The 72,089-nt window shown below is 42.7% G+C and overlaps 2 protein-coding genes across 8 annotated transcripts; both read right to left on the bottom strand.

Annotated features, from left to right (window-relative positions):
* Positions 1-3,540: 3,540 nt before the first annotated feature.
* Positions 3,541-14,084, bottom strand: LOC115143299 (T-complex protein 11-like protein 2). Of its 2 annotated transcripts, XM_029683553.2 has the most exons (11): positions 13,983-14,075; positions 13,698-13,836; positions 13,453-13,539; positions 13,141-13,273; positions 12,903-13,023; positions 12,567-12,787; positions 12,166-12,302; positions 11,387-11,571; positions 8,898-9,079; positions 8,325-8,497; positions 3,541-8,072 (listed from the first exon to the last, which is right to left on the bottom strand). In XM_029683553.2, exons 3-11 carry the CDS (start codon positions 13,535-13,537, stop codon positions 7,840-7,842), a joined length of 1,470 nt encoding a protein of 489 aa, XP_029539413.1. In that variant the 5' UTR covers positions 13,538-13,539; positions 13,698-13,836; positions 13,983-14,075; the 3' UTR covers positions 3,541-7,839. The 2 variants fall into 2 exon arrangements, with proteins under 2 accessions (XP_029539413.1, XP_064857970.1); XM_065001898.1 differs by lacking the exon at positions 13,698-13,836 and having other exon boundaries at positions 13,983-14,084.
* Positions 14,085-19,436: 5,352 nt separating this feature from the next.
* Positions 19,437-64,082, bottom strand: LOC115143298 (polyhomeotic-like protein 2). Of its 6 annotated transcripts, none has more exons than XM_029683547.2 (15): positions 63,935-64,082; positions 40,081-40,321; positions 38,919-39,077; positions 38,621-38,707; positions 38,349-38,516; positions 36,394-36,546; positions 35,837-36,119; positions 30,395-30,750; positions 30,025-30,217; positions 26,514-26,719; positions 25,882-26,014; positions 25,632-25,752; positions 25,380-25,500; positions 24,974-25,277; positions 19,437-20,927 (listed from the first exon to the last, which is right to left on the bottom strand). In XM_029683547.2, exons 2-15 carry the CDS (start codon positions 40,261-40,263, stop codon positions 20,773-20,775), a joined length of 2,622 nt encoding a protein of 873 aa, XP_029539407.1. In that variant the 5' UTR covers positions 40,264-40,321; positions 63,935-64,082; the 3' UTR covers positions 19,437-20,772. The 6 variants fall into 6 exon arrangements, with proteins under 6 accessions (XP_029539407.1, XP_029539412.1, XP_029539408.1 ...); XM_029683552.2 differs by having other exon boundaries at positions 36,394-36,480; XM_029683548.2 differs by having other exon boundaries at positions 38,630-38,707; positions 63,935-64,081.
* Between the last annotated feature and the right edge of the window lie 8,007 nt (positions 64,083-72,089).

Here is a 72,089-nt window from a genome sequence, read left to right as displayed (position 1 = left end):
ATCAGGTTGGGTGGCACCTCAATTATTTGTTAAGGGCAGCAATAGCCTATTAATTTATCCTAGAAATTATTACAGAATATTATTGACCAAGATCATATGGCCTTATACTCACAATTTTATACTTCAGAAGTCCTTTATAAGACAAGTGTATGTACAGTGTATAATGGTTTATGTATACAGTACCCGTCAAAAGTTTGGACACACATCCTCATTAAAAGGTTTTTCTTTATTTTTTACTATTTTCCACATTGTAGAAAAATAGTGAAGACATCAAAACTATGAAATAACAGAAAAGGAATCATGTAGAAACTAAACAAAGTTGCCTTGATGACAGCTTTGCACACTCTTGGCATTCTCCCAACCAGCTTCACCTGGAATGCTTTTCCAACAGTCTTGAAGGAGTTCCCAAATATGCTGAGCACTTGTTGGCTGCTTTTCCTTCACTTTGCAGTCCAACTCATCCCAACCCATCTCAATTGGGTTGAGGTCAGGTGATTGTGGAGGCCAGGTCATCTGATGCAGCACTCCATCACTCTCCTTCTTGGTCAAATAGCCCTTACACAGCCTGGAGGTGTGTTGGGTCATTGTCCTGTTGAAAAACAAATAGTCCCACTAAGCGCAAACCAGATGGGATGGCGTATCGCTGAAGAATGCTGTGGTAGCTATGCTGGTTAAGTGTGCCTTGAATTCTAAATAAATCACTGACAGTGTCACCGGCAAACCTCCCCCACACGATCACACCTCCTCCATGCTTCACGGTGGGAACCACACAAGTGGAGATCATCCATTCACCTACTCTGCGTCTCACAAAGACATGGCGGTTGGAACCAAAAATCTCAAATTTGGACTGATCAGATCAAAGGACATATTTCCACTGGTCCAATGTCCATTGTTTGTGTTTCTTGGCCCAAGCAAGTCACATATTTTTATTGGTGTCATTTAGTAGTGGTTTCTTTGTAGCAATTTGACCATGAAGGCCTGATTCACCTAGTCTCCTCTGAACAGTTGATGTTGAGATGTGTCTGTTACTTGAACTCTGTGAAGCATTTATTTGGGCTGCAATTAATGAGGTTGGTAACTCTAATGAACTTATCCTCTGCCGCAGAGGTACAGTGGCGCAAAAAAAGTATTTAGTCAGCCACCAATTGTGCAAGTTCTCCCACTTAAAAAGATGAGAGAGGCCTGAAATTTTCATCATAGGTACACTTCAACTATGACAGACAAAATGAGAAAAGAAATCCAGAAGATCTCATTGTAGGATTTTTAATGAATTTATTAGCAAATTATGGTGGAAAATAAGTATTTGGTCACCTACAAACAAGCAAGATTTCTGGCTCTCACAGACCTGTAACTTCTTCTTTAAGAGGCCCCTCTGTCCTCCACTCGTTACCTCTATTAATGGCACCTGTTTGAACTTGTTATCAGTATAAAAGACACCTGTCCACAACCTCAAACAGTCACACTCCAAACTCCACTATGGCCAAGACCAAAGAGCTGTCAAAGGACACCAGAAACAAAAACATTACAGGCCTCTCTCATCTTTTTAAGTGGGAGAACTTGCACAATTGGTGGCTGACTAAATACTTTTTTGCCCCACTGTAAATCTGGGTCTTCCTTTCATGAGAGCCAGTTTCATCATATCGCTTGATGGTTTTTGCGAAATTTCAAAGACTTGAAATTTCCCGCATTGACTGACCTTCACGTCTTAAAGTAATAATGGACTATCGTTTTTTTGCTTATTTGAGCTGTTCTTGCCATAATATGGACTTCGTCTTTTACCAAATAGGGCTATCTTCTGTAAACCACCCCTACCTTGTCGCAACACAACTGATTGGCTCAAATGCATTAAAAAGGATAGAAATTCCCTAAATGAACTTTTAACAAGGCACACGTGTTAATTGAAATGCATTCCAGGTGACTACCTCATGAAGCTGGTTGAGAGAATGCCAAGAGTGCACAAAGCTTTCAAGGCAAAGGGTGGCTACTTTGAAGAATCTCAAATATAACATATATTTTAATTTGTTTTTTTGGGGGTTACTACATGATTCCATATGTGTTATTTCATAGTTTTGATGTCTTCACTGTTATTCTACAATGTAGAAAATAGTACAAATAACCCTGGAATGAGTAGGGGTGTCCAAACTTTTGACTGGTACTGTAGGTATATCGATTTGTCATTTATGTTGTGAGTAGTATATTGCGCTTAGGGTTACTTACCCCTTTAGGTACCCCTTTTCCTTTCACTTACTAAGAAAAACAAACTCCACAATCCTTAGTCTTTTCTTTAGATCATGTTTTTCTCATTACTCTAAAACCAAACAATTAAAATGAAAACTGAATTTGGTCTCCTCTTCATGAACTTGTTTGAAATAAAAATCATTTCGAAACAATGGAGGAAAAAAAAGTCATACATTGTTTTTCATATGCTGAACAAAAATATTAATGCAACATGCAACAATTTAAAATATTTTACAGATCATATAAAGAAATCAGTCAATTAAAATAAACTCATTAGGCCCTAATCTATGGATTTCACATGACTGGGAATACAGATATGCATCTGTTGGTTACAGATACCTTTTTAAAAAATGAAGGGGCGTTGTTAAAAAAAAAAGTCTGTATCTGGTGTAACCACAATTTGCCTCATGCAGAACAGTACATCTCCTTCACATAGAGTTGATTAGGCTGTTGATTGTGGCCTATGGAATGTTGTGAATGGCTGTGCGAAGTTGCTGGATATTGGCGGAGCATCCCAAACATGCTCAACGGGTGTCATGTATGGTGAGTATGCAGACCATTTTCAGCTTCCAGGAATTGTGGTCAGATCCTTGTGGTGCATTATCATTCTGAAACATGAGGTGATGGCGGTGGCTGAATGGCACGACAATGGGCCTCAGGATCTCATCACGGTATCTCTGTGCATTCAAATTGCCATTGATAAAATGCAATCATGTTTGATGTCTGTAGCTTATGCCTGTCCATACTACTGCCACCATGGGGCACTCTGTTCACAGCGTTGACATCAGCAAAGCGCTTGCCCACATAACGCCATACACGTACGTCGTCCGCAGTTGTGAGGCCAGTTGGACGTACTGCCAAATTCTCTAAAACGACATGAGGCGGCTTATGGTAGAGAAATGAACATGAAACTCTCTGGCAACAGCTCTGGTGGACATTCCTGCAACCAGCATGCCAATTACACACTCCCTCAAAATTTGAGACATCTGTGGCATTGAGTTGTGTGACAAAACTGCACATTTTAGAATAGCCTTTTATTGTCCCCAGCACAAGATAAACCTGTGTAATGATCGTGCTGTTTAATCAGCTTCTTGATATGCCACACCTATCAGGTGGATAGATTATCTTGGCAAAGGAGAAATGCTCACTAACAGGGATGTAAACAAATTTGTGCCCACAATTTCAGAGAAATAAGCTTCTTGTGCATATGGAAAACGTCTGGGATCTTTCATTTCAGCTCATGAAACATGGGACCAACAGTTGGTCAGAATGCATAAAAAATGTAAATCAATAATCCCCCAACAAATTTCACACATTATTTAATGTACAGTTCCAAAATATTAAAATATAGATGTATTTTAAATAGTTAAAAAGTGCATACATATCTTTGGTAAGTGCTTTAAATTATACAGTACATACCATTCAATAAACTTACTGTACACAACAATCTCTAGCTAATGCACAAATAATCAATTCAAGCTGACATACATGCAAACTCTAGATATTAGTGAAACGATTATCACAATGGTTGCGACAACAAATATTATATGTGTCCTGAGGAAAATATATTCCAGTATGATTCTTCTTTATATGACCTTCATATATTCTACTTATCTGATGGCCTGTTTTTGGTTTAACAAACGTTACTAATGTATATACACTGCTCAAAAAAAGAAAGGGAACACTAAAATAACACATCCTAGATCTGAATGAATGAAATATTCTTATTAAATACTTTTTTATTTACATAGTTGAATGTGCTGACAACAAAATCACACAAAAATTATCAATGGAAATCAAATTTATCAACCCATGGAGGTCTGGATTTGGAGACACACTCAAAATTAAAGTGGAAAACCACACTACAGGCTGATCCAATTTTGATATAATGTCCTTAAAACAGGTCAAAATGAGGCTCAGTAGTGTGTGTGGCCTCCACGTGCCTGTATGACCTCCCTACAACGCCCGGGCATGCTCCTGATGAGGTGGCGGATGGTCTCCTGATGGATCTCCTCCCAGACCTGGACTAAAGCATCCGCCAACTCCTGGACAGTCTGTGGTGCAACGTTGGTGGATGGAGCGAGACATGATGTCCCAGATGTGCTCAATTGGATTCAGGTCTGGGGAACGGGCGGGCCAGTCCATAGCATCAATGCCTTCCTCTTGCAGGAACTGCTGACACACTCCAGCCACATGAGGTCTAGCATTGTCTTGCATTAGGAGGAACCCAGGGCCAACCGCACCAGCATACCCCATGGTCTCACATGGGGTCTGAGGATCTAATCTCGGTACCTAATGGCAGTCAGGCTACCTCTGGCGAGCACATAGAGGGCTGTGCGGCCCCCCAAAGAAATGCCACCCCACACCATGACTGACCCACCGCCAAACCGGTCATGCTGGAGGATGTTGCAGGCAGCAGAACGTTATCCATGGTGTCTCCAGACTCTGTCACATGTGCTCAGTGTGAACCTGCTTTCATCTGTGAAGAGCACAGGGTGCCAGTGGCGAATTTGCCAATCTTGGTGTTCTCTGGCAAATGCCAAACGTCCTGCACGGTGTTGGGCTGTAAGCTCAACCCCCACCTGTGGACGTCGGGCCCTCATACCACCCTCATGGAGTCTTGTTTCTGACCATTTGAGCAGACACATGCACATTTGTGGCCTGCTGGAGGTCATTTTGCAGGGCTCTGGCAGTGCTCCTCCTGCTCCTCCTTGCACAAAGGCGGAGGTAGCGGTCCTGCTGCTGGGTTGTTGCCCTCCTACGGCCTCCTCCACGTCTCCTGATGTACTGGCCTATCTCCTGGTAGCGCCTCCATGCTCTGGACACTACGCTGACAGACACAGCAAACCTTCTTGCCACAGCTCGCATTGACGTGCCATCCTGGATGAGCTGCACTACCTGAGCCACTTGTGTGGGTTGTAGACTCCGTCTCATGCTACCACTAGTATGAAAGCACCGCCAGCATTCAAAAGTGACCAAAACATCAGCCAGGAAGCATAGGAACTGAGAAGTGGTCTGTGGTCACCACCTGCGGTGTCTTGCTAATTGCCTATCATTTCTACCTGTCAATCAGTGCTGCTTCCTAAGTGGACAGTTTGATTTCACAGAAGTGTGACTGACTTGGAGTTACATTGTGTTGTTTAAGTGTTGCCTTTATTTTTTTGAGCAGTATTCTAAAATCTAAATATACAGTATAAACACTCTACATCAGGGCTCGTCAACTAGGTTTGGCCCTTGGCCCAATTTGTCTCTGAGCTAATAGTCAGCGGCCTAATTGGCCTACACTACAAATTGAACAACATTTTTAACACATCTGATCAGTACATAATACATTCTGTGACAATTATAATAATTTTGATCTGATTACGCTCATAAAATCACCATGTCTCTATTCAGTTATTATTTTTGTCTATTTCACTGTGTTGATTGGTGGGGAAAAACAGGTTCACTGTAGCCTACACTAATATTTTTTAACATCAACATGTTGCTCTCAATAAGTATCAGGGAAAATGTACAAAGAGATTGCATTCATCTTACCATATTTTCCCAATGCCAAGCCAGTGTGTCTTATTTGAAATGAAAATGTTGCTGTTTGCAAATCATTTAATCTCATACGTTATTATGAATCTAAGCATGGAACTTTTAAGGTGGTCTTCCCGCCTGAGACAGAGGCCCTACGCAGAAACATTTAAGCTTTAACTGCAAGCTACATAAACTGCTTCTTTGGCTGACAACTCCTCCACCAGATTTGAAGACTACGGAATGCCCATGGATATCATTGCGTTTGTACGTGCTCCTCTCACAGTCTGCCCAGGTGGAGAACACTCCTCCCTTGCTAAGAAAACAATACCCTCACTGGATTGGGCTCCTGAGTGGAGCAGCAGTCTAAGGCACTGCATCTCAGTGCAAGAGGTGTCACTACAGTCCCTGGTTCGAATCCAGGCTGAATCACATCTGGCCGTGATTGGAAGCCCCATAGGGTGGCGCACAATTGGCCCAGCGTCGTCCGGGTTTGGTCTTGGTAGGCCGTCATTGTAAATAAGAATTTGTTCTTAACTGACTTGCCTAGTTACATAAAGTTTAAATTTAAAAAATTAGGCCGCAATTCAAACTGAGCTGATTGAATTACAGACATCAAGCCAAATCAGGGATGCGCTCAGGGGTACCGAGTCCTTGTGTGCGTTTTGGGTGGCATGCTCAGGAATACAGCCAATAAAGAAACGTGCATTTCATGTGCTAACAATGTTTGGATCGACTTAATCCTGCGAGTCCTCATTTTCCTCTATGAATGCAATATAGACTCAGGACAGGAACCGGCTTTCACACAAGTCAATTGTTGACTGCCTGCGCATCAAAATCACATCCATCTCACGTGACATCCATAAGATTGAGGGGAAATGCAACATTTCCCATTGAGTGAGTAACTTAGTGGCCTATATGACTGTACTTAGTAAATACTAACATTATTGTGTGCTTATCCAGGGATATTTAGGTCTCAAGCTGACAGTATTATCTGTTTGTTCTGTCGTTATAGGAGCAGGCTGTCCTGATAGACATTCACCTTTTTTTCTTTAAATTATTGTTTTATCTAGGATGCTCCATTTTTGCCCAGTTGCAATTGTAAGGAGACCTTGTAAAAAAAAAAAAATTAAATCCCACTTCTGAAACTGTCTTTGGAATGATTTTTTTTGTGCATATTTATTTTTTAATACGCGTCTCATAATGCCAGAATTTCAATAACTGAACTCATGGCTGCAGTCTTGGACGTGGACAACATTTTTAGATTTTTTTTTAAATGTGCATTTTATATATATAAAACACAGAATGGGCATCAACACTGTCACATGACCCGAGTGGCTGGATGAGTGAGGTCAAATGACCTGACCTTGATCTCATTGCAGGAGGTCTTCCACCAATTTCCCCTCCACCCGGTGGGGTATCCCCTGCAAATGAGCATCACAGCATCGAACCTAAATGGCATCGGCCATATAATTTTTTCTTGTGAAAGATGCTGTTAAGCCTTATGGCATACCACAGCCAGTTGTTATTTTATGTAGGCCTTGGCTCAGAAGACAATTAAGCCCTCTTCTTGTTTGTAAAGTCAAATTAAAATGAAGATTATTGTTGAAATGAATTACTCGACTGGTGTAGGTTTTCTCCATCTGTCGTTGTGCAACACTTGCATAACAGGTTAGCTATATTTTCAGCACCAGGTGCTGTTCACCTCCTATTGATTGTGCTGTGGTTGCAGCTTTAAGTTTCAGCACCACAAAATGGTCGTTGCCAGCTTTATTAGTTGACTGTCTCCTGCATTCTCTCTCCTCATGAATGAAGTTAAAACTTAACTTTTGCATTATTTAGGTAGGGTAACTTCCTTCTTGGGACATTGCATTTGGGGGGTTTTGCATATCGGATCCGAGATTTGTATACATTTTTTTTATTTAAAAAATATTAACATTTAATTTGGGGGTCTTTGGGGGAGCCAAATAATATTGTTGGCGTGCCAGATTTGGCCCGCGGGTCGCCAGTTTGGGAACCCTGCTCTACATTGTGTAAATGTTGAATGGCAGCTTATGCAGGGGACCGGAGGTGTTCGGGGGACTAGCGGGAGTCCTCTCCCATCTCGGCCTCTCCCGATGGAAACAGCATCTTCCTTAGGATGGGGACGTAGAAGGGGCCGAAAACTGAGCGGTTGAAATGGACTATTCGCCCAAAGGCCATTCCCAGTTCTGCCACCTCAGCACTCAGCAGCCTCAGGGCAGGGGGCATGGACGGACTCTTTTTAGTGGGGCCTCCCTCTAGCATGGCCTGGAGGTAGCCCTGCACTCTTTCTCCTACAGCATGTGTGGTATGCAAAAAGAGAGACATCAGCCTGCTGCACTGCCAATCTGACTTACAAGAACCTTTGCAGACACAGAACATATCTTGCTAAACTGTACAATTGTATCGGACTCATAATTGTATCAGTAATGGTTAAATTGACCTCCACATATCTCAGGATTAACATGGAACTCATGCAACTAGTTACTCTGGAATGCTGAACTTGGGAGGTCGGTTTGGGTTGCCCCTCACTGGTGGTGACTGACCTATGAGTGTGTGGATGGGGTTGTTGTCCTTGGCCAGGTCTGAGATCTGTCCCTTAAGCAAATCTTCACTGTCCTGAGGCAGCGCTGGTCCTTCCTGGATGATCAGAGCCTCCTTCACCTGCACCAGAACCTGCTCCCTCAGCCCCAGCAACGCCCCCTGCAGGTCAAAGTCCCTGAACGCACCAGAGAGACTGGTGTCAAACATCTATTCAAAACAACTGCAGGATAAGGATTTATTGAACTCTCAATAATACATTTGATTGTACTTTAGAGTAGAGCATGAATAGCTTCATGAAATCATGTATAAACATTTTTATTTTAAATGTTTATTAACTTGTTAACTTGAGCTATATTTTTTGAGCCTGAAGAAGCCAGGGTTTGTTCAAATCAAATCCAATCAAATGTATTTCTATAGCCCTTCGTACATCAGCTGATATCTCAAAGTGCTGAATAGAAACCCAGCCTTGTTGCAGACATTTGAAGTGTGGCAGCTGGGCTCTTTTGTCAACTTACTTGTTTTCGGTTATACATTACCTGTGCTCCGAGAGAGACAGTAACCCCCCCATCTCTTACCTGTTGTGACTGCCCTCCAGCAGGGCAGTGATGGTCTGCTTGAGTTTACCTACAAACCCCTGCAGAGAGAAAACAGCGGCCCCACACTGTGTGCTAGTCAACAGCAGAACTGATGCCTCAAGAACCAGCAGACTCAGCCTCTGCCCCAGTGCATCTATGCGGGCTCTGTCCATCAGAACTGTCTGTGGAGGGAGAGGAGAAATTTGGACATGAGCTACTATAAAATGTTTTCCAGTAGATAAGTGGGGGTGAGTAGATTATGTGGGGGTGAAACCACAGGGAATTATTATTATTTAATCTCTATCTATTAATTTATTGGAACAATAGGTGATTCATCCATTCATTGATAATTCCCTGATGTAATGTCCTTGTTGAAAATGGCATCAACCACCTTCTTCCTGAATTGTATTCTCCACTAAACGACTATCAAACAGACAAAGCGTCAATACAGGACTAAGATCGAGTCGTACTACACCGGCTCTGATGCTCGTCGGATGTGGCTGGGTTCGCAAACCATTTCAGACTACAAAGGGAAGCACAGCCGAGAGCTGCCCAGTGACACGAGCCTACTAGACGAGCTAAACTACTTCAATGCTCGGTTCGAGGCAAATAACACTGAAACATGCTTGAGAGCACCAGCTGTACCAGAAGACTGTGTGATCACGCTCTCCGCAGCCGATGTGAGTAAGACCTTCAGACATGTCAACATTCACAAGGCAGCAGGGTCAGACAGATTACCAGGACGTGTACTGTGAGCGCTGACCAACTGGCAAGTGTCTTCACTGACATTTTCAGCTTCTCCCTGTCCGAGTCTGTAATACCAACATGTTTTAAGCAGACCACCATAGAGCCTGTGCTCAAGAACACTAAGGTAACCTGCCTAAATGACTACCGACCCGTAGCACTCATGTCTGTAGCCATGAAGTGCTTTGAAAGGCTGGTCATGGCTCACATCAACACCATCATCCCAAAAACCCTAGACCCACTCCAATTTGCATACCGCCCCAACAGATCCACAGATGATGCAATCTCCATTGCCCTCCACACTGCCCTTTCCCATCTGGACAAAAGGAACACCTATGTGAGAATGCAATTCATGGACTACAGCTCAGAGTTCAACACCATAGTGCCCTCAAAGCTCATCAATAAGCAGACACTGGGACTAAACACCTCCCTTTGCAACTGGATCCTGGACTTCCTGACGGGCCGCCCCTAGGTGGTAAGGTTTGCTTTATCTTGGCCAGGTCGCAGTTGTAAATGAGAACTTGTTCTCAACTGGCCTGCCTGGTTAAATAAAGGTGAAAAAAAAGGAAATGAAAAGGTAAAAACACATCCGCCACGCTGATCCTCAACACAGGGGCCTCTCAGGGGTGCGTGCTCAGCCCCTCCTGTACTCCCGGTTCACTCATGACTGCACGACCAGGCACGACTTCAACACCATCATTAAATTAGAAGATTACACAACAGTGGTAGGCCTGATCACCAACAACAACAAGACAGCCTACAGGGAGGAGGTCAGATGCCTGGCGGTGAGGTGCCAGGACAACAACCTCTCCCTCAATGTGATCAAGACAAAGGAGATGATTGTGGACTCCAGGAAAAAGAGGACCGAGCACGCCCCCATTCTCATTGACGGGGCTGCAGTGGAGCAGGTTGAGAGCTTCAAGTTCCTTGGTGTCCACATCACCAACAAACTAACATGGTCCAAGCACACCAAGACAGTTGTGAAGCGGGCAGGCAAAACCTATTCCCCCTCAAAAGACTGAAAAGATTTGGCATGGGTCCTCAGATCCTCAAAAGGTTCTACAGCTGCACCATCGAGAGCATCCGACCGCATCCGAGCTCAGCCTCCGACCGCAAGGCACTACAGAGGGTAGTACGAACGGCCCAGTACATCACCAGGGCCAAGCTTCCTGCCATCCAGGACCTCTATACCAGGAGGTGTCAGAGGAAGGCCCTAAAAATTGTCAAAGACTCCAGCCACCCTAGTCATAGACTGTTCTCTTTGCTACCACATGGTAAGCGGTACCGGAGCGCCAAGTCTAGGTCCAAGAGGCTTCTAAACAGCTTCTTCCCCAAGCCACAAGACTCCTGAACATCTAGTCAAATGGCTACCATGACTACTACCCCCCCCCACTCTCTCTGTTGTCATCTATGCATAGTCACTTTAATTCACTCTACCTATATGTACATACTACCTCAACTAACCGGTTTCCCCGCACATTGACTCTGTACCAGCACCCACCTGTAGATAATGTTATTTTTTTTTTTACTGCTGCTCTTTATTTACTTGTTACTTATATCTCTTATTCTTATCCATATTTTTTTTAAACTGCACTGTTGGTTAGGGTCTTGTAAGTAAGCATTTCACTGTAAGGTTTACATCTGTTGTATTCGGTGCATGTGACTAATAAAATTTGATTTGAACTGTCTCCATTCTTGTTATGCCACTGGGAAGACAGAACCAATCAGGGTCCTCGTTTGATTACCTCAGGGTAGTTCTGGTCATGGGGGTCCCAGCTCAGCAGTTGCAGGTAAGCCCTGTTCAGGACGGCAGTAGGACTTAATGGACCACGTGGCTTGGGAGTCCCAGTGTCAAGGTCAGACTGGGCACTGACCAATGCCTCCTCTCGTGCTGCCACCTGAAGCCAAACGGTGGTCTTGTCCAGGAAGTCTTGAGAAGGATGGTTAGAAAAGCAACAAAAACATATAGAAGCCATCATTAGACAAACAATATCCGTTTTGAAGTTCCTGACATTTATTTGATGGAAAGTGTGAATGTAATTAAAGGGATTATCCAACCGAGTTCAATCAAACAATCAATCAAATAAATATATTTATAAAGCTTTTTTATATCAGCAGATGTCACAAAGTGCTTATACAGAAACCCAGCCTAAAACCCCAGAGAGCAGACAATGGAGATGTAGAAGCACAAGTTCTTCCATCTGGATGTTAGGAGCATGTCAGTGTAACAGTATAACTTTAGACCGTCCCCTCGCCCATACCCGGGCGCGAACCAGAGACCCTCTGCACACATCAACAACAGTCATCCACGAAGCATCGTTACCCATCGCTCCACAAAAGCCGCAGCCCTTGCAGAACAAGGGGAACAACTACTTCAAGGTTTCAGAGCAAGTGACGTCACCGATTGAAACGCTATTTAGCGCGCACCACCGCAAACTAAGCTAGCCGTTTCACATCCGTTACATCAGATTTGGTAGAACTGTAGATTTGTGTAGATTTTCTCTTAGAACATTGTCCCACTTACCAGGCTGCTTCTCCAGGACCTCCTGGAACTTGGCCTGCTCGTATTGGACCGCCTGCTGAAGAAGATTAGGTCTGAGGCTCTGTACAGTGAAGTTGACCATGTCTGTCTTCATCAGGCCAAGGACTCTGAAGATCTCCCTGTTAGTAAGGAAAGGAACATATTTCTTAGCATTAACCAAAAGTAGGCCTTGGTTCATTACTGGACATGTGTGAACCATACCCAAAGTAACTATGAATGAGTAGTGGAATAGTCTACGAAGGAGCTTCCCAGAGTTTTTTTATTTTTTTTTAGATTTTGTCTTTCCAAGGGTAATGTCATTACATTTTCATATCTAATATTATGCTACATAATTCCTTCTTTTTTTTTTACCATAAAATTAGTTAATTGAGCATGTCCCTCACCTGAGGAGCTCCACTGGGTCCGAAAGATCCCGTAATGTCTTGATCTCTGGGTCCCGTACAGGGGCACACAGGGAGGCCATGGTATTGATGATGTAGCCTGACAATCTTTGCAGGTCCAGGGCCCCGTGATCTGCCTGCTGCTGGATCAGCTCCAGGTCCAGAACCTCCTCCACCTGGGCCTTCAGACGCACGTGGCCAGGCAGGAGCAGGGACAGCACGGTCTGACCACACAGGGGACAGCCACATAGTGGGTCACTTAGCCTTTCTTTGTTTGCTATACTATGCTGAGAAACTGGGGGAAGGAGTGAGCTAGTAAAGGTACATGACCATACTCACAGTTTTCACCTCTTGGAGCAGAATGACAGCATGGACATAGTCTGGAGGGCTGCATGAAAGCTGCTCACGAAGACAGTCCCAGAAAGCACTGTGAACTATGTCAGATATTCTCCCTTGCAAGCTAAAAAATAAATCATTATTAAAAATCTGTGACTTTAAAGTGACTGAAATTATGATCATACAGCGATTATTGACCATCATTAGACAGAAATGGTGTGTGTTTCATAGCTATTCTTGCCTGTCTTTGGGGGGGCTGTTCTGTCTGAAGCTGAAGTCTCTGTTCATCACTATCTCATGTGCAAGGCTGAGATTGGAAACACAATTCTCAAACTCAATCATATCTGCGAGAGAGGCTTGTTTGGGAGGGCTCCCTGGAAGATGAAGACAGACACACACACACACACACACACACACACACACACACACACACACACACACACACACATACAGACAGACAGACAGACAGTGGAGAGAGATAGAAGTAAAATACCTTTATTACACACAAAATATGAATCCATACCAATAGCTGTTCATGAGGAGTGCCTGTTACCTGTTGGGGAGTCAAGTTTCTGGAGACAGGGCACATCACAGGATGTGTCGCCTCCCGCCTCCTCTATTGGGTTTGCATTCTGCATGCCTGGACCATGAAAATAAAGTAATCATGGTCTCATAATAGTATTTGGTCTGTCGATACAGGTAATACATATTCACCATCAACAAAACAGGGTATGAAAAAAAGAGTCCTACTGCATTTTGGTTAGCTTATTGAACTATCAAAGAGAGAACCAAACTCACCAGCAATTGTGCTGAGTCTTCAGACAACGTTTGCAAATCAGTCTGAAGTTTCAAATTATATTCACACGATAAAATGTAACTGTGTAGTACATGAATACAGCAGGGAAGCATCTGTCTGCTACAGTTAAAGATCGGCGCTCTGAAGTTTAAAAGCAGACCAAACCATTACGTAAGGTTGGGATATGATTTATGCCTGAAGTTTCCATATGTAGTAGACATAGGCCTACTACAAAATGATATGCTCTAGATATTTGAGATGTAAATATGTTTATAAATGTAACATACCCTTAAAAATGGCCCTTTCGGTTTATGTTCTGGTTTCAAAGTCAATATAATACACAGACAGATGGTTTGCTCCATGGTTGAATCAAAACAGAGGGGCGTGCCCTGCCGTATTTTTCTAGTGCGGCCCGGAGATTGTCCTTGCAATGCAACTGCAATGTTTTGACAAGTAGGAGTGGTACAAAGTTCGCTTTTATGTATAATGCTACGAGTTAATAAACAATAAAGTAAGCACGTGCAGTTTTAAAGTTCTCTCTAAAGTGAAATAGATGGAAACCGTAAAACAACCGGAAATGTCCATATTAGTCCGTTTTTTGAATTTGTTACGAAAGCATACCAGAGGTGTGAACGTACCATGGCAACTTGGTGTGAGTGGCATATGGGTAGTCCGACTAAAACAAAGCCACAGAGGTCATACATTCTTTAGTTGTAAAGGAAGGAATCAAGTAATCTCTAGAACTATTACCCCCATACATTTTTATAAACTTGAGGTTCATATACTGCATTTCTAAACAACAACATAAAAATCGTGCCAAATAATTTGTCTGTCACACATCCTATTCAATTGTATACATTATTGAAAGAGGGACTTTGCACTTAAACACGCACTTGACGTGATTGAGCACCCACTCGAGCAACTATTCAGTTCCCCAACCTATTCGATTCAAACCCACTTTACATTGACTGAACTATTCTTCAACTGTTGTACAAGCACCACCCTCTAAGCACCACTAGAGGACAGGATACGTGTGACAAAATAATCTAGTTTTACACTTAAACAAAAAGATAAACGCAACACGCAGTGTTGGTCCAATGTTTCATGAGCTGAAATAAAATATCACAGAAAAGTTCCATATGCATAAAAAGCTGATTTCTCAAAATGTGTGTACAAATGTATTTGCATCCCTGTTAGTGAGCATTTCACCTTTGCCAAGATAATCCATTCACTTGACAGGTATTGCATTTCATAATAGAGAAAAAAGTCTATAGACAGTGTGTGCAAATGAGGTAAGATAGTAAGGCAATGAATAGGCCATAGTGGTGAAAATAATTACAATTTAGCAATTAAACACTGGAGTGATAGATGTGCAGAAGATGAATGTGCAAGTAGAGATACTAGTGTGCAAAGGAGCAAAAAAATAAATAACAGTATGGGGATGAGGTAGTTGGATGGGCTATTTACAGATGGGCTATGTACAGGTGCAATGATCTGTGAGCTGCTCTGACAGCTGGTGCTTAAAGTTAGTGAGGAAGATATGGATCTCCAGCTTCAGTGATTTTTGCAATTCGTTCCAGTCATTGGCAGCAGAGAACTGGAAGGAAAGGCGGCCAAAAGAGGAATTGGCTTTGGGGGTCACCGTTGAAATATAGGGCGGGGCTTTACCTAGTAAAGACTTATAGATGACCTGGAGCCAGTGGGTTTGGCGACAAATATGAAGCGAGGCCAGCCAACGAGAGCATACAGGTCGCAGTGGTGGGTAGTATATGGGGCATTCAATTTGCTGAGTAGAGTGTTGAAGGCTATTTTGTAAATGACATCGCCGAAGTCAAGGATCGGCAGGATAGTCAGTTTTCCAAGGGTATGTTTGGCAGCATGAGTGAAGGGTGCTTTGTTGCGTAATAGGAAGCCAATTCTAGATTTAATTTTTTATTGGAGATGCCTAATGTGAGCCTGTAAGGAGAGTTTACAGTCTAACCAGACACCTAGGTATATGTAGTTGTCCACATATTCAGAACTGTCCAGAGTAGTGATGCTGGACGGGCGGGCAGGTGCGGGCACCGATCGTTTGAAGAACATGCATTTAGCTTTACTTGCATTTAAGAGCAGTTGGAGGCCACGGAAGGAGAGTTGTATGGCATTGAAGCTCGTCTGGAGGTTAGGTAACACAGTGTCCAAAGAAGGGCCAGAGGTATACAGAATGGTGTTGTCTGCGTAGAGGTGGATCAGAGTATCACCAGCAGCAAGAGTGACATCATTGATATATACAGAGAAAAGAGTTGGCCCGAGAATTGAACCCTGTGGCACCCCATAGAGACTGCCAGATGTCCGGACGACAGGCTCTCCGATTTGACAAACTGAACTCTGTCTGAGAAGTAGTTGGTGAGCCAGGCAAGGCAGTCATTTGAGAAACCAAGGCTGTCGAGTCTGCCGATAAGAATGTGATGATTGACAGAGTCGAAAGCCTTGGCCAGGTCGATGAATACAGCTGCACAGTATTGTCTCTTATCGATGGCGGTTATGATATCGTTTAGGACCTTGAGCGTGGCTGACGGGCAACCATGACCAGCACGGAAATCAGATTGCATAGCGGAGAAGGTATGGTGGGATTCGAAATGTTTGGTGATCTGTTTGTTAACTTAGAAAGGGTAGGATAGATATAGGTCTGTAGCAGTTTGGGTCTAGAGTGTCTCCCCCTTTGAAGATGACCGCGGAAGCTTTCCAATCTTTGGGGATCTTAGACAATACGAAAGAGAGGTGGAACAGGCTAGTAATAGGAGATGCAATAATTTCAGCTGATCATTTTAGAAAGAGAGGGTCCAGATTGTCTAGCCCAGCTGATTTGTAGGGGTCCAGATTTCACAGCTCTTTCAGAACATCAGCTATCTGGATTTGGGTGAAGGAGAAATGGGGGAGGCTTGGGCAAGTTGCTGTGGGGGGTGCAGGGCTGTTGACCAGGGTAGGGGTGGCCAGGTGGAAAGCAAGGCCAGCCGTAGAGAAATGCTTCTTGAAATTCTCAATTATTGTGGAATTATCGGTGGTGACAGTGTTTCCTAGCCTCAGAGCAGTGGGCAGCTGGGAGGAGGTGCTCTTATTCTCCATGGACTTTACAGTGCCCCATAACTTTTGTTTGTGAGTTTGTGCTGCAGGATGCAAATTTCTGTTTAAAAAAGCTAGCCTTTGCTTTCCTAACTGCCTGTGTATATTGGTTCCTAACTTCCCTGAAAAGTTGCATTTCGCGGGGGATATTTGATGCTAATGCAGTACATCACAGGATGTTTTTTGTGCTGGTTAAGGACAGTCAGGTCTGGAGTGAACCACGGGCTATATCTGTTCCTGTTTCTACATTTTCTGAATGGGGCATGCTTATTTAAGATTATGAGGAAAGCACTTTTAAAGAATAACCAGGCATCTTCTACTGAAGGAATGAAGTCAATGTCCTTCCAGGATACCCGGGCCAGGTCGATTGGAAAGGCCTACTCGCTGAAGTGTTTTAGGGAGCATTTGACAGTGATGAGGGGTGGTCGTTTAACCGCAATCCCATTATGGAAGCAAGCAACGCGGCAGTGATTGCTGAGATCCTGGTTGAAGACAGCAGAGGTGTATTTGGAGGGCAGGATGGTTAGGATGATATCTAAGAGGGTGCCTGTGTTTACAGATTGATCATTTGTGTGAGATTGAGGGCATCAAGTTTAGATTGTAGGATGACCGGGGGGTTAAGCATGTCCCAGTTTAGGTCACCTAACAGCACAAGCTCGGAAGATAGATGGGGGGGTGATCAATTCACATATGGTGTCCAGGGCACAGCTGGGGGCAGAAGGTGGTCTATAGCAAGCGTCAACGGTGAGAGACTTGTTTCTGGAAAGGTGGATTTTTAAAAGTAGAAGCTCAAATTGTTTGGGAACAGACCTGGATAGTATGACAGAACTCTGCAGGCTATCTCAAATCAAAATCTAATTTATTTATATAGCCCTTCTTATACTGATATCTCAAAGTGCTGTACAGAAACCCAGCCTAAAACCCCAAACAGCAAGCAGTAGATTGCAACTCCGCCCCCTTTGGCAATTCTATCTTGTCGGAAAAAGTTAATTTCAGAGTGGAAATTTCAGGGTTTTTGGTGGCCTTCCTAAACCAGGATTCAGACACAGCTAGGACATCCGGGTTGGCAGAGTGTGCTAAAGCAGTGAATAAAACAAACATAGGGAGGAGGCTTCTAACGTTAACATGCATGAAACTAAGGCCTTTACGGTTACAGAAGTCAACAAATGAGAGGGCCTGGGGGAATGGGAGTGGAGCAAGGCACTCCAGGGCCTGGATTAACCTCTACATCACCAGAGGAGCAGAGGAGGAGTAGGATAAGGCTAAGGGCTATAAGAACTGGTCGTCTAATACGTTCGGAACAGAGAGTAAAATGAGCAGGTTTCTGGGAGCGGTAGAATAGATTGAATGCATAATGTACAGACAAAGGTATGGATGTGAACACAGTTGAGGTAAACCTAGGCATTGAGTGACAATGAGATAGGTATTGTCTCTACAGACATTAATTAAACCAGGGGAGGTCACCTTATGTGTGGGAGGTGGGACAAGAGGGTTAACTGAGGAATATAGAGCAGGGCTGGAGGCTCTACAGTGAAATAAGACAATAATCACTAACCAAAACAGGTATGGCATATCAAGAAGCTGATTAAACAGCATGATCATTAAACAGGTGGACCTTGTGCTAGGGACAATAAAAGGCCACATGATGACTGCAGGAATGTCCACCAGAGCTGTTGCCAGAGAATTGAACGATTACATTTCTTTAACATAAGCAAACTCCTTTTAGATTATTTGGCAGTAAACCCAACCGGCCACACACGTGCAGACCAGGTGTATGGCATCGTGTGGGCAAGCGGTTTGCTCTCAACAGTGCCCAATGGTGGTGGTGGGGTTAGGGTATGGGCAGGAGCCATAAACTAGACAACGAACACAATTGCAATTTATCAACGGCAATTTGAATGCACAGCGATACCGTGATGAGATCCTGAGGCCCATTGTTGTGCCATTCATCCGCCTCCATCACCTCATGTTTGAGCATGACAATGCACTGCGCCATGTCACAAGGTTCTGTACCCAGTTCCTGGAAGCTGAAAATGTCCCAGTTCTTCCATGGCCTCCATACTCACCAGACATGTCACCCATTCAGCATGTTTGGGACGCTCTGGATCAACGTGTGCAACAGCATGTTCCAGTTCCTGTCAATATTCAGTAACTTCGTACAGCCATTGAAGAGAAGTGGGACAAAATTCCACAGGCCACAATAAACAGCTTGATCAACTCTATGCGAAGGAGATGTCGCGCTGCATGAGGCAAATGGCGGTCACACCAAATACTGACTTGTTTTCTGATCCACTCACCCATCTTTAAAAAAAGTTGTGACCAACAGATGCATATCTGTTTCCCAGTCATATGAAATCCATAGATTAGGGCCTAATGCATTTTTCAATTAACTGGATTTCCTTATATGAACTGTAATTCAGTAAAATCTTTTAAATTGTTGTGTTTATATTTTTCTTCGGTATATGTTACAATGTGTACTTAACATGAGTATGTATTACATTAGTTAAGATACAGGAAGGAAGAAGGATCTTTCAGAGTTCTGTTAAGAACTGCAAATCATAAAGGATCTTGCTACTGTACTGAACTTGCCATAATATCAAACTCTAGAACATAGCTTTTTACACAAAAAGACAAATAACTTGTTTAAGATTATTTATCATTGAAAAATGTTGCATAACAAAATCATTTATTTGATAAATACAGGCATTTGACAGAGTATTCTCAAACAAAACATTAAAAACAAATCGACCATTCATTACATAACAAGCACAAGTAAACAAGATTTTTATAAAAACACTAAAAAGACACTTCCCTCAAGGCATGATATTTACATGTTTGCATATTTCTAAATACTTGATTTTCATAACAATTATGGATAACTTAAAAGCAAAAATACAGGCAGCTTTAGACTCATACAGAACTAAGTCTCTCAGGAGCAAAATAGCCCAACAACTCAAAACAAACCTAACTTGTTAATTTCAGACCCAATCAAGTCATTTTGGTTGTATTAATTAAAACTAAAGAGAACAGAACCAATCATTTGAAGTGCTAGTGGAATAAGAGGTATGATGGTGAATGTCAAAAGTGAGTTCCTAGTGGTCTTTTCACCACTAGGGTAGGGTCAACACATACTGTCATAGAAGATCTCTGAAATCTGACCCAGTAATAAATAAGGTATGGCATGATGTCTTGGTAAATCACATTTTGAAAAAAGGTTGTGTGTCTTCTAAACCAGTACAATGTACAGGGAAATAACAATTTTGTACATGAAAACCAAATCAATATCACAAACCAAAATCAATGTTTCAAAGCATAGCGTAAACTGCTCTGAGCAAAGTCAAAGGCCATGCAGTGTATGTATGTGTATAGTTGGTGATCATTACAAAATAGAGCTTAGCATTTGTTGGATAAGACTCAGACTGGCGACAGCTTTCATTTGTCCCAGGACACACAAAGTACATGTATGGCTGTCAATAACATCAGATCAGCACCAAAAGAAACATACTACATATGCAGTCAATGATAATTCAATTCACAATTATATCTCAGGAGGAAGTATTTCAGATATACCCACATTTCTCTTTTCAAACAGACTCAAATGTATCCTTGCAGTGCTTTTAGCACTATTAGTGCCAGTATTCTAAGGCAGTCAGTCCATTAAATTTACTGTAAACTGTTCTTGACAGCCAAAGGGATGATCAGTTGTCTGTTTGCAGGCCATGGCTAAACGTACCGTGAAGTAGCCAATCCAAAGGTGGGATGAAAGATGGTAGTGCAGAGGTCAGGTAGTCATCAGTGCGATGGCGACATGTTTTGTCTTGTCCCAGAGTGTGACTCCTTCCCACCATACACAGACATATGCACACCATACACAGACATATGCACACCATACACAGACATATGCACACCATACACAGACATATGCACACCATACACAGACATACAACAAACCAGCACTATATCGACCCATCATGGCTAAGAGTCTTTGAGCATGTTGATGTGTGCGTAGATCTTAAGTGCAGGTCCCAGTTTAATATTCATGGCACTCATAAGGTGGTCCTCTTTCAGTAGGAGCATGGCCTGTCCATCTATCTCCTGCGAGCGGAATTCATCTGCTATCTCATGGCAGCCTAGGAAGAAAAAGCCACAGTGAACCAGTTAAATAATGCTGCTACTCTGTGTTATCTATGCAGTCACTTTAATAACTCTACCTACATGCACATATTACCTCAACAAACTGGTGCCCCCGCACATTGACTCTGTACCGGTACCCCTCCGGTATAGAGTCTCGTTATTGTTATTTTATATTGCTCTTTAATTACTTGTTACTTTTATTTCTTATTCATATTTTTTAAAACTGCATTGTTGGTTAGTGAAATGCTTATTTACAAGCCCCTGAGGTCTACACCTGTTGTATTTGGCGCATGTGACTAATAATTTGACTATCTAATTTCAAAGACAATTAATGAGCACGGTCTACATTTAAACAATCCACAGATGAATGAATAAACTTTTTTCATCCCCAGGGGGGAAATAAGCATACTATCACTACTACAACATACCTTCAGAAGAATGTAGTTATGGTGTAGGCCTAACTAAATGCACAAATATACACTGCTCAAAAAAATAGAGGGAACACTAAACACATCCTAGATCTGAATGAAATATTCTTATTAAATACTTTTTTCTTTACATAGTTGAATGTGCTGACAACAAAATCACACAAAAATTATCAATGGAAATCAAATTTATCAACCCATGGAGGTCTGGATTTGGAGTCACACTCAAAATTAAAATGGAAAATCACACTACAGGCTGATCCAACTTTGATGTAATGTCCTTAAAATAAGTCAAAATGAGGCTCAGTAGTGTGTATGACCTCCCTTCAACGCCCGGGCATGCTCCTGATGAGGTGAAGTCCTGGACCCCTGGACAGTCTGTGGTGCAACGTTGGTGGATGGAGCGAGACATGATGTCCCAGATGTGCTCAATTGGATTCAGGTCTGGGGAACGGGCGGGCCAGTCCATAGCATCAATGCCTTCCTCTTGCAGGAACTGCTGACACACTCCAGCCACATGAAGTCTAGCATTGTCTTGCATTAGGAGGAACCCAGGGCCAACCGCACCAGCATATGGTCTCACAAGGTGTCTGAGGATCTCATCTCGGTACCTGTCGTTCTCAACTAACATCAAGGCGGTGGCCCGTTCCTGTAGGTTCATGCTCTACAACATCCGCAGAGTACGACCCTGTCTCACACAGGAAGCGGCGCAGGTCCTAATCCAGGCACTTGTCATCTCCCGTCTGGATTACTGCAACTCGCTGTTGGCTGGGCTCCCTGCCTGTGCCATTAAACCCCTACAACTCATCCAGAACGCCGCAGCCCGTCTGGTGTTCAACCTTCCCAAGTTCTCTCACGTCACCCCGCTCCTCCGCTCTCTCCACTGGCTTCCAGTTGAAGCTCGCATCCGCTACAAGACCATGGTGCTTGCCTACGGAGCTGTGAGGGGAACGGCACCTCAGTACCTCCAGGCTCTGATCAGGCCCTACACCCAAACAAGGGCACTGCGTTCATCCACCTCTGGCCTGCTCGCCTCCCTACCACTGAGGAAGTACAGTTCCCGCTCAGCCCAGTCAAAACTGTTCGCTGCTCTGGCCCCCCAATGGTGGAACAAACTCCCTCACGACGCCAGGACAGCGGAGTCAATCACCACCTTCCGGAGACACCTGAAACCCCACCTCTTTAAGGAATACCTAGGATAGGATAAAGTAATCCCTCACACCCCCCCCTTAAAAGATTTAGATGCACTACTGTTCCACTGGATGTCATAAGGTGAATGCACCAATTTGTAAGTCGCTCTGGATAAGAGCGTCTGCTAAATGACTTAAATGTAAATGTCTAATGGCAGTCAGGCTACCTCTGGCGAGCACATGGAGGGTGGGCGGCCCCCCAAAGAAATGCCACCCCACACCATGACTGACCCACCGCCAAACCGGTCATGCTGGAGGATGTTGCAGGCAGCAGAACGTTCTCCACAGTCAGTGTTTCCAGACTCTGTCACGTCTGTCACATGTGCTCAGTGTGAACCTGCTTTCATCTGTGAAGAGCACAGGGCGCCAGTGGCGAATTTGACAATCTTGGTGTTCTCTGACAAATGCCAAATGTCCTGCACGGTGTTGGGCTGTAAGCACAACCCCCACCCCCTGCTGGAGGTCATTTTGCAGTGCTCTGGCAGTGCTCCTCCTGCTCCTCCTTGCACAAAGGCGGAGGTAGCGGTCCTGCTGCTGGGTTGTTGCCCTCCTCCACATCCCCTGATGTACTGGCCTGTCTTCTGGTAGCGCCTCCATGCTCTGGACACTACGCTGACAGACACAGCGAACCTTCTTGCCACAGCTCGCATTGATGTTCCATCCTGGATGAGCTGCACTACCTCAGCCACTTGTGTGGGTTGTAGACTCCGTCTCATGCTATCACTAGAGTGAAAGCACCGCCAGCATTCAAAAGTGACCAAAACATCAGCCAGGAAGCATAGGAACTGAGAAGTGGTCTGTGGTCACCACCTGCAGAACCACTCCTTTATTGGTGGTGTCTTGCTAATTGCCTATCATTGCCACCTGTTGTCTATTCCATTTGCACAACAGCATGTGAAATTTATTGTCCATCAGTGTTGCTTCCTAAGTGGACAGCTTGATTTCACAGAAGTGTGATTGACTTGGAGTTACATTGTGTTGTTTAAGTGTTCCCTTTATTTTTTTGAGCAGTGTATATACACACTTGTGTGTGTGTGGGTGTATATGTAGACACCCCTTCAAATGAGTGGATTCGGCTATTTCAGCCACACCCATTGCTGACAGGTGTAAAACATCGAGTACACAGCCATGCAATCTCCATAGACACTGGTTCTCAACCCCGGCCCTGTGGACCCAAAGGGCTGCACATTTTTGTTTCAGGCATTTGTGTTTTTTTTAGCACTACACAGCTGATTCAAATGATAGTCATCAAAGTCAGCTTTTGATGAGTCTTGAGTCAGGTGTGTAGTGCTAGGGCAAAAACAAAAATGTGCACCCCTTTGGATCCCAAGGACCAGGATTGAGAACCACTGCCATAGACAAAATCGGCCTTACTGAAGAGATCAATGACTTGCAACGTGGCACAGTTATAGGATGCCACGTTTCCAACAAGTCAGTTTATCACATTTCTGCCCTGATAGAGCCGCACCGGTCAACTGTAAGTGTTGATATTGTAAAGTAGAAACGTCTTTAAGCAACGATGGCTACCACAAAGTGGTAAGCCACATAAGCTCACAGAACGTAGCAACACTCACTACAGAGTTTCAAACTGCCTCAAAGCAACATCAGCAGAAGAACTGTTCATCGGGAGTTTCATAAAATGGGTTTCCATGGCCGAGCAACCGCACACAAGACAAAAATTAGCAGCACACAAGCCTAAGATCACCATGCGCAATGCCAAGCGTCGGCTGGAGTAGTGTAACGCTCGCAACCACTGGACTGGAGCAGTGGAAACACATTCTATGGAGTGAAGAATCATGCTTCACCATCTGGGTTAGGTGGATGCCAGGAGAATGTTACCTGCCCCAATGCATAGTGCCAACTGTAAAGTTTGGTGGAGGAGGAGTAATGGTTTAGGGCCGTTTTTCATAATTCTGGCTAGGCCCCTTAGTTCCAGTGAAGTGAAATAACGCTACAGCATACAATGACAATCTAGATGATTCTGTGCTTCAACTTTGTGGCAACAGTTCGCGGAATGCCCTTTCCTGTTTCAGCATGACAATGCCTCCGTGCACAAAGCAAGGTCCATACAGAAATGGTTGGTCGAGATAGGTGTGGAAGAACTTGACTGGCCTGCAAAGAGCCCTGACCTCAACCCCGTCGAACACCTTTGGGATGAATTGGAAAGCTGACTGCAAGCCAAGCCTAATTGCCCAACATCAGTGCCCAACCTCATTAATGCTCGTGGCTCACTAGTCCTCAAAGCAATGTTCCAATATCTAGTGGAAATCCTTCCCAGAAGAGTGGAGGCTATTATAGCATCAGAGTCTGTGTGTGTGTGGGGGGGGGGGGGGTCCAACTCCATATTAATGCCCATGATTTTAGAATGATGTTCAACGAGCAGGTGTCCAAATACATTTGGTCATGTAGTGTTTGTATGAGACTGACCTGGAAGGGAGTGGATAAACTCGTAGACTTCTTCTACATTCCACTTGGTGGAGTCGTTGGGCAGGAAGTGCTGAGTGAGGAGTGGCAGCTCTCTGCCTCGGGGGGCCTCTTGGTCTGAGCCTCTCCCTGCCTGGTGTGACGCCTGGGGTGCTGTGGGACCTGAGCTGGCTCCTGACAGGGGTGACGGAGGCTCCTCATAGCTGGACATGTCTGAGCAGGGGCTGGACTCCTCCTGGCTGGGTTGGGAGGGGAGCGGGGAGGACACTGAACCTCCCTGAGTCTGCTGAGGTGTAGGGGAAAGCTTCTGTAACATAAAACCCATGAGTCAGCCCTGATGTAACTGAGGGGAGCATGTTAATTCACAGGAAAGCTGTCCTGTCAGTGGAGAAGTAGGAGAGGATCCTACCTGCTTCTTAGGTTCGACACTCTGGCGGCAGCTGTTGTGTGACCTTCTGCGCCAGCGGTTGGATGCTTTGCTCCTCTCTGGACGGAAGAGGCCTATCCGCTTAGTGCATCCAACATTATACCTATTCCACCACAACAACGATAATAGCTGTTATGGCCACTACCATCCCAAGACAACACTACTGAGAAGCTCTGACCCTGAGGTATATAACCCAGTCAAAGCATAGAAAATGGCCCATCAAATGTGACTTACCTTTTCGCACACACCATGGAACAGAACCGTTTTGACCCCTTGAATTTGTAGGCAAAGTCCACCCAGCCACAGAATTCACATCTCAGTTTGGGGGCATCTGAATCCTCTTGGTCTTTTAATTCTGTGTGCAAATCAAAATAGTCAAACAACAACATCTCTTACAGCTGAATTGTTAGTATTTAGAAAGTCCATTATGGGGTTTATAGTCAAATAACATGCCTTTAATCACTCCAGCCATGCTCTCCCTTACCTTGAGGGGTCAGCTCCTCTGTCTCAGAGTCTGTGGTGTTGGTGGGGTTACTAACAGGGGTCTTGTCTGGGTCAGAGGAGAGCTGCTCATGCAGCTTCTTTGGGCTGTCCATCATTACAGGCAACCGCTCAATCTGGTTAAGACAGAGGGTGACACATGAATGCTACTCTTTCCAAGCTATGACAGTAATACAGTAATACTACAATGGCAAACTTACCATGCAGTGTCCATAAGCTATAATAAAGCCCTGAGAAAAGACTTGTGCAGCAAACATCCACTAGGATGCCATCTTTAATCGATAAGTAAAACAGGCACCAACAGAGTCACTTAAGTGTGTGTATCAACATTTTGCTCAGAATGATAACACTGGGAAGGTGGTCTTAACATTTGTGTGCCTTCTTTCACAGACATCTCTGTATACACTGCTTTGGAACTACAGTAGGCTACTAGAATTCATTACTAAGTTAACCAATAGAAAGGCATTGCCCTTTATCATTGCTTAGCACGGTAAGTGCAGTTGTATGGTTTGTTTTTATTGCCAATAGGGAAATGCCCCTGTGGGAATGCACTCAAAATGGTGACATGTTGCTTACTGGTAGCTGCTAAGGAGTACCATGGGAGAGGGCACTTACAGGGAAGGGTTCAGCACCCTCCTGGATGACAAAGCCCTCAATGACGTGGGTGAGGACCTGGGGCTTGACGATGGCCTGGGGTGGCTTGTTCTCTCCATTCTGGGGGGTGCTGCCGGTCACAGCGGGTGCCTCGTTCTCATTTCCTGATGTCATGGCTGGGGGTGGTGTCTCAGGTGCAGCATTCAACCTCTTGGTAGTAGGGACTCCTGCCAATGACAAAACAAAGCAGTAGTTAACACATTGCATAATTTTCAATTATGTGGCCAAAATGTGTACACAATTTTTTATAGTAGATTCATTTGATTAATTTCACTTTAATTATGCTAAAATATTTATTCAGAGTATGTAGTTAACGTTCTCTGCTGTACAGTCGTTTAAGTACTCAAGCAAATTTGCATCATATACTGTATCTATCATCCACCTGCCAAATCATGTGCAAAGGGGTCCACTTCGAATATCAAGCGTTTGTAATGCCACTCACTAGACGCGTATTATAGTTACTAATGTATAAGTGATCACGATATCAAAATATGAAGAGAAAACAAACGGCTGTCAAAAGTAATTCGAGTCCAAAGCATCTCTCATTTTTGACGGGTCGACCACTAGTTTGCAATTTTCAAAGCAAAAACACGTATGGCTACGGTAAACGAGTAACGTTAGTAGTTAGCTATGAATGAAAACAGCAGACGATTCGGTAGCTACTTGCAACAATGATACACATTTTCAAAGTACTGCAAAAGTTAAACTGTCCCATATCAAAAGTGAAATAACAAGAACTCGCTCACCAAACGTATTCCTGCCCGATTCACTTGCGCTTTTATCCGATTCAATACAAAAACGCGCTGTCGCCTGCCTCTCTCTCATTGAAAGCGAGAATCCAGTCAACTGTACAAAGCAGGCAAGACAGAGCGGAGACGCTCGCTCGACCCAGCCCTGCTCGAATTGTGAGAGGCAGGCAGAGCTGAAGAATGAAATACTTGAATAAGGTACCGCCCTTTTTTTCTCTCTCCATAGATAGGTACTCTGCTCATATATACTCAGCAAAAAAAAGAAACGACCCTTTTTCAGGACCCTGTCTTTCAGAGATAATTTGTAAAAATACAAATAACTTCACAGATCTTAACTGTAAAGGGGTTAAATACTGTTTCCCTTGCTTGTTCAATGAACCATAAACAATTAATGAACATGCACCTGTGGAATGGTCCTTAAGACACTAACGTAGGCAATTAAGGTCACAGTTATAAAAACTTAGTACACCAAAGAGGCCTTTCCACTGACTAAAAAAAACACCAAAAGAAAGATGCCCAGGGTCCCTGCTCATCTGTGTGAAGGTGGCTTAGGCATCCTGCAAGGATGCTTGAGGACTGCAGATGTGGCCAGGGCAATACATTTCAATGTCTGTACTGTGAAACGCCTAAGACAGCACTACAGGGAGACAGGGCGGACAGCTGATCGCCCTCGTAGTGGCAGACCACGTGTAACAACACCTGCACAGGAGCGGTACATCTGAACATCACACCTGCGGGACAGGTACAGAATGGCAACAACAACTGCCCGAGTTAAACCAGGAACGCACAATCCCTCCATCAGTGCCCAGATGGCCACAATAGGTCGAGAGAGGCTGAACTGAGGGCTTGTAGGCCTGTTGTAAGGCAGGTCCTCACTAGACATCACTGGCAACAACGTCGCCTATGGGCACAAACCCAGCGTCGCTGGACCAGACAGACTGGCAAAAAGTGCTCTTCACTGACGAGTCGCGGTTTTGTCTCACCAGGCGTGATGGTCGAATTCGCGTTTATCGTCGAAGAAATGAGCGTTACACCGAGGCCTGTACTCTGGAGCGGGATCGTTTTGGAGGTGGAGGGTCCGTCATGGTCTGGGGCGGTGTGTCACAGCATCATCGAACTGAGCTTGTTGTCATTGCAGGCAATCTCAACGCAGTACGTTACAGAGAAGACATCCTCCTCCCTCATGTGGTACCCTTCCTGCAGGCTCATCCTGACATGACCCTCCAGCATGACAATGCCACCAGCCATACTGCTCGTTCTGTGTTTAATTTCCTGCAAGACAGGAATGTCAGTGTTCCACCATGGCCAGCGAAGAGCCCGGATCTCAATCCCATTGAGCATGTCTGGGACCTGTTGGATCGGAGGGTGAGGACTGGGGTCATTCCCCCCCAGAAATTTCTGGGAACTTGCAGGAAGAGTGGGGTAACATCTCACAGCAAGAACGGGGAAATCTGGTGCAGTCCATGAGGAGGAGATGCACTGCAGTACTTAATGCCGCTGGTGGCCACACCAGATACTAACTGTTACTTTTGATTTTGACCCCCTCTTTGTTCAGGGACACATTATTCCATTTCTGTTAGTCACATGTCTGTGGAACTTGTTCAGTATATGTCTCAGTTGTTGAATTTGGTTATGTTCATACAAATATTTACACGTGTTAAGTTTGCTGAAAATAAACGCAGTTGACAGTGAGAGGACGTTTCTTTTTTTCTTTTCTTGAGTTTACTATTCATTTTCCACACATTAAAATAAAAACACTTCACTTATGTTGACATATACATTTCTGGTTCTTCTCACATCTATAATCTTAGCCCTGAAAATTCACAGATCTATTCAAATCTATCTGAATAACTACTGGCATACAGGAACCACTTTATACAAATGTAGGTCCTGTGGCCCAATGTTGCAGACAATTCTTGCAAACCATTTCTCTTTATATGGCAACATACTATACTGCACATTTCTTGGTATGTCTGTCGAAAGATGCACAATAAATACCAGGAGCAGTTGGCTATTCTGTAACTTTGGGATATGTTCAACCACTCAGCAGGCTCTGAATGTGTTGCAATCTGTTCCAAGCAGACAGCCAGTGGTCTTGCAGGCCTAACACTCTATTTTTAGACATCAAAGATAACTGTATGTTTATTTTGAACAAGTGGAGCACCTCAACTATGCATTCACACCCAAGCATAAAAAAGGAGCCTTGTGGGTTTACATTTTTCATTTTTACAAGAAAAGTAGCAATAAAAATGAAAGCTCTTAATATAATCTGCATGTTCAGCATTTTGAATGGGCCTTAGTGTGCGAGTGTAAGACTACCATCATAAAACACAGATTATTTTCCATTTGAGTGAAAGATAGATACACACATTTTCCTGACCACGATAATTTGACACATCTATCATTTAACTTTCCTTGACTGGAACACTGTTCACTTCTCCTCAATGGTCCCATTGGGGATAATCAGAAAAAATTGTTCACCCTGACTCAAAACGACGAGCACAGCTTACAATAAATAATAAGACAACAGATCTGCCTCCACACCTGGAGAGCAGTACATAGCAGAGCGACTGATCTTTGGTCTGATTCTCCAAGGTTGTAATTGGTTGCAAATATGATATGACAACAATAGACCCCTAGTTACAGTCCTGCCTCTAGGCAACATAACTAAGAAAGTGGGTGATAAAAACTTGTTAACTTATTAAAACCAAAAGTCCTGTTACCTTGTGGTTGGCTGATGGGCATAACTGGGTCAGTCTTGGGCTGCTCTGCTGGCTTGGTGGCTTGTGGTGGAGACGGGGCAGAGGGGGTAAATGGGGTGGGCTGCTGCTCTACACTGGGAGTTGGGCAGAGCTCCCTGACCACCAATGACTTTGGCTTCTCCTGTCCTTTACTGTCCTGGGCCAATCGGGAAGCCTGGGAGCCCGTAATAGAATAGAGAGAGAAGGGAGAAAGAGTTTAGTGAAACACAATATTTGACTATTGATTAGAAATGACTGATATATAGTATTTTGTTTACTGATTCATTGTATATTGTGAGAGAGTGATCCTCTTCCATTTCCATACTTCTTGTTGTTACTGCTGTGTACTCACCTGTGAGAGCCCTGGTTGTATCTGGAGGTTGATGGCTGTGAGTTGCACTGGCTGGGCTTTGGTCTGGCTCAGGCTGGAGTGGAGAGCATGTGGGCTGATGGTGGAGTGGAAGATGGTTGCCTGCTGGCTGGGTGTAGAGGGCTGGTGGAGAGAGGCAGGCTTGGGCAGCACAGGGACAGGGCCTGCCTGGCTGGGGGACTGGGGGACCAGGGGGGGAGTCTGCAGGTGGGGTTGGATGGAGGCAGTCTGCAGTAGCTGTCCCTGGGTCCTCTGGGAAGCATGGGTCTGCTGGATCACAAACTGCTGTTGCTTATGCTGCTGGACCAGGGAGTGGGAAGGGTGTATCTGGGTGTATGCTGGAACAGAAATCGAGAAATAGGATACATAAAAATCTGACAGTTAAGTCTGTACACAAAAGGAAAATGGATTCTACCTAACTCAAAAAACAATTGAAGATTGGAATAATGTTTTGTTTCTTTACTCTCCTTTGCCAGTAGTACACCTACTGTTGGCAAAATGTAACATCAAAGAGCACAAGACAGACTTGCCCTAAACCGTTGTCAAGGTTTTGACCAGACATTACTCACTAATGTCTCCAAAGGGTCTATCATCAACTGACAGGGTTTTTGCTGACAAAATTACAACCAGGACCCATATCTTCCCAGAACCAATCAAATACTGTCATTTAGTGAAAAGTGCTCTACACACCAACAGAGTAGCCCCGGGCCAGACATGTGCAGGAGGAAAGCAACAGGGCAATATAATAAAATAAAAAATGTTTAGCAGACGCTCTTATCCAGAGCGATTTAAAGGAGCAATTAGGGTTAAGTGCCTTGCCAAGGAGACATAGACATTTTTCACCTAGGCGGCTCGGGGATTCAAACCTGTGACATTTCAGTTACAGGCTCAACGCTCTTAACTGCTAGGCTACCTGCCACCCCGGGCCAGACAGATGCAGGAAGAAAGCAAGAGGGTAATAAGAAGCCAATAATCTATGACATGCTGTATATAGTCATCTGTGAATCAATCCCCCAAACCTTCAGTTTCCCAAGCAATTTTCCCTAGGAAACAATGAGGTTGGATCTGGCCCTCATCATTACTGAAATATAGAGAAAGGGTTGTAATGCATCATCTCTCCTAGGAGCTGTTAAGCTGTTTGTCTCAGGAGTAAGCCTTATGGTCTTACAGTAGCTTCATGATTTGAGTAAACTAAAGGTGTCTAACATTAACCTTTGTGCATCTCTTTTGATTATGGATTGATGCCAAATATATAAGGGTCCCACCCCTTATCTGTATATTTTGTGTGGGATAGGCTCCATCTGGTCTGAATGTTTCTCTGTAACCACAGTCTCTACCCTGCTGTGAAAATAGAGACGTTTCCATCCGGCAGAATTGCATGTCATTAGTTATTTATACCACAGGATCTGCTGGAAAGTGTTTGATTTTCACACGGCAAAACTCTATGTAAACCACAGCATGTGGTTAGCTATGGTTTCACTAAGTACAGGGTAAAGACCGACATCTTCCAGAAAGTATTATGATAAAAGCCCTGGACGGATACTCTCAATTACATGATAACACAGTAAAGTGTTACATTACATGATAACACAGTAAAGTGTTACATTACATGATAGCACCTACCACCCAGCCCTCATTAAGGATAAATAGAAAACAGAGGTTGTATAATAATGACTATCAATTCAGCAAATAGACCTAGCTAGCCCTTGTGTGAACAGATGAGTGTATTTCTCAACCGGTGCTCACCGGATACAAGAAACAGAACTCAGAGTCCTGCTTGACAGCTTTTTCTAGCATTTTAATGAGTAACAGAGAAATGTCTTGGAAGGAGAGAAAGGGGGATTCATTGAAATGCATTTCTCCCTCAAGGCCTTGGGATTAAGGAGTGGAATGACTCAGTCCGGACCCCCCTCTATGGCCCCACTACGCTACCACTCCCCCATGCCTGTGTGTTGTTTCAGGATGTCTAGAGGAAATGTTTCAACAGCAGATCTTGGAAAATCCCTGAGTTTCTGCAATCGACTGCTGCTGCTTTAGTTTAGAAACCTCACCCACACATCAGTGTAAATCACTTTACATACATCTTAACACAGCTTGAGAAAAACTACTCATTGGCCAGCTTATTAGGTACACCTGTCTAGTACCGTGTCGGACCAACCTGTTGCCATGAAGGGATGCACCTGGTCAGCAACAATGTTCAGATATGCTGTGGCGTTGCTCAATTGGTATCAAGAGACCTAACGTGTGCCAGGAAAACATTCCCCACACCATTACACCACCACCGTTGACACCAGGCAGGATGGGGCCATGGACTCATGCTGCTTATGCCGAATCCTGACTGCCATCAGCATGACACAACAGGAACCGGGATTCGTCGGCCCAGGCAATGTTTTTCCACTCCTCAATTGTCCAGTGTTAGTGATCTGTTGCTTCTTCTTGTTTTTAGCTGATAGAAGTGGAAACAGGTGTGGTCGTCTGCTGCAATAGCCCATCCGTGACAAGGACCGACGAGTTGTGCGCTCCGAGATGCCATTCTGCACACCGCTGTTGTAATTTGCCTGTTTGTGGCCTGCCTGTTTGCTTGCACAATTCTTGCCATTCTCCTTTGACGAGCTGTTTTCGCCCACAGGACTGCAGCTGATTGGATGTTCTTTTAATTTGTCGCACTATTCTCGGGAAACCCTAGACACCATCATGCTCGAAAAGCCCAGGAGGCCAGACCTTTCTGAGATACTGTAACCGGCGCGCCTAGCACCGAAGATCATACCACGCTCAGTCGCTTAGGTCAGTTTTCCCCATTCTAACGTTCAATTGAACAGTAACTGAATGCCTCGATGCTTGTCTGCCTACTTTATATAGCAAACCACGGCCACATGATTCACTGTCTGTAGGACCGAAACCATTTTTATGAACAGGGTGAGGTACCTAATAATCTGTGTACATGTCAAACATATCTATACTAATTGTGTTTTAAGTGCTTGTTAAAATGAGTAAGTAATGGAGATACTATGTATGGGTACATGGAAGCACTCAAGGGCTTGGTGAATTAACAGAGAATGGGGAGATCCTTTCAGGTGTACTACACTCAGTCCAAACACATAAACAGATGCTTAGCTAAAAACCAACTTAAAGCTATGCTTCAAATCACAAAGACAACTGAAGAGAAGACTTGACACCAGGGCCGGATTTGTTTGTTGAAAAAAATGAAAACCACAGTGCAGTTAGCAGGGGCATAGAACTAGACTGTTAGTCTGGAAGGTAGTCTTTGTGGGGTTTGATGCGGTGCTGTTCTGTGGGTGTAGTAGGGTGCTGGGAAGACTTGTCTGCCAAGGAGGAGGTGATGAAAAGACTAAAGTACACAATGAACAGAACAGCTGCTTCCAGCCAATCCCTATTCAAGGGAAAACGAGCTCCTGTCTGTGGTAGGAATAGCAGACACACTGCTGCTCCCACAAGATCTGCTCTCTTCTTCTCTCCGATGGCTCAATTACTACTCGGTCCTAAAATAGACGGCAACACAAACTAGGCCTATTCCTATGCTGTGTTCTCTCACAGCATGTTGAAAGTAAAACTGCTTTAGACATTTGTTATGTAGCCTAATATTATTATTATTGAGGGGTAGATTGGAGTTGTGTTTCATTGAAGTATTTCCTTCTTCAAAATTACAAAATTCTGTTGCCTAACAGAATAAAGGTGCCCGCATGCTTCAGAACCGCAATAGTTTGGAAAAGTTTGTGCATGTTACGACAACATTTTGTGACGTTTTGGTCTTTTTCCTTCGGCTGTTCAGGCACACACATCTTTCTGGAGGCAAGCCGAAATTCGGAGCCGAAGTCTAAGCCCCGTCGTCGGTGATTGGTCAACAGTAGGGATTCTTCAATCGTCTTTGTTGTCATTCAACAAAGAGACCACTTGTTTTCATGCACATTTTTTTAATTGAGAAATACTGCACCAAGCATCTTAAGTTAGATGTAAAATTGTGGGACTAAGATCTCCTCAGCAAAAACGTAAATTCATTGCGTTATCATAGATTAATTCAGACAATTTTTTAGGAAGTGTATACTGGCTACGGTGTCTCAAAAGGGACAAAAAGTACTATTGACACTTTTCCCCTCATTTTTCAAGCAAAGGATTTTTTAAGGGGGTATGTGATCACACTCGTTCGGTTCGACTAGCCGACTTCGGCTAGCCAAACTGAGGCATGCTGATACCTTAGAGTCCATTGAAGAACCAACATATATAATGAATGACCCAGTTGATGCCAGTGCATATAGAATAAGATGGTAGAGCAGGGACTTATCGTAGGGGTATCCTTCATTCCAATAAGTAGCCCATACTAGAGAAATGTGAAGTTTGCTAATATGGGTGATCGTTAATGGGACAATTAATGGCTACAACCATCAAACTTGTAATAGCAGTTTAAAGGATAATTTAAAACAAATGTGGTGCACATTAATGTTATAAACTTATCGTTCTATTTATCACATCAATTCAGGCTATGGATTTTTGTCCATGTCACCCAGCTCTATAAATTGAAGCTTCTTATCCAACCCTAAACCCCAGTCCACCAGGCAGGCACCACGGCTGCTACCCCATCTCCCCCTTGTCTCATCCACTGTGAACTGACAGAATACTTCTCACATCTCCAGGGCACACCTGTCTGTTCCCCATGTTAATTTTTATAAGTGTATGTAGCCAGGTTTTTAGATTCATCCTTCCTTTAGTTTCATCAGAATCCATTACTTAAACAAAGCGAGACAAAGACACAGTTGTGCAGTCGCACGCTCAGCTAATCCATCCAGTCTGGCGTACGGCACAACACACACGCACTCTCACAAGCACACGCACTCTCTCACACACATACACATAATCAGAGTTAATCTGTTCAACTGCTGGCATATACACAGCCATTCTCTGTGACAAAACCACCCAACTGCTGACTTTCAGTCACACAATAAGTGGTCTAAAAAGATGCATCTGTGGCACAGAGTAGGTGTTGGGCGGTATCCAGATTTTCATACCATTTCTGTACCATACTGGGGTATATGGTATTACCGGGAGTGCACACAAGGGGCGTTATTTCTTTTTTTTACGCACAAAACAATTTAGGCAACAGGGAGCTCGATCCAGGGGGAGATTGAATGTCTCTGCTGTAACGAATAAGCTTTATCTTGACATCTAGCCACTTGACATCTAGCTAGCTTACTACAAACAGTCACAGGGGCAGTGTATTCAGTGTCATCAAGGAGCTCAGCAAAATGATGCCTTCTCACAACAGCCAATGGATTTAGTGATGCTGGACAAAAGATAATAGATAATTTCAGCAAACCTGCCTAAATCTCTAAGCGGGGAATGGGTCAACTTCATGAAATAATATGAAAGCCAGTGTCTGTAGAAGCTAGCGAACGTTGGGTTGATACATACCTGGAGTGCTGAGAGGCTGGCCACTCAAAGCTGTGATGCTGCGACTCATGTTTATAGCGCACACCTCCGTCACAATGCTCTCCCCCTTCTTGCTCCCATCTAAGGGGACGTCGGATGAGCTGCCCTTCCCCCCAGAGCCCCAGCTCCCCTGGCTGGGGTTTTTGAGCAGGGGAGAGGGCTGGATGGCGACAGGGGTCTGCTTTAGGCTGAGGGCCTGGAGGTTGTGTGTTTGAAAGGAGGACATGGTCGCCCCCTGCTGGCCACGGATAGCCAGGTTCTGGACCTGAAAAGACACAGAGGTCAGGTGCTGGAGGCAATGACACATGGCCTTGGGCAAGAGAGGTGGGGTGCCCCACAGTCAAGTGTCTCCAGAATTAGTGAGAAATGCACTTTTTTAGACTAAATTAGTTATCACAGCATAACTGTAAACATAATGCATCTGCTATCCACCTGTATGAATTATGGTTCACTGTGCTGATATTACATGCCATCTAGTGCAGTTACTACAACAACTGTGTGTATGGTATTAGCCTATAGTTGAGATAATAATAGGGTACCTGTGAGGGGGCAGACTGTTGTCCAGAGGACTGCGTGGAGCTCTCAGACTGGACTGCAGTCACTGTGGCCGTAGGTGTGAAGATGAGCTGGGGGGACAAAGGAACAGCACGGCCTAGGCTCCTAGCTACTTGCACAAGGTTGCTTTGCTGTGCCTGAAAATCACACACCAACATACAGTACCAGTCAAAAGTTTGGACACACCTACTCATTGGGATGTTCTTTACTTTTACCATTTTCTACACTGCAGAATAATAGCAAAGACATCAAAACTATGAAATCATGTAGTAACCAAAAAAGTGTTAAACAAATGTGAGATTCTTCAAAGTAACCACCCTTTGCATTGATGACAGCTTTGCACTCTTGGCATTCTCTCAACCAGCTTCATGAGGAATGCATTTCAATTAACATGTGTGCCCTGTTAAAAGTTCATTGTTGATTTTCTATCCTTCTTAATGAATTTGAGACAATCAGTTGTGTTGTGACAAGGTAGGGGTGGTATACAGAAAATAGCCCTATTTGTTAAAAGACAAAGTCCAAAGAATGTCAAGAACAGTTCAAATAAGCGAAGGGAAACGACAGTCTATCATTACTTTAAGACATGAAGGTTAGTCAATGCGGAACATTTCAAGAACCTTGAAAGTTTCTTCAAGTGCAGTCGCAAAAACCATCAAGTGCTATGATGAAACTGGCTCTCATGACAGGAAGACACAGTTACCTCTGCTGCAGAGGATAAGTTAACTGCACCTCAGATTGCAGCCCAAATAAATGCATCACAGAGTTCAAGTAACAGACACATTCAACATCAACTGTTCATAGGAGACTGCGTGAATCAGGCATTCATGGTCGAACTGCTGCAAAGAAACCACTACTAAAGGACACCAATAATAAGAAGTGACTTGCTTGGGCCAAGAAACACAAGCAATGGACATTAGACCAGTGGAAATCTGTCCTTTAGTATGAGTCCAAATGTGAGATTTTTGGTTCCAACCACCGTGTCTTTGTGAGAAGCAGACTAGGTGAACGGATGATGGTTCTCACCATGGAGCATGGAGGAGGAGGTGTGGTGGGGTTGCTTTGCTGGTGACACTGTGTGATTTATTTAGAATTTAAGACACACTTAACCAGCATGGCTACCACAGCATTATGCAGCGATACACCATCCCATCTGGTTTGCGCTTAGTGGGACTATCATTTGTTTTTCACAGGACAATGACCCATAAAACACTTCCAGTCTGTGTAATGGCTATTTGACCAAGAAAGAGAGGAATGGAGTGCTGCATCAGATGACCTGGCCTCCACAATCACCCGACCTCAACCCAACTGAGATGGTTTGGGATGAGTTGGACCGCAGAGTGAAGGAAAAGCAGCCAACAAGCATATGTGGGAACTCCTTCAAGACTGTTGGAAAAGCATTCCTCATGAAGCTGGTTGAGAGAATGCCAAGAGTGTGCAAAACTGTCATCAAGGCAAAGGGTGGCTACTTTAAAGAATCTCAAATCTATTTTGATTTGTTAAAATTTTGGGGTGTTATTACACGATTCCATGTGTTATTTTCTAGTTTTGATGTCTTCACTATTATTCTACAATGTAGAACATAGTAAAAATAAAGAAAAACCTTTGAATGAGGAGGTGTCCAAACTTGACTGGTACTGTATATGTAGACAATTCCTCTATGGGTTTGGGCACAGAAAAAGAATACTGTAAGCAGCTGATTTTTCTGTCGTTTTCTTTCACACTCACTCTCCCCATGCATCATGTGTCCAAAACTCTTTAAAAAATGTGATGTAATCAGACTGAATTGATTCAGTTTGAGATGCAGGACAACCTTCCTACTACACTCCTTCCAACTGCGGTGACACAAACAGCACACACAAACACTTCCATCACACTAAGCCTCCAGAGGTTTGGCTAAGCCAGCTAGTGTGTGCCATTGGGCATGCTCCTGGGGATTTACCATCTGGGCACGCAGGTACATATGAGCCTGACTGGCAGTGAGGGTGGTGGGGCTGGACGTGCTGCCGAGGAGCACGGCCTGCTGGGAGATGCTGCCGGCTGGGGCGGAGCTAACACTCTGGGTTCGGCTGATCAGCTGGGCTGCAGCCGGGGACGTGGTCAGGTTAATCTGGGGAAAGGACAGAGAAGACAGAAAGGATTACAGAACATCACCAACAACAAAAACATTACACATCTATGAACCCGGACCCGAAGTTACTAGACATAACTCACTGCACTCACTGTGGCCTGGGATGATCCTGTTTGCTGGGATGAAGTGCCATTTTGGGTGGAGCTCTGCCTTCCTGCCACAATACTGGCCTGTGGCATGACAGGTGAGAACAGTTAGGGGATCAACACTTACAGTATATTTCTCTTAATCTGAAGATAACTGTTAGATTTACTAACTAGACTTTCAGAACCCTAACCCCAGCACTGACCTTATCTCACTCTTTGTTAAAATCCTAACACAGCTGGTTGGCGGCCTGTTTAATTCGCCAGTTTAACAGTCTCTTGTGTCTCCAGTGCTCACCTGTTGTACGGCGGCTAGGCTCTGGAGCTGTGCATTGCTCAGGTGCTGCTGCTGGAGGGCTGCTGTCTGCAGCATGAGGTGCTGCTGCTGCGCTGCGTACATCTGCTGCAGGTACTGCGCAGCCGTGTTGGGCTGCCGGTGCAATGCCTGCTGGATCACCTTAAGTACACAGGGAGAAAGAGACAGGTTAGCAGTTGGGGTAACATTCTCAACAACAGGCTCTAAAAATGACTTTTACTGGGTTGGAGTAATGCTCTGAAAAAAATAAGTCCCAATTGCACTGTTTTTACTGAGCCATTGAAAAGCAGGTATGGGAGATTCCTATGTTATATTGGTCCCCGTTGCAAAATGTGCTTCTCATATAGGGAGAACAGCCTCACTCCTGCACCCCCTGCGCATTGTAAATGGACTTACTTGCATCCTATGCTCACCCCTATGGCCTTGAGCACATATTTTCTTCAATCTTCATGATACATTGTTTTACTGACAACCTCAGCATAGTTGCCAAAGCAACATGAGAGATGGATTGACCCAGAGCACATAGCCTAATAGAGCTTCTCTGACCTAAGCTTCCAAGGGGGAAAAGAGGGCGGAGATTGTGATGAACATCCATTCACTTCTCTCTTATTGAGCCCAAATGACAAGCCTTGCACTATGTTAAGTAGGCCGGTAGTGACAATGCTGCTAGTTCCCTACGGGCAGATGAGTGCATGCACTAGAAAGAAAGGATAGAAGAGACCTAAGATCTGTCAGTCACCTTTTAAGAGGAGGGTAAACTGAGAGCCTAATCCAAGCTGGGTTTCACATTGGTCAATGGTCAAATAGCAGAGGACAGAGTCTGGAACCATAGCAACCCTGATCTGCTGTCGTCATGATAGATTACATGATGCCAGTGTACTACATCAAATAACAATGCGAAAACATTATCAAATTGCACCTTCGTCTAAATGTAATAATAGTCTGGTTTATTATAAGCATTGTAGTAAATTCCATAGTGAGCTTAGTACAATACTGGTCGATTTACAGTGCATGCATGGTTTAACCAGCAGATGGCAGTAGGGCAATGACAATTTCATTATTGCAGGGAACGCAAATGGAGAAAACGGTTTATGCAAAATACGTGTATGTGGGTGTGTCACACTGGACTGGCATGTTTTTTTACCCTGAAGTTTACCTGAACCGTCTGCCTGTCAGGAATCCCACTGTACACAGAGATCTGAGGCACAGCCTGCCTTCCTGTGCTGTTGCTGCTGGTGGTAGTGCTGCTACTGGTCGTACTGGTACTGGTGGCAGTGGCTCCAGTGCTGCTGGCAGTAGAGGCTGGAGGCCCCTGCTCAATGTCCATGGTGCCCTCTCCTCGTTTGGCCCTTCCCCTGCTGCCCTTTGGACAAGCTCTCCTGAACCTACAAGACAGGAAACAGGCACGTTAAAATGAAGCCATAGGGCTCAGACATATTGGGCCATGTTCATGACAGTCACTATGTAAGCCCACTCAGTATAACTTAAGAAAGCATCCCTAAAGCCTATAAGCCTGTATAAGCATGACATGACGCTCCTAAGGCGATATACAATGTATCATTGTGTATACATACTTGTCTTATTTCAGTATGTGCTAAAATGAGACAGAATGGGTTATTTACAGGTGCAGGAATAAAGGATGTCCATATAACATTAGTGAATGATGAAAATACCAAACTATGTACACAAAACAAAAAGGAAATTGAGTTACAAATATGTTTTTGCTGAATTAAGTTTAAGATCCCTAGACAGCTAAATACAAATGCATAAGCGACATGGCACAGCTTACAATGACATTGTTCATTAGGAATATAGCCCCTCTTTGTTTCACAACCTCAGCAGACTGAAAACAATTCAATTGCCTATCCCTTCCCTGAACAATGCCTCTTGGTCCAATAAAAGGGGTAAATTAAACTCAGACTTCAAAACAGGTGAGCTTCAAGTACCTCAATTTTAATTATAAACATTAAATTGTAAACAGGAAATATCTCAATGTACAGCTAATATTTAGGCCTTCAGTATTAATATTTACCAATACACATTCAATAAACATAACTGCCTGAATATGACCTGCCCATATTTTTTTATTTAGCTAGCTAATGTTCTTTATACTGTGTAACATCGTTGTTAATGTCTAATGTCGCTATGAAGGCCAAGCAGAATTTGACACAAAATGCCTAAAGGGAACGTATTATTAAAGACTTTCCAAAAGTGGATCTGTTGTTGACCCACTTCTTCTGTTTACCTCATGTCAAAATAAAACAGACCCACAATAATCCAACAGACACACGTTTGGAAAGTATTTTTATTAATACGTTCCTTTAGATATTTTGTCTCTAATTCCCCGGTTATAAGGACCAACCATCCAGACCACCGGCAGAGTAAGTTGAAATTAAATGTTATATAACTTCTGGCTTCCTGCTGTCTGTTAAGTTTTTTTTGCAACCCAATTCCCAACAACGCTAGTGTCAATATACCAGCGTTGCTAAAAGCATCTTGCAAGGGTGATGATATGCATACTTGGCCTTCATAGCGATTTTGAACATTAACATAACAATGTTACACAGTATCAAGAACACTAGCTAGCTAAATAAGAAATGAGCAGGTCATATTCAGGCACTTATGTTTTGGTCCATGAATGGGGAATAGAGGAGAATGAGTGAGTTAGGAAACTAGATAACTAGCTGGCTGCAGTCCACATCGCCACAGGCCCCATCACACTCAGGCGTGATGCACCGATGCTATCTCTTGGACATCAGCACGCAAAAAGCTATTGTCAAAACAGGAAAGCTAGCTTCACGTCCACTGTGTCACGAATGTTGAATACAATTCCATTTGAATTTATTCCGCCGATTGCCATGCGGTTGGTTCTTATATAGGGTGGAATTTGACAAAATATCCAAAGGAACTTAAATAAACGTGGGTTTGCAGCAGGTGCATTGCATATCACCTACTCTCTGCTTCAACACATGTCAAAATAAAAGTAATGCACGTGCTCCTTATGTGTGCAAGCAAGCGATAACTTGTGGGGGACTTTTACTTTGACAGAGGAAGAGAGTGCAGCAGACCCACGTTTGGAAAGTTGGTTTATTATTATGTTCCTTTGGATATTATATAGGTCGGAATCTCAAATTCCGACCTATATAAGAACCAACCCCATGGACAATAGGCAACTTAATTTTATTCAACATTCGTGACAGATAAGGGGACGTGTAGGTTTTCATCAATACAAATGCCCGTAACTATCACACCATGCGTGAGCTCTCTGGTGAATGAAGGCAGTTTTGTTTTCGTATTGAAATTCATAACAGAGAAGAGGAACTGAGTTTCAAGGGCCTTTTAAAAATAAACCAACCCCACGCCATTCTAAGATTACCACAACAATAGCCCACTTAATTCAACATGTCTAATGGTGAGCATTAAATCCAATTTGGTAGTGGCAGAAAAATGCAAGTTCTGAAAGATAATGAATTCCAGTGACATATTTAAGTGAAAGAAGGGTGTATCTAATCACAGCTGGACTGACAACATAAGTACTTAAATGACAGTTAAAGTACACCTATACTGTATCTACTCCAATCACTCTTTTATTAGACTTTTGGCTGCTGAACCCTTTCTGTCTTCAAACTTCAACATGTGAGAATGAACAGATTTAGTAGTTGACTCTAGAGCATCCCAGTGACTGACTGTCACCCTAGTGCTCTGCTGCCCCATTAACAGAGGAAGTGAGGTTCAGTAGACTGGGCAGATGAGATGGATGGGCTGAGAGAGCAGAACAGCTGACGGGGTTAAGAACGCTGGGAGGAAGGTGGACTGGGAAAGAGAGAACCTAGGGATGAGATTGAGTTTTTGGAATGTATTGTGGATTTTGACTGTGTGAGTGGTTGGGGGAGGGTTGTGATGGAAATAATTTAATAAGATCTTTAACAGCGATGCTGCAATTCTTAAGCTATTTTCTCTCCCCTCCTTTTAATTCTACTTTCAGTGGATTCAGGCAAGCTGTAGCATACAGTGCACTGTAGGTTAAGAAACATTGAGTGATGACAAACCTCACCTTGTTCCACCATAAAGTCTGGTACTGTGTATTACAACCTCATGCACAACCAGACTAACTCCAACACACAGCATCACACAGTTACTGGTTATCCATGGCTATACAATACAAAAGCATTATGCTGCCAAAAATTCCAATCATTGAGAGCATTATTTCACATCTGGATGTACCCCCTATAATTAAGCCTGCTCCAGAGAGAGAGTTATGCCTGACATCTAGTCTGGTTACACAGGGATTTTGGATCGAACAAAGCATTGTTCTCTTCATCATGGTGTAGGGAACAGCCTCGGACTTATTGCCTTTCATGGCAAACCTGCTGCCCCTGTCTCTCCAAGAGGAATCACTCATCCATCAGTCATGGAACCCTACTCCCCCACAACTGGCAGGCAGCAGGAATCCTGTACTGGGTCGCGTTGGTGAGAGCACAGGGCTACACTAGGAGTGGGCTGTATCGCAAACCAAGTCTCTAGACACAGAGCTATAACAAATATGCTATTGGATTCATAGGCTTGCTCTTGTCATTCCAAACCAAAATGAGAGTCTGGTGTCAATTTGCATTTGTCTCTACAGAGCTAAGTGCAGTAAGAGCAGTAGCCCCAATCACTTAACGAGGACCAGGACGGTTTGTGTTGACACAAATTATTTATATTTATATATATATATATAATATATATATACACACACACACCACAAAATGCATTAGTCAAATTATCGGGATCAATATAGTAAAAGAGCATAGCTAATGTACATCAATGGCTTTTAGAAAGGCTTCATGGGTATAATAGAACAAGGGGTGCTGCAGAGACAACGCCCCCAATGCTCCTACCTCCTCTGGGCCCCCCAGCGTGCTGCGGGAGTGTGATGCCCCATCCCCCGGGACCCTGGTCCTGTAGGATGCTGCTCCTCTTTGTCTGCCTATGTCTGTGTGGTGGATTCAAACATTAGCCTCTCTCTCTCTATCCCTACTAACACTCCGCTCCCCATCCCAACATCAACACAGCCTGCCAACCAGGCCCCTGCCTTCCTCCTGATTATGAGGTATCCTAGCGACAGTCAACTGGGTGCCTATGGAATCCCAGTGCAGTGCAGTATGCTGATTGGTCAGAAGGACCCCTCTAATGAAGATGATGATAATGATTTCACCCTCTACCCTCCCCCTGCCAGAATACTGAATATGGTAGCATGAAGCCTCGGCCATATAATAGCCAAACCATCACCAAAATCATATTGGATAAGCACAAAACTCAATCTGTAAATGTATAGAGCAATCTATGTATTTTACAGAAAATGTTATTCAATCTGTTATTATTGCATTAGGACATTAGTTAGGCTATAACATATCAGTCTATAAGCATACATTGTAGTCTACACATGAACATTCAGGATAGGGTCATATACAATGCCTTCGGAAAGTATTCAGACCCCTTGACTTTTTCCATATTTTGTTACGTTTCAGCCTTATTATAAAATGTATTAAATATATTTTTTCTTCATAATTTACACATAACACCCCATAATGACAAAGCGAAAACAGGTTTTAAAACAGAAATACCTTTACATAAGTATTCAGACCCTTTGCTATGAGACTCGATATTGAGCTCAGGTGCATCCTGTTTCCATTGATCATCCTTGAGATGTTTCTACAACTTGATTGGACTCCACCTGTGGTAAATTCAATTAATTGGACTGGATTTGGAAAGGCACACACCTGTCTATGTAAGGTCCCACAGTTGACAGTGCATGTCAGAGCAAAAACTAAGCCATGAGGTCGAAGGAATTGTCCGTAGAGCGCCGAGACAGGATTGTGTCGAGGCACAGATCTGGGGAAGGGTACCAAAAATATTTCTGCAGCATTGAAGGTCCCAAAAACACAGTGGCCTCCATCAATCTTAAATTGAAGAAGTTTGGAACCACCAAGACTCTTCCTAGGGCTGGCGGCCCGGCCAAACTGGGCAATCGGGGAGAAGGGCCTTGGTCAGGGAGGTGACCAAGAACCCGATAGTCACTGACAGAGCTCTAGAGTTCCTCTGTGGAGAAGAATCTTTCAGAAGGACAACCATCTCTGCAGCACTCCACCAATCAGGCCTTTATGGTAGAGTGCCCAGACGGAAGCCACTCCTCAAAAAACGCCTGCTTGGAGTTTGCCAAAAAGACACCTAAAGACTCAGACAATGAGAAACAAGATTCTCTGATCTAATGAAACCAAGATTGAACTCTTTGGCCTGTGCCAAGTGTCACGTCTGGAGGAAACCCGGCACCATCCCTACGGTGAAGCATGGTGGTGTCTGCATCATGCTGTGTGGGTGTTTTTCCACAGGCAGGGACTGAGAGACTAGTCAGGCAAAGATGAACAGAGCAAAGTATAGAGAGATCCTTGATGAAAACCTGCTCCAGAGTGCTCAGGACCTCAGCTGGGGTGAAGGTTCACCTTCACACAGTACAACGACCCTAAGCACACAGCTAAGACAACGCAGGAGTGGCTTCTGGACAAGTCTGAATGTCCTTGAGTGGCCTAGCCAGAGACTGGATCGAACATCTCAGGAGAGACCTGAAAATAGCTGTGCAGCAACGCTCCCAATCCAACCTGACAGAGCTTGCGAGGATCTGCTGAGAGGAATTGGTAGAAACTCCCCAAATACAGGTGTGCCAAGCTTGTAGCGTCATACCCAAGAAGCCTCGAGGCTGTAATCGCTGCCAAAGAAACTTCAACAATGTGCTGAGTAAAGGGTCTGAATACTCATGTACAGTTGACGTCGGACGTTTACATACACCTTAGCCATATACATTTATTAAGGAGAAGTTAAACTATATTTCCATGTACAGTGCCTTGCGAAAGTATTCGGCCCCCTTGAACTTTGCGACCTTTTGCCGACATTTATTGAATATTTCAAACTTTTTTAACAAATCAAAAACTGAAAAATTGGGCGTGCAAAATTATTCAGCCCCCTTAAGTTAATACTTTGTAGCGCCACTTTTTGCTGCGATTACAGCTGTAAGTCGCTTGGGGTATGTCTCTATCAGTTTTGCACATCGAGAGACTGAAAGTTTTTCCCATTCCTCCTTGCAAAACAGCTCGAGCTCAGTGAGGTTGGATGGAGAGAATTTGAGAACAGCAGTTTTCAGTTCTTTCCACAGATTCTCGATTGAATTCAGGTCTGGACTTTGACTTGGCCATTCTAACACCTGGATATGTTTATTTTTGAACCATTCCATTGTAGATTTTGCTTTATGTTTTGGATCATTGTCTTGTTGGAAGACAAATCTACGTCCCAGTCTCAGGTCTTTTGCAGACTCCATCAGGTTTTCTTCCAGAATGGTCCTGTATTTGGCTCCATCCATCTTCCCATCAATTTTAACCATCTTCCCTGTCCCTGCTGAAGAAAAGCAGGCCCAAACCATGATGCTGCCACCACCATGTTTGACAGTGGGGATGGTGTGTTCAGGGTGATGGGCTGTGTTGCGTTTACGCCAAACATAACGTTTTGCATTGTTGCCAAAAAGTTCAATTTTGGTTTCATCTGACCAGAGCACCTTCTTCCACATGTTTGGTGTGTCTCCGAGGTGGCTTGTGGCAAACTTTAAACGACACTTTTTATGGATTACTTTAAGAAATGGCTTTCTTCTTGCCACTCTTCCATAAAGGCCAGATTTGTGCAATATACGACTGATTGTTGTCCTATGGACAGAGTCTCCCACCTCAGCTGTAGATCTCTGTAGTTCATCCAGAGTGATCATGGGCCTCTTGGCTGCATCTCTGATCAGTCTTCTTCTTGTATGAGCTGAAAGTTTAGAGGGACGGCCAGGTCTTGGTAGATTTGCAGTGGTCTGATACTCCTTCCATTTCAATATTATCGCTTGCACAGTGCTCCTTGGGATGTTTAAAGCTTGGGAAATCTTTTTGTATCCAAATCCGGCTTTAAACTTCTTCACAACAGTATCTCGGACCTGCCTGGTGTGTTCCTTGTTCTTCATGATGCTCTCTGCGCTTTTAACGGACCTCTGAGACTATCACAGTGAAGGTGCATTTATACGGAGACTTGATTACACACAGGTGGATTGTATTTATCATCATTAGTCATTTAGGTCAACATTGGATCATTCAGAGATCCTCACTGAACTTCTGGAGTGAGTTTGCTGCACTGAAAGTAAAGGGGCTGAATAATTTTGCACGCCCAATTTTTCAGTTTTTGATTTGTTAAAAAAGTTTGAAATATCCAATAAATGTCGTTCCACTTCATGATTGTGTCCCACTTGTTGTTGATTCTTCACAAAAAATACAGTTTTATATCTTTATGTTTGAAGCCTGAAATGTGGCAAAAGGTCGCAAAGTTCAAGGGGGCCGAATACTTTCGCAAGGCACTATATAACACTTGTATTTTCATCAACATTTATAATGAGTATTTCTGTAAATTGATGTGGCTCTCTGCAAAATCACTGGATGTTTTTGGAACTACTGAACATAACGCGCCAATGTATACTGAGATTTTTTAATATAAATATGAACTTTATCGAACAAAACATACCTGTATTGTGTAACATGAAGTCCTATGAGTGTCATCTGATGAAGATCATCAAAAGTTAGTGATTAATTCTCTCTATTTCTGATTTTTGTGACTCCACTCTTTGGCTGACTCCACTCTGTGTTTTTCTGTGACTTGGCTCTGACCTAACATAATCGTTTGTGGTGCTTTCGCTGTAAAGCCTATTTGAAATTGGACACTGTGGTGGGATTAACAACAAGATTACATTTAAAATGGTATAAAATACTTGTATGTTTGAGAAATTTTAATTATGAGATTTCTGTTGTTTTGAATTTGGCGACCGGCACTTTCACTAGCTGTTGTCATATCGATCCCGTTAACGGGATCTCAGCCCTAAGAATTTAAGAGATAAATCGGATTGCGTTCTACATTTCACCTGTCACATTATTTTACATTATGAAGCTTACTGTAGTTCCCCAGAACAGTTGAGCCAGTCACGTATTTGTTTGTAAATAGCACAACGGGAGAAAGCAGGACCAGGTCAGTCCAGCTGTGTATTGACAGGGGTTGCGTTTTATATTGAAAGTCAGTGTTTTCTTTGCTTCAATAAGAGTGATCAGGGACGCGCAACTAGGGCTGACCCCAATTTGTCGACAGGTCGATTGTTTGGTCGACCAATATTTTTTGTTGTCGAGCAGTAGCAAATAAATGAACTCAGCAAAAAGAGTAACATCCCTTTTTCTGGATCCTGTCTTTCAAAGATAATTCGTAAAAATCCAAATAACTTCACAGATCTTCATTGTAAAGGGTTTAACCTGTTGCTTCTACTCGGGACGCTTGCGTCCCAACTAGAGCTCTGGAAATGCAAATGCGCTACGCTAAATGCTAATAGTATTAGTTAAAACTCAAAAGTTCATTAAAATACACATGCAGGGTATCGAATTAAAGCTACACTCGTTGTGAATCCAGGCAACAAGTCAGATTTTTAAAATGCTTTTCGGCGAAAGCATGAGAAGCTATTATCTGATAGCATGTAACACCCAAAAAGACCCACAGGGGACGTAAACAAAATAATTAGCATTTCGGCGTTACACAAACCGCACAATAAAATAGAAAACATTCATTACCTTTCACCATCTTCTTTGTTGGCACTCCTAGATGTCCCATAAACACTATTTGGGTCTTTATTTCGATTAAATCCGTCCATATAAAGCCTAGATATCGTTATATGTAGACTGTGTGATAAACGAAAAAAACATTGTTTCAAAACGTAACGTCATTTTTTAAAATTCAAAAAGTCGACGATAAACTTTCACAAAACACTTCGAAATACGTTTGTAATGCAACTTTAGGTATTAGTAAACGTTAATAAGCGATAAAATTCATCAGGAGGCGATGTAAAGATCATTAGCTGTCCGTCTGGAAAAATGTCCGGCTAGAAACTCAACGAAAATATCCGGTCCTAGACCATAGGAGATACGGTGCCCTGCATGTGTTTGACCAAGAAAAAACTTGAAGGGAAATGACAAGACTCTAGACACCGTGTGGAAGCTGTAGGTACTGCAACCTCAGTCAATTAATTGTGGTTCACCTTTATCAATGGGTTCAAGTAGCGCATGGATATATTTTCCCATTTTCAGTGATCAGTTTTTCCTGTGCTTTTCGATGTAAAGGCCGTTCTGGTAAAGCCACAGCAGTGATTTAACCAGTTTTATAAACGTCTGAGTGTTTTCTATCCACACAGACTAAGCAAATGCATATACTATATTCCTGGCATGAGTAGCAGGGCGCTGAAATGTTGCGCGATTTTTAACAGAATGTTCAAAAAAGTAGAGGGTCGACTTAAGAGGTTAAACACTGTTTCCCATGCTTGTTCAATGAACCATAAACAATTAATGAACATGCACCTGTGGAACAGTCGTTAAGACAGACGGTAGGTAATTAAGGTCACAGTTGTAAAAACTTAGTACACTAAAGAGGCCTTTCTACTGACTCTAAAAAAACACCAAAAGAAAGATGCCCAGGGTCCCTGCTCATCTGAGTGAATGTGCCTTAGGCATGCTTCAAGGAGGCATGAGGGCTGCAGATGTTGCCAGGGCAATAAATTGCAATGTCCGTACTGTGAGACGCCTAAGACAGCGCTACAGGGAGAAAGGACGGACAGCTGATCTTCCTCGCAGTGGCAGACCACGTGTAACAACACTTGCACAGGATCGGTACATCCGAACATCACACCTGCGGGACAGGTACAGGATGGCAACAACAACTGCCTGAGTTACACCACGAAGGCACAATCCCTCCATCAGTGCTCAGACTGTCCATAATAGGTCGAGAGAGGCTGGACTGAGGGCTTGTAGGCAAAAAGTGCTCTTAACTGACGAGTCGCGGTTTTGTCTCACCAGGAATCACGGTCGGATTCGCGTTCATTGTCGAAGAAATGAGCGTTACACCGAGGCCTGTACTCTGGAGCGGGATCGATTTGGAGGTGGAGGGTCCGTCATGGTCTGGGGCAGTGTGTCACAGCATCATCGGACTGAGCTTGTTGTCATTGCAGGCAATCTCAACGCAGTACGTTACAGGGAAGACATCCTCCTCCCTCATGTGGTACAGCATGACAATGCCACCAGCCATACTGCTCGTTCTGTGTTTAATTTCCTGCAAGACAGGAATGTCAGTGTTCTGCCATGGCCAGCGAAGAGCCCGGATCTCATTCCCATTGAGTACGTCTGGGACCTGTTGGATCGGAGGGTGAGGGGTAGGGCCATTCCCCCCCAGAAATGTCCGGGAACTTGCAGGTGCCTTGGTGGAAGAGTGGGGTAACATCTCACAGCAAGAACTGCCAAATCTGGTGCAGTCCATGAGGAGGAGATGCACTGCAGTACTTCATGCAGCTGGTGGCCACACCAGATAATGACTGTTACTTTTGATTTTAACCCAATCTTTGTTCAGGGACACATTGTTCCATTTATGTTAGTCATATGGCTGTGGAACATGTTCAGTTAATGTCTCAGTTGTTTATATATATTTTTATGGCACATGAGACACCTGTCTGAGTTGAGCCAATCTCAGTGAAATAATCCTTTCGTAGACTCTGCCGTTACTCAGATTCTTCCGGTAATAAGCTACACGAGGAGTCGGCAACCTTTCTCATGTGGAATGCCAATTTATCTGATAATTTGGCGTTTGGAAATTGCTACCAAGGATGAACCAGACTTGTGGAGGTCTACAATTTTGTTTTAGGTCTTGGCTGATTTCTTTTGATTTTCCCATGAAAAAAGGCACTGAGTTTGAAGGTAGGCCTTGAAATACATACACAGGTACACCTCCAATTGACTCAAATGATGTCAATTAGCCTATCAGAAGCTTCTAAAGCCATGACATCATTTTCTGGAATGTTCCAAGCTGTTTAAAGGCACAGTCAACTTAGTGTATGTAAACTTCTGACCCACTGGAATTGTGATACAGTGAATTATAAGTGAAATAATCTGTCTGTAAACAATTGTTGGAAAAATTACTTGTGTCATGCACAAAGTAGATGTCCTAACTGACTTGCCAAAACTATAGTCTGCTAACAAGAAATGTGTGGTGTGGTTGAAAAACAAGTTTTAATGACTCCAACCTAAGTGTATGTAAACTAACGATTTCAACTGTATGTTGAAAAAGTTTTTGGGAGATGCGATGGATCATTGGGGATCATTCAATATTCCCTTTCTTTTGATGTTCAGTGAAATCATCCCATGTGAAGAGTCAACTCATTTAAGTAAAGTAAAATTCGAAACTAAATTATTATTTTTTTCTATTGGAAGGATTTAATCATTTGCAATTATGTCTACTTAGGATAAGGTAAAATTATTATGTTTCTGTCTCCATATATGTTAAATATATCCAATGCTAAAAACATTACATTTAAACGGTATTAATATTAATTTGCATATATTTCTGTTAATTCCCATATATTCCCGTTAATTCTCACGGAAAGTTTCCACCTCTGAATATTCCCCAAAATATGCAACCCTAGTAATGACGCTGCTTAACATTTAGAGCTAGACGTGCAACAAAGCATTCCTAACCTAGCCCACAATGTCTGCAACAAGTCAAGCAGTCATTTGAAAGAGTAAGACAATTTCAGTGCGACAACTCCAAGGCGTGGGGGATGTTAGCTTTCACCGACTGGTTGAGCACCGGTAAACACTACCAAGTGCGCAATTTTTCAGATGTTGCCCTACCAGAGTTACACAGTAATAGCGTCACTGCTATTAGCTTCACGACTGACATTTGGACCAACGATATCAGCCCCATGAGCATGCTGAGTCTGACAGCACAGTGGGTCGTTGAGGATTTCGTACTGAGGAAAGTCGTATTGCATGCTCAAGAATATGCTGGTTGTCATACCGCTGCTGCCATTTTAATGGCATTTGAGAACATGTTTGAAACTTGGAAACATGAACACACTTGCTAGCTCCATTCGAACAACTGACTCGAGAAATAACCTCATCAACTGCACCTGCAGCAGACGTGCTATCTTCTGTCATGACATTGAAACGTCTGCTGGCATTCTCTCTTTACTGTGTCGTCACCATGCTCAATGCTATGTACAAGGCCCGCTACTTTGATGCAGACAAAAAACAGGGTTTACGTGAAATGTTACATACACAGCTGGACAAGATGGAAACGGACAGTGACCGTGTGCACCAAGGAAGAGAGGCCACGGACAGACAGAGCTGAAACTTCACTGCTTGACATGTATGATGAAATCCTGGTTGAGAATGAAACAACTGAACAACGAAACAGCACAGCAAGTGAAATAAATAGGTTTTGATTATGTTTTACTGGTAATGGGGACATACGTAAATGCCAACAAAATTACTTTTTGGTCAGTGTGGTGTGTGTAACCTTTATTTAACTAGGGAAGCCAGTTAAGAACAAATTCTTATTTACAATGATGGCCTACCCCGGCCCCACCCGGACGACGCTGGGCCAATTGTGCCCAGCCCTATGGAACTCACAATTACGGCCAGATGTGATACAGCCTGGATTCTTACCAGGGACTGTAGTGACACCTCTTGCACTGAGATGCAGTGCCTTAGACTGCTGCGTCCATGTGTGTGTGTTAACTATTTAACTGAACTTGAATGCTTAAAAGGCCGCACATTTTTTATTATTATCGGTATTGGGTTTTTTCTTTGGCAAGGAAAATATCGGATATCGGTATTGGCCAAAAATGTAATATCGGGGCATCACTACATGCTAGTTAAGTGGCTGAATTAATAAGGTGATGGGGCATCATATTGCGTTAGCTTTCTGCCGTGTTTGAGAAGTCAAAGCCCTTTGGATGAGTTCTGTACAGCTGCCACTGCTATCATTTTCCTTGAATTTTTTCTCCTCTCCGTTCCCGGCACATCTGCTCCTCCCCCATCTTCTCCGAGCAGAGCAGGTAGGCCCGTTGCCGTAGCAACGCCAGACTCATTAGGGCTGTCCCCGACAAAAATTTGGTTGATTAGTCTACATTTTTAAACATGTATTTCTCCACATATAGACACATCCTGTTTTTTAATAAAAGCCAATATTTGCACTGAGCTTGTTTTCACGACTCCTACCGAAGGTGGCCCTTCCCGTTCGGGTGGCGCTCGGCGTCACCAGCCTACTAGCTGCCACGGATTCTTTCCTCCCCCTCCTTGTCGGTTTATTGGTTACACCTGTTGTGTATTTGCTGATTAGTTGGGCTTTATTAGCCAGCCGGCCCGCCTGCTCTTTGTGCGGGATTGTTTTGTTTAACTTGTGTGCACGTCTGTGGGTTACGTGTTTCCCATTTCGTGGGTTTTGCTGGACAGTTTAAGTCCCCGTGTTTGGGGCGTTTGTTTTGTTGTACGCCCTGTGTTTTCGTGGGGTTGGCTTATGTTCGCCGTTTTGTGCATTAAATTAGCACTACTCTGAACTCTCTGCTTCCTGCGCCTGACTTCTCACCCACTACACCCAGAACGTTACACTTGTCTGATGCATTAAGCTTACGGTTTGATGAAATATGACAAACACCTCAAGAGGGTGCCAGATATCAGATAACCAGAAGAAAAGAAAAACTTAACCTGATCCAACTATTTTCCTCCCGCTCCTGCTGGCTTTCTCAGATTCTGAAGTTTCCGATAATACGCTACACGAGGAGTCGGCAACCTTTCTCATGTTGAATGCCAATTTATCTTTCCATTTTTACCGATCTGCAAACCAGTTAAGGTTTTCATATGCACATTTTCATTAAATTTATAATAACATCTTCATATCTCAAAATCATTGTCATGTAGTTAATCAAAATTATATCCAAATATAAATGAAAATAATTAACCTAAAAAATTACTTATATTGCCACTGCCAAGGCTGTAAAATAGCCTACATAATTCCAACAAATAAAAACATTGCAGCCTGCAGGTAGAAAATATATTGAAAAAAAATCCTATAAATCACATTGGCTACACATGGCCTGTCTGCAACGAACTTGAAACATCGTATCAACTATTAACTTGGGTCCGAGGCCTCCCGGGTGGCGCAGTGGTCTAAAGCAAGCTGTGCCACCAGAGATTCTGGGTTTGATCCCAGGCTCTGTCGCAGCCGGCCGCGACCGGGAGGCCCATGTGGCGGCGCACAATTGGCACAGTGTCGTCCGGGTTAGGGAGGGTTTGGCTGGCAGGGATATCCTTGTCTCATCGCGCACTAGGGCTGGCTTCCGGGTTGGATGTGCATTGTGTCAAGAAGCAGTGTGGCTTGGTTGGTTTGTGTTTCGGAGGACACATGGCTCTCGACCTTCGCCTCTCCCAAGTCCGTACGGGAGTTGCAGCGATGAGACAAGACTGTAACTACTACCAATTGGATACCACGAAATTGGGGAGAAAAAAAAAGGTTAAAAAAAATATATATATATAAATATAAAAACTTGGGTCCGGCCCGAAGATTGCGCTCAATGTATAACATTCTGTACTCCGCTCACCGTAGCAGAGTACAGGCACCTCACATTTCCTACTGCTTGAGCTCCTGTTCCTCTTAAAGAATGTTCAAAACTACTGTGGAGCTCCTGCACCGAAATATAAAAACAGTACCAGCACCCCAAATGAGTACAGGAACCTATTTCACTGGATCAGAGTAGAGGTCGACCGAATATGATTTTTCAATGCCGATACCAATTATTGGAGGACGAAAAAAGCCGATACCGATTAAATCGGCCAATTTTTTATTTATTTATTTGTAATAATGACAATTACAACAATACTGAATGAACACTTATTTTTACTTAATATAATACATCAATAAAATCAATTTAGCCTCAAATAAATAATGAAACATGTTCAATTTGGTTTAAGTAATGCAAAAACAAAGTGTTGGAGAAGAAAGTAAAAGTGTAATATGTGCCATGTAAGAAAGCTAACGTTTCAGTTCCTTGCTCAGAACATGAGAACATATGAAAGCTGGTGATTCCTTTTAACATGAGTCTTCAATATTCGCAGGTAAGAAGTTTTAGATTGTAGTTATTATAGGACTATTTCTCTCTATACGATTTGTATTTCATATACCTTTGACTATTGGATGTTCTTATAGGCACTTTAGTATTGCCAGTGTAACAGTATCGCTTCCATCCCTCTCCTCGCCACTACCTGGGCTCGAACCAGGAACACATCGATAACAGCCACCCTCGAAGCAGCATTACCCATGCAGAGCAAGGTGAACAACTACTCCAAGTCTCAGAGCGAGTGACGTTTGAAACGCTATTAGCGCTCACTCCGCTAACAAGCTAGCCATTTCACATCGGTTACACCAGCCTAATCTCGGGAGTTGATAGGCTTGAAGTCATAAACAGCGCAATGCTTGAAGCATTGCGAAGAGCTGCTGGCAAAACACATGAAAGTGCTGTTTGAATGAATGTCTACGAGCCTGCTGGTGCCTACCATCGCTCAGTCAGACTGCTCTATCAAATCATAGACTTAATTATAACATATTAACACACAGAAATACGAGCCTTAGGTCATTAAATCAAATCAAATTTATTTATATAGCCCTTCGTACATCAGCTGATATCTCAAAGTGCTGTACAGAAACCCAGCCTAAAACCCCAAACAGCAAGCAATGCAGGTGTAGAAGCACAGTGGCTAGGAAAAACTCCCTAGAAAGGACAAAACCTAGGAAGAAACCTAGAGAGGAACCAGGCTATGTGGGGTGGCCAGTCCTCTTCTGGCTGTGCCGGGTGGAGATTATTACAGAACATGGCCAAGATGTTCAAATGTTCATAAATGACCAGCATGGTCGAATAATAATAAGGCAGAACAGTTGAAACTGGAGCAGCAGCACAGTCAGGTGGACTGGGGACAGCAAGGAGTCATCATGTCAGGTAGTCCTGGGGCACGGTCCTAGGGCTCAGGTCCTCCGAGAGAGAGAAAGAAAGGAATATGGTTGAATCCAAAAACTATCATTTCGAAAACAAAACGTTTATTCTTTCAGTGAAATACGGAACTGTTCCATATTTTATCTAAAGTCTAAATATTGCTGTTACATTGCACAACCTTCAATGTTATGTCATAATTACGTAAAATTTTGGTAAATTAGTTCGCAATGAGCCAGGTGGCCCAAACTGTTGCATATACCCTGACTCTGCGTGCAATGAAGAAGTGACACAATTTCACCTGGTTAATATTGCCTGCTAACCTTTCTTTTAGCTAAATATGCAGGTTTAAAAATATATACTTCTGTGTGATGATTTTAAGAAAGGCATTGATGTTTATGGTTAGGTATACGTTGGAGCAACGACAGTCCTTTTTCGCAAATGCGCACCGTATCGATTATATGCAACCCAGGACACGCTAGATAAACTAGTAATATCATCAACCATAACTAGTGATTATGATTGATTGATTGTTTTCTATAAGATAAGTTTAATGCTAGCTAGCAACTTACCTTGGCTTCTTACTGCATTTGCGTAACAGGCAGGCTCCTCGTGAGGCAGGTGGTTAGAGCGTTGGACTAGTTAACCATAAGGTAGCAAGATTGAATACCTGAGCTGACAAGGTAAAAATCTGTCGTTCTGCCCCTGAACAAGGAAGTTAACCCACCGTTCCTAGGCCGTCATTGAAAATAAGAATGTGTTCTTAAACTGACTTGCCTAGTTAAATAAAGGTGTAAAAAATATTCTTACATGGCACATATTACACTTTTACTTTCTTCTCCAACACTTTGTTTTTATATATATATATATATATATATATTTTTTAAATAGGCAAAATCGTTGTCCAACAATACAGATTTCCGATTGTTAAGAAATCGGCCCTAATTAATCGTCCATTCCGATTAATTGGTCGACCTCTAGTTTAGACGCCAATCCTACCTACCTACAGGTTATGGAAAATTTGCTCTTACCATTTCTCCAGTCGGTTTCCTGAAGGGGAAAGCTTCTACTTCGATCTCAAAGACAAACAAAAACACTATAGTAAAAACTACAGTAATGTCTGAAAAAAACACTACTGTATAGTACAGTTCTCACAAATACTACTGTAAATACTATGACATACTACAGTTTATTTACTATAGTATTTATACTATAGTTAACTGCAGCAAAGTTTGCATAAACACTACAGTGAATAATATAGTATTTATACCATAGCATACTGTAGTATTTTTTCATGTGGGAATTCAAAGCCTTTGTGTTTCTGAGAAGTAATATGCTAATAAAGGAAAGACGTACCGTAATTCTATGGTGTGGCTAGAGTTCATCAGTTGCCATTCTGGTGCAATGGACTATGAATACAGTACACCACAGTTGAGTTTGTAAACAATATTGAGCTTAAGTACTGTGTAGATGCCAAATGCATAATTCAGGGAATGTAGGAAAGCAAGATGTAAGAGAGCATAGTATTAGAAAACAACACTATGCTCTACCTGTTAGTATGCCAATAGCTTCTATTCAGAGTTCATGCTGTATTTTGTTCACTCCGTGGAAATAGAAATGGCCATCCCTTGAGGTTGTAGATGAGTACTCTGTCCAAACAGACAGTCGGTGTACTACATTTGTTGGAGTGTGTAACAAGTAGGGTGGAGCAGTATCCAGTTAGGAAAGGAAAGGCTAGCTTTTTCAAACAGAAATTTGCATCCTGTACCACAAACTCCAAAAAGTTCTGGGACACTATAAAGTCCATGGATAATAAGAGCACCTCCTTACTGCTGCCCACTGCACTGAGACTAGGAAACACTGTCACCAAAGCCATATACTACCCACCACTGCGACCTGTATGCTCTCATTGGCTGGCCCTCGCTTCATATTCGTTGCCAAACCCACTGGCTCCAGGTCATCTATAAGTCTTTGCTAGGTAAAGCCCCGCCTTATCTCAGCTCACTGGTCACCATAGCAGCACCCACCCGTAACACACGCTCCAGCAGGTATATCTCACTGGCCAAAGCCAACTCCTCCTTTGGCCTCCTTTCCTTCCAGTTCTCTGCTGCCAATGACTGGAACGAATTGCAAAAATCACTGAAGCTGGAGAGTCATATCTCCCTCACTAACTTTTAAGCATCAGCTGTCAGAGCAGCTTACCGATCATTGAATCTATAAATAGCCCACCCAACTACCTCATCCCCATATTATTTATTTTTTGCTCCTTTGCACCCCAGTATCTCTACTTGCACATTTATCTTCTGCACATCAATCACTCCAGTGTTTAATTGCTAAATTGTAATTATTTTGCCACTATGGCCTATGTTTTGCCTTACCCCTCTAATCTTACTACATTTGCACACACTGTATATAGATTTTTCTATTGTGTTATTGACTGTACGTTTCTTTATCCCATGTGTAACTGTGTTGTTTGTGTCGCACTGCTTTGATTTATCATGGCCAGGTCACAGTTGTAAATGAGAACTTGCTGTCAACTGGCCTACCTGGTTAAATAAAAGTTTTTTTTTTTAAATCCAGATTTTCATAGTCTTACTGTTTCTGTACCATACCGGCTATACGGTATAACCAGAAGTGCACACAAGGGGCGCTATATTTGACATACAAAACAATTTAAGCAACAGGGATCTTTGATCCAGGAGCAGATTGAATGTCTCTGCTGTAACCAAGAAGCTTGAGCTTGACATCTAGCCACTTAGCTAGCATGTTAGCAAACAAAATGCATTGCTGGAGCCCTGAGGTGGATCAAATTTATTTGACACATCTTAGATTTCTACTTATAGTTATAAGCAGTGGCGTAGCACGCACCCCCACAATGTCGGGATGCCCTCAACCCCCCCACCCCCAAAAAAACAATAAACCAGGAAACAGTATAAATGGTATATCCCCCATAGTAACAAGAGAGAGAAAGTCTCCCTTGATCCAGAGGCCGGATCGATCTGGGGTGTAATTGAGCTGTCTGACTCGGATGGACTTTTATTACACAGCTGAGTAGGCCATTACAAAGAGAGTCTGGCCCCCTTCCAGGTGTGTGTGTCTACGACTTGTGGCAGTGTGTGCCTTCGTAAGTGTGGATGCGTGTGTGTGTGTGTATTGACAATTAGCCACACGTGGCCCATTCACTAAGGATGTGTGGCAGTAAGGCTGCACAATTAATCCAATTTAGATAGAAAATTCAATATCCATATTGCAAGAGGCTGTGAATCTGCAATATTTTGAAACGCCACTCTGCCGCACGTAATGTCCGCTTTAATTGTTTACTCCATTTGCTACTTGAGTCATCTCTCTCCCACTTCCCACACACACCAGGCCCCGCCCCTGTCAATCAAGGAGTGCAGTTGCTCGAACACCACCACTTGCCATTCCAAGTTCACTGTGCATGGTCAATGCAACAGATGCAACAATCCATATGAGTTCTATATTTACACTATTTGTTTGTGTATCTTACTCTCTGCAAATAGCTAGTTAGTTTGTATTTTCTTACAAAGTTGTGGCATAAAAAAAAATTGTGCTACCCGCTCGCTGATGTTAATCACTAGTTCGCTACAGCCTGACACAAGTGCTGATTTAGGCTTAGCTCCATAGGCCTAGATCAGCAAGTTGTTTGTGCTACGGTATGTTCTAAATAAAAGAAGAATAGGCAAAGCATGAATATGTTACATGAATCAAGAGAAAAATGTAACATCTTAGGGTCCCCTAGAAAACATTGCCAACAGGTTCCTACAATGTCACAAGAATTCCTCCCTGGCTTTTTAATTCGTTAACATGTCAAACACATTCAAAGTGCACATTGTAATTCCAACTATAGAACTAGAATATTAATTTTATTTCCAATTGCAACAGTTCACCCATGTGTTTTGATCTAAATCCCAAGTCAAATCGCAATCTTTTTCAAATGTATTTTTTAGTGATGCACCAATATTAAATTTTTGGCCGATACCCAATATTTTCCTTGCAAAAAACCCCGATACCCGATATTTACAATTTTAGCACCCTTTTAAGCATTCTAGTACAGTTAAATAGTTAACACACACACATGGACACAGCGGTCTAAGGCACTGCATCTCAGTGCAAGAGGCGTCACTACAGTTCCTGGTTCGAATCCAAGCCGTCATTGTAAATAAGAATTTGTTCTTAACTAACTTGCCTAGTTAAATAAAAGGTTACACACACACACCAAAACGTTATTTTGTTGCCATTTACATATGTCCCCATTACCAGTAAAACATAATCAAAACCTATTTCTTTCACTTACTTGCTGTGCTGTTTCTTGTTCATTTGTTCAGTCGTTTCATTCTCAACCCGGATTTCTATGGAACGCCGTTTGGGTCTAAGCGTGTCAAAAAAGATACACGTCAAATACTGTAAACACATAGTTCGTGGCAAGTGTTTACTTGTTTGCAGACTTTTTTGTACAGCTTTGACAGTGCTACTGTATCTTTTTTGACATGCAATGACCCAACGGTGTTCCATAGTATGCATGTTGTGAAGCTAATAGCAGTGACGCTATTACTGTGTAGTTCCGGTGGAGCAACATCTGGAAAATAGCGCACTTTGTAGTGTGTACCGGTGCTCGACCAATCGGCGAAAGCCAACATCACCTATGACAGAGAACGGCTAATTGTTAATTAAGGGCAATGAATTCTATTATCTTGGCGTTAATGTATTTCGCATTTGAGTTGTCTCTCTGAAAATGTCTTACTCTTTCAAATGACTGCTCGACTTGTTGACTGCTCGATCCACACATCAGACATTGTGGGCTAGGTTAGGAATGCTGTGTTGCACGTGTAGCGCAAAATGTTATGTAGCGTGATTACGTCCTGTTGACATCGGTTTATAACATTGACGTTAAACTAGATATCGGGCCAATACCGATGTTGGCATTTTTAGCTAATATTGTTCAATTCCGATATGTTCATCTATACATATCGTGCATCCCTAGTATTTTTATCGTTATTAGATTTTTGGGCCCATATTGTTCAGCCTTATGTGGCAGCATGCTACAACAACAAAAAAATAAAAAATAAAAATCGCCCACACCAGATGTAGCCCAGAGGACCTGCCTGCTCTTTCTCTGCTTTTCTCTACATCTTCAATTAGAACAATACTACACCCAGCTGTTAGGTGCTAAAACCCTACTTACTCCCCCAGTAAACCTCAATAACAAAACCACATAACTAATCTCATACTGAACATTCCTCGCTTACTCCAGTCTATAAATACCTCTATCAAACAGCACCCCCGAAGCCACAGATTATCAGCATGGTTCAAACCAGACACTATTCTATGACTCAATCTCAAAGGAATCGTTCCCCTATGTGGGACTAAACAACAAAGGGAAAAATAGGTCAGGCATGAGCAATGGTAGTGACTAGTGAGCACAGAGGATTGAAAGCACTGGGCTCATCAGAAGACATTTAGCAAGACTCTGCCAGCTGTGGGCCAGCCTGGTTGGACATAACTGAGAGCATGACAAGACCACCCTGGGGATGGTGGTTGACTTGCTTTCTTAGCAGTCAACTACTGTACCTTCAATGCAGCTGGGTGACTGGCCTGCTATGCCCTTGTTTTTTGTCATGATAGTCAGGGTCTCCCAAAACCCTTGGCTGGATGTTCTGCTCCCTCTGATATCATTATCAATGTGTTCTTGAGAAATGCTTGCTTTGGAACACAATGTGCTGTGTGATACCTCAGTGTCATAATGGGTAGTTTGGGTCCTGGATGCCAAATGGCTGAAACAGTATTTCAGCCGTGTATATTAGACACAAAAATACTTGTTTACTGTTCCATTTATGTTGGCAACCAGTTTACAGTAGCAAAAAGACACTTCGGTGGGTTGTGGTATATGGCCAATGTCATTTGTCATTTATTTTTTTGCTTATTGGTGCAATATGCAGAAATTGCCGCACCATTTCCTGGTTGCTAAAAATCTAAATAGTTAACCTAATTTAAGTTTGTGACAAAACAAGCAATGCAGAGTGTATAGAATCATTGTACCATCTAAACTGCTGTGAAATATATTTTCAATAACCCCAAATATTGTGTTTCCAGGTGGTGTAAAAAACTGAAAGTTAAAAGACTAAAAAAACATCAGAACGGGAAACATAGAAATAATATACAGAATATATCTACCATTTCTTAGACTAGCTGTCAATGAGAATTACAGATCTATAACTAACATTTCTATGGGAATTTGGTTGGGTTGCCCCAAAAAGTTACATATTGCAGCTTTAAAGCATTTTTAGATTTTAATAAAAAGTATACATTATTATTAATACACCACACCCCATCCCCACAGATGTCAATTCAACATTGGTTCAACGTAATTTCATTGAAATTACTTGGAAACAACGTTGATTCAACCAATGTGTGCCAAGTGGGTCAGGCCTTATTGCTTAAATACACACCTACTCTGGCATTATTGCTTGAATAAAGCTAGCCTACCCTTAGACATGAGCGGTCTCACTGCTTACTCTGAACTATGTCTAGTTTCAGTTAATAAAAGGAAAACAGCAACTCATGCTGTTTAGTTGTGGATGAGAAAATATGACTTTGCAGTTACAAGCCAGCAGACACTCCTAGAGCAAACTAAAGCCAAGCATCCATCCACTCCAATCATCCTCAGAGAAGCCCAGACTACCACAAGGGTGACACGGTCTTCAATTAGCCCTCTTTCCCTGGGATGCAGTGGAGGCTCAGACTTAACTGATATCCCCCTGATAGAAGAGAAGAGGCCTGGTGGGCTCATGCAGCTGAAGTCTGCAGACACCAATCCCCCTGTGACCAGGAGGTCTCCCTGTGGGGGATGATCTCTGCAGAGGTAAAGGATTAGCTCTCCATGAAGAAGTAAATTAATAACAACTTTGATGCATCATGGGTGGGGCAGGGGCAAGACTAGCGGTAAAGGGCAGTTCCACCATCTTGCTTATTTACAGAGTAGACTATCAACCATAAAAATAATGCCACTTTATCCCAACAGCAGAGATTTGCATATTTCTAGAGTCTTCAGAAGTATTGAATACAATGGAATGAGTGCCTTGGCCAGCAGCAAGTTGTTGTCATATATTCGGAAATCTAAATATCCGATTAGGTTGGGTCAAATGAGTGAGTTAAGAACTTACACCCCCCCCCCACACACACACACAGGGGATGACTGTAAATTGTGCATGCTCAAATAGTAACCTACACACTACTCAAAATAATTCTCCCAGAGCACTGTGACCTGGCATCCAAGGGAAGATACTATGTCTATCCCAAAATACTTTCCTGTCATACTGAGCACTAAATGGGAGTCCCAGTACAATTAACCTCAAAAGCCTTGAGGAAATTACAGGAGCCTCACTGTAATAGTAGTAACCAATGTTTTATTGTCCAGTTTAACAGCTTACATAGTGACGATTGCTAGGTATGTAATATGCATGTAATATACCCAGACACACATTGAACAGAGGTGTGGGGTACTCATGTAGCCTATATTTATATATTTGTGTAATTTGGGTCACAGAGAGCCAAGGGCACGACAACTAGCCCGTTACTACAATGAGCGTTCAGCCATAACGTTAACGTTACTGCACTTGTCAAAATAAGTAACCCCCTCCTCCCCCACGCCCTAGGGGTCGTTACCCAAGGGACACAGTCTCAAAAGGCACCAACCTCCCCCCTCCAAAAATGTCCAGGGAAGGTAGTGCTGGGTGTTCGAGAATGTACAACCCATGCAAAGGCAAGAACACCTCCTAGCTGATTCGAGCACTTTTGTTTTTAAATACACAAAATAGTTCCGTTTATGCCTGCTCATTGGTGTGTTCCTGTGTAATGCACAAATGCAATGAAGTTCCTATTGTTTAGCTAGCTAACTGCTAACGTCAGCCAGCCAGCTCTGTCAGGGCTCTACCAGTCAGACACCGAAGGTTGTCTGCTCAATAAAGGTCCCTCCCGGCTAGCATGTACACGCTCAGACAAACACGGTCATTAACCGCAGAAGTACAGCTAGAGGACCGAGGCCGATAACGAACTTTCATAACAAAATAAAATGTTGTTGCCATACCTTCCCCAAATGCCTTGTATTTCCCTGCTTGGAAATACTCTCGTGTTCCTTTCCTGTTACTCTACACCATCTCTGAATCTTGTTTTTTTCTGATACAGTCGGAATAAACCAGCACAAGTGTAGGAGCAGGGGTGGGAGGAAAAAAATCTATGAATTAGCGTTCCAGAATATAACATGTGACATACATTCACCCAATGGGCAGAACGTTCAGACTACATGGTCTTCACTAATTACCACAGTCACAAAGTAATTAACCCCGCATATTTCTACAATTTATATTCTTAAAATCTGATTGTAAAATTAACCCTAACATTAACCCTAACCTTAACGACACGGATAACCTTCTCCCTAACCTTAAATTAAGACCGAAAAGCACATTTGTACGAATGTTTTACTTTGTGACTGTGCTATCTAGTGGTGACCGTACTACTGAGACTGTCATGGTCTCCATAGCAACACAGAGGGATTTATTTGCTCTAGGAGTGTCTGCTGGCTTGTAACTGCAGTTTATTGGCTCATGCCCTTAAATTGTTACGTAGACAGCGCAAAAATAAACGTATGAGCAAAAAGAGAGAGCGAAATAGAAAAGAGTGAATGTTGTATTGTGAAATATCTTATTCGATAATGAGGTCAGCATCAATTCTGGATAAGAAAGTTGTAAAAATTGGCATTTTCAAAATGATCATATAGAACTACAATTCTATGTCAGCTGCTATCATCTTCCACTAAATTATGGTAATATTGTCCAGAGTACAATTCAGGGCTGGGGGAAGGGATACACCCGTTGTATTATGTCAGAGGGTAGGGGTTACAATGCAGGCAAATGTATTCAAATGTCAGGGTGTAAGTGCTATCACAAATGCAGTGCATGAAAACACAATAGGCTCTGTGGCAATGCTGATTGGTCAAAGATGTAATAGGGCATAGATGTCATCAGACGAGGCTGATGGGAGGAGCTGTAGGATGGGCTCATTGTAATGGCTGGAATGGAATTTATGGAATGGTATCAAACACAGCAAATATTTGGAAACCACATTTGACTCCATTCCAGCCATTACAATGAGCCCATCCCCCTATAGCTCATCACACCAGCCTCCTCTGGTGGCCATACAATCCCATGTCATTTGGGAAACCTCATTATGAGGCATGTGTGGGGCACGGAACCGTATCCTTGACCTCAGGGGTTGTGCACCATCAGCCAGCCACCCCTTTGAAGCCTTAGTGAGATTTCCATAATTTTTCTCTCATTAAACCAATGAGAGAAAAATTTCATTTTCTGTTCACACTGCATGTAAGCTACTGTTAAAAGTAACATGTATGATTGAACAGAGGCAGATTCAGAACAGCAAGTGTTGTAGTTTGAAATGATGACAAGGGATGGACAGGCTCTTTCTCCCAAAAATTCTGAAAGATTATGTACTTTTCTACAATTTTTTGTAATTCTTCAAAGCCTTATACATCAACTTTGAATCATGAGGCTGAGGCTCGAATTTTGACCAATGGTAATAATATGAAGATAGAATAGATGAATTGCTAATGTTTCAGGGTGTTTCCTGTAACATGAGCAGGAAGTGCAAATGGAGTGCAAATGCTGAATAATTTATCAGAATACTACACATTTGGTTGGACCATGAGTTAATTATCTGCTCTTTCACAGCCCCCTTGATACCTACCTCCCAGAACCTTCATAGATGTGAGGTTTCAGTAACTTGGTTATTCCCAAAAGACCCGTTATTATGAGCTGAAAAGGCAGACAGCAGGATAATGCAATGGTATGCAATACCTCAAATCAACTATGACGAGGTGTGTTCAATACACCATTCTGCCATATGAAGCAAATGTGTGTATTGTTCATGAGAATCATAATAAAATATTAATGATGGCTACCTCAGCTTAGTTGATCCCCTGGTTGACTAAAAACATTAGCCTGTCGTCTATGAGCCAATCCCTTTTTCTCATATGCACCAATGCTTTCAACAGCAACATCATTAGTTGAGCATGCAAACTCACAAATCAATATAGAAACAGAATATAGTCCTAGATCTGAAACTAAACAGAAACCGACATGGATGTGTCTACAATAAACTGTTGTGAGTAGAAGAGTTAGAATAATTGTTTTACAATCCAGTGCAGTTTGGCTTTCTTGTAAAAAATATAAAGTAATAACACCAGATTCTCTGTTGTGGTGCTGTTGTAGACCAGATGTGAGGAATTATTAGAGAATGGGCTTATTGCATTGAATCACCCAGTTAAGTTAATCACGGAGCACATTCACAGTCACCAAGTGGACAATATTGAAATGGTGTGTAGCTTATCAACCTCCTGAAATGAGCAGCAAGGATCACAAAATAACACAGCCACCTGCTGGTGGAAAAATAAGCTGCATTACTCAGGATGTGCTACCCTATCTTTACAATGATTAAATTAAATCCACATGAAACCCATAACCAAACAAAAGGAGAACATAACAATCTACATAATACAAAAAAGGGCCCACAATTTGCTCAGAGCTATGAAGTTGTAAGATACCATCTCTCTGAGGAACACTATTTTGAGAGGTGGCCTAGTTGTGAATTCAATTAGAAATCTGAGATACTGCCACAAGTTCACTGAATGGCCTTGTATAAAGTGAAGGAAAAAAAAACAGTCTGAAACCCCATGATGGGCTGATGGTCTCCCTGAGAAGTTAATGGTTTAATAGCATTAGTGCATCAGGTGATGAAAGGAGAGGAGAGAGAGAGGGACTGTTGAAGACAAGTGAATCATCAGTGGGAGGCTGAGACTGACTGACATCCGCTAACTTTATTTTTACTCTCTTCACCTCTTTTTTCTCTCCAGGATCATAGATTCAGAAGACTGACGCTGTACGCTCCTATAACAGATGGTCTTTCTATTAACTCCATTGTTGTGATAACAGAGACTTGAGGATGACTGTTATCAATGGGGTTAAACAGGTGCAGATCATCTCCACAGAGAAAACAGCCTTGGTGAAGGGACCTTATGATACAAAGGTAAGCACCTGTTGATTTCATTGTGCAATGGTAGGCCATTACCATTAATACTTATACATTTGTCAATGTAGGGTACTCATATTACAATGTGGGGTAGATATACTTTGATGAACGTGTGTGATTATTGGACCTGGTTACTTTACAGTGAATATCTTTCAACTTAGATCTTGAAATCCCTTCTATTATAGTGCAGTAGCTAAAGGGTGCATAAGTAATGTATGCTTTATTGAATGAGTGTCAAATAAATCAATGTGACAACAGGTAAGCTGAAGAAATTCATTACACAATATTTCTGTGGTACCGTCAGGATCTGGAAAACAACACCTACACTGTGTTGATAGAAGAGAGTCAATGATGAGGGACAAGGCTTGCATTCCTGTGTAATTAGATAATTGTTTGGTATTAAAGCTGAAATAATGTATGTAGTGTACATACCGGACATATTTGACTGGTTAGTATAGGATACAACTGTAACAAAAGCTGATATGGGCGTGGAAACATTTGGCCTAAACTTACTGTGACTCATGCATAAGAGTTCTGCCAGTCACAATTCCACTGACGTACCAGTCAGTTTGAACTGTATCTGCTGGTCACTGTGCATCACCCATAAAACTAAAGGGGGTCTCATATCAAGAGGGCAGAACTTTCCTCAGAGCAGATTTATTTTGGCTCTGTTGGTTGCCTCAGAGTAAACTCCTGCTCTCTCCTGCCAATGTGTTGCAGACAATAATCTTGTCTGGCATGGAGATTCAAGGCTGCTACTGAATGACCAGCTGCATGGTCAGGTCACAGAGCCTGTAAATATACAGCATTTGTAAGTTGACCTTCATAGAAATACTATCAACTTAATATCTTATTTCATTCATATATCAAAACTGTTGAACTCCATGACTATGCTATAAAACACAATCACTAAATTACTATTACATATACTCCAAAACGCTATACAGTATATCATTTTCAGAAATGTTGGTAAATGAGCTTTTATTTTTTGAAGAAATGGTGTGTTTTTTCACTATCTAATCATATCATTGGGTTGTTCAATGACAGACATATTTGTTTAAAATCTATCACTTACTTGGTTTCATTTCAGAGTGACAAATAATCATGTTTTCTTGCAAAATGTCTCTCAGAGAAATAAGTAGTACTGATAGGTTTTACACAGTCAAATGTAACAAATAACTACATTTTAAACAGTCAAATGTAAAAAATGTGACATCAATATTTGTAAAAAATTAATATCAGATCTGGATGTAAATCATCTACATTTGACATTTTTGTCATTTAGCAGATGTGCTTATCCAGAGCGACTTAAAGTAATTAATCTTAAAGGAATACATTTGTATGTCTCTGTGTCCAGTATGAAGGAAGGTAGAGATAGATTTGCGAGCCAATGCTAATTAGCGTTAGCATAATGACTGGAAGTCTATGGGTATCTGCGAGCATCTGCACAATGACTGGAAGGTGGTGAAAGTTGGGTGTGAGGTCGTCTGGCAGTACTGTCTGTGAGATGCTTGGCAAAGTGTATGAAATGCCAGCAGCAGTACTTGGGTAAGTCTGAGAGGAAAAAAAGATACTACTACACTAGACTATTACACTACACCAGTGGTTCCCAAACTTTTTATAGTGTCGTAACCCTTCAAACATTGGGGTCAGTGCACTCCAGCTGCGTACCCCTCTAGCACCAGGGTCAGCGCACTCTCAAATGTTGTTTTTTGCCATCATTGTAAGTCTGCCACACACACACACACACACACACACACACACTATACAATACATTTATTAAACATAAGAATGAGTGTGAGTTTTTGTCACAACCCGGCTCGTGGGAAGTGACAAAGAGCTCTTATAGGACCAGGGCACAAATAATAATATAATAATAATCAATCATTTTGCTCTTTATTTAACCATCTTACATATAAAACCTTATGTGTTGATTGGAAATTGTGAATAACTCACCACAGATTATTGAGAAGGTCGTGCTTGAAAGGATGCACATAACTCTGCAATGTTGGGTTGTATCGGAGAGTCTCATTCTTAAATCATTTTCCACACACAGTCTGTGCTTGTATTTAGTTTTTATGATAGTGAGGGCCGAGAATCCACTCTCACATAGGTACGTGGTTGCAAAGGGCATCAGTGTCTTAACAGCACATAACTCTGCAATGTTGGGTTGTATCGGAGAGTCTCATTCTTAAATAATTTTCCACACACAGTCTGTGCTTGTATTTAGTTTTTATGATAGTGAGGGCCGAGAATCCACTCTCACATAGGTACGTGGTTGCAAAGGGCATCAGTGTCTTAACAGCGCGATTTGCCAAGGCAGGATACTCTGAGCACAGCCCAATCCAGAAATATCTCACTGGCTTCTGATTAAATTCAATTTTCACAGAACCGCTTGTTGCAATTTCGATGAGGCTCTCTTGTTCAGAAATCGGTAAGTGGACTGGAGGCAGGGCAAGAAAGGGATTATGAATCCAGTTGTTTGTGTCTTCCGTTTCGGGAAAGGACCTGTGTAATTGCGCACTCAACTCACTCAGGTGCTTCGCTGTATCACATTTGACATTGTCCATAAGCTTGAGTTCATTTGCACACAAAATCATATAATGATGGAAAGACCTGTGTGTTGTCCTTGTTAATGCAGACAGAGAAGAGCTCCAACTTCTTAATCATAGTCTCAATTTTGTCCCTCACATTGAATATAGTTGAGGTGACTCCCTGTAATCCTAGATTCAGATCATTGAGGTGAGAAAAAACATCATCTAGATAGGTAGGTCTTGTGAGAAACTCAGCATCATGCAAGCGGTCAGGCAAGCTTGTCTCTCAATTTAAAAAAAACCTGTCAATACTTTGCTTTTTGATAACCAGTATGTTGTAAAAGCGTTACATGGTCGCTGCCCATATCATTGCATGGTGCAGAAAATACACGAGAGTTCAGGGGCCTTGCTTTAACAAAGTTAACCATTTTCACTGTAGTGTCCAAAACGTCTTTCAAGCTGTCAGGCATTCCCTTGCCAGCAAGAGCCTCTCGTGGATGCAGCAGTGTACCCAAGTGGCATCGGGAGCAACTGCTTGCAAGCACGTTACCACTCCACTATGTCTACCTGTCATGGCTTTTGCGCTATCAGTACAGACACCAACACATCTTGACCACCGAAGTCCATTTGATGTCACAAAGCTGTCCAGTACTTTACAAATATCCTCTCATGTGTCTCTACGCGGGCCTTACTTTAAAAAAAAACATTTATCCATTTTTGAGCAAACGGAATGAGCAGCAGCTATGTTTGGCTAAATACTGTAACGGCCGTTGTTGGTGGAAGAAGGTGAGGACCAAGGTGCAGCGTGGTATGTGTCCATATTTATTAAATGAACACGGAAATAACAAAACTAACAAAGAGAACGACCGAAAACAGTTCTGGCTAGCGCAGACACACAACAGAAAACAGAAAATAATCACCTACAAAACAGGCTACCTAAATATGGTTCTCAATCAGGGACCAGGCCAAACACAGAAATAGCTAATCATAGAAAAACTAACATAGACAACCCACCCAACTCACGCCCTGACCATACTAAAACAAAGACATAACAAAAGAACTAAGGTCAGAACGTGACACATACGGACCGTTAGTGGAATTCCAGCAAGAGAGTAAGGTTAATGTGATTGGATGTTAATTTTTGACTATAATTTTAAAAGGCTAATTGATCATTAGAAAACCCTTTTGCAATTTCACGCATGGAATATCCTTAATTTCTCAGAACAATAATAGACTGACGAGTTTCAGGAGAAAGATCTGTTTCTGGTCATTTTGAGCCAGTAATCAAACCCACAAATGCTGATGCTCCAGATACTCAACTAGTCTAAAGAAGGACAGTTTTATTGCTTCTTTAATCAGAACAACAGTTTTCAGCTGTGCTAACATAATTGCAAAAGTGTTTTCTAATGAACAATTAGCCTTTTAAAATGATAAACTTGGATTAGCTAACACATCGTGCCATTGGAACACAGGAGTGATGGTTGCTGATAATGGGTCCCTGTACACCTGTGTAGATATTCATTAAAAATCAGCTGTTTCCAGCTACAATAGTCATTTACAACATTAACAATGTCTACCCTGTATTTCTGATCAATTTGATGTTATTGTAAAGGACAAAAAATGTGCTTTTCTTTCAAAAACAAGGACATTGCTAAGTGACCCCAAACTTTTGAACAGTAGTGTGTATATATATATATATATATATATATATATATATATGTGTGTTTATTTTTTATTATTTAAAAATGTGAATCACATTTTTATTTGGCGTACCCTCGACGGCATTGTGCGTTTGGGAATACCTGCACTACACTATGCGGCAGGTAGCCTAGTGGTTAGAGTTTCGGTTACTGGATTGAATCCCAGAGCTGACAAGGTAAGCATCTGTCATTCTGCCCCTGAGCAAGGCAGTTAACCCACTGTTCCCCAGGCGCCGAAGACGTGGATATCGATTATGGCAGCCCCCCACACCTCTCTGACTCAGAGGGGTTGGGTTAAATTCGGAAGACACATTTTAGCTGAATGCATTCAGTTGTACAACTGACTCGGTATCCCCCTTTCCCTATACAATACTTTCCTTCACAGTCCAGGAGAACCCAGAGGTTACCATGTCCAGATATGACTATTATTACTATTACTATTATTATAGGAAGAAAAAAACATTCATGATTTTGAGCAAACATCTTTGGTTTGAACAGATAATGTCTGTCTGTTGCTGTGTCTACAGTATACTGTTGTAATGTACCTTGGACTTGTGTTTTGATCCACAAGGGGGAGCCAATATGTTACAAACAGCTTGACCACAGATTTCATCAGTATTTTCCTAACTTTGGTCATACTGCCAAAGAGCGCACGGTTTGTTGGGCCCACTGAGTTATCATTCTCAGAATGAATCTTTCAGTGACTGATGGATTCACCAAAAGGATTAATCATAAAAAAGGTCAACATCCGAATAGTGTTATCATGAAACTCCTGAGTCGACTTAAAACAGTGAACACTGGATTTGTACTTTTTTCTTTTTTTTTTACTATGGTCCTGCTTCATGAAACTCAAAAGACACTCAAAAGATCAAAATAAGAATGACCTTTTAGAAAGCAAAAAAAGTAC

Source organism: Oncorhynchus nerka, linkage group LG15, assembly GCF_034236695.1.
Source record: "Oncorhynchus nerka isolate Pitt River linkage group LG15, Oner_Uvic_2.0, whole genome shotgun sequence".
In the NCBI taxonomy this organism is placed as follows: Eukaryota; Metazoa; Chordata; class Actinopteri; order Salmoniformes; family Salmonidae; genus Oncorhynchus; species Oncorhynchus nerka.
Note: the sequence above shows the minus strand (reverse complement) of the source record. Positions and strands in the feature narration are given on the sequence as shown.

Bases quoted from the DNA above. Each gene is read 5' to 3' on its own strand.
- LOC115143299 (XM_065001898.1), bottom strand. From the start codon at position 13,537: ATGCAGAATGCAAACCCAATAGAGGAGGCGGGAGGCGACACATCCTGT. The intron at 12,303-12,566 runs GTGAGGGACATG...CCTTACTAACAG, and splicing joins GACCCAGTGGAGCTCCTCAG to GGAGATCTTCAGAGTCCTTG. The intron at 9,080-11,386 runs GTAATCAAACGA...CTCCCTCCACAG, and splicing joins ATGACCAGAACTACCCTGAG to ACAGTTCTGATGGACAGAGC.
- LOC115143298 (XM_029683547.2), bottom strand. From the start codon at position 40,263: ATGGACATTGAGCAGGGGCCTCCAGCCTCTACTGCCAGCAGCACTGGA. The intron at 25,753-25,881 runs GTAAGGGAGAGC...ATTTGCACACAG, and splicing joins AGAGGAGCTGACCCCTCAAG to AATTAAAAGACCAAGAGGAT. The intron at 20,928-24,973 runs GTCAGTCTCATA...TTTTCTTCCTAG, and splicing joins GTTTATCCACTCCCTTCCAG to GCTGCCATGAGATAGCAGAT.